Genomic DNA, 62,873 nt, shown 5'->3' on the forward strand with positions numbered 1-62,873 from the left:
GGTGCAGACGACATCTGCGATTCAGAATCAGGACTGGGCCAATATTCTGTTCACTGATGAATCCACATTTCATTTGGATAGCAGTGACGCCGTTTTAAATTGTATCGTCGCGTTGGGGAACGGTACCAGGACGCTTGTGTTGTGCAACGTCGACAATTCAGTGGAGGTAACGTTATGGTGTGGGTTGTGGGGTGGAATAATAGCCTTTTGAAGGACCCCTCTACAAATTGTCAATGGCAATTTCACCGGTACGCTAACGAGACGAAATTATTCAGCGCCATGTGATACCCTTCATACAGACACAGCAAAATCACATCACTCTGCAGCAAAACAACACAAGACCACATGTTGCACGTGTAGTCAGGAACTTTTTTGTTCAACAGAATGTCAATGTCTTGCCTTGGTCAGCTGTTTCCTCCGATTTATCGCTGATCTAGCACGTCTGGGATGAAATGGAACGACGTCTACGCCGTTTACCAAATCAGCAAGTGACATTGGCTGATTTAGGCCAGGCTTTAACCAACATCTGAAATATTATCCCCCAAACACTTTAGTGGCATCAATGAGGCACCGTTGTCAAACATGTGTGAATGCAAATGGTGGTCACACGCGTTATTGACTTTGTTAATCCAAGTTCGAATACCAGTATTTTTCGAGTGTGCTGAAATTGACGTTATTCGACGTTAACAATAATGGATTATGAAATGTTGTAACGAATACATTTGTTAACAGCATTGCAAAACGTAAAATTTGTTCATTGTTATAATTTATAATTTTTTTCATATAGTAAATAATGCACAGTTTATTTTTCCGCTAGTATATGTAATATATATATATATATATATATATATATATATATATATATATATATATATAAAGCCCAGACATAGCAATGAACTCTTAATTGAACATTTGAACAAAACTGCTTTAAATGAAAACATATTTAATATAAAGCACAGAAAATGTCACTTTATTTGGATACCCACTTCCGCCCCTATCCGGGGTTGAACTCTTGAGATGTGGAACCAAATCTAGCAAGATGTAACCAGCGCGCTGGACTGCTCGACCATCTAAGCAAGTCAGAAATTTACTTTCGATGACGATGGAATTCTCGCCACGTTACACGCTACACGGTCATTAAGATTGGAAGTGAGATCAGTTATTTAACGTACATTTAAGAGGATCATACATGATACACATTGCATTCGATATATCTTATATAGAGCACGGAAATAGCAACGAACTCTAAAATGAACATAAGGGCCCTAAATGAAGACATATTTGATATAAAGCACAGAAAATTTCACTTTATTTGGAGACACACTCCCGCCCCTACCCAGGGTTGAACTCACAAGCTGCGGAACCAAATTTCCTAGCAGTATGTAACCAGCGCGCTAGACCCCTCGACAATCTAGGCAAATCAGAAACCTGCTTTCGATGACGATGGAATTTTCACCAAGCTGTCTCATATATATATATATATATATATATATATATATATATATATATATATTCGTCATTTTCCTTAAATATCTTTTTAGGATTTCTGTGAGCTCTTCACTTCAACATTGCGGCTGTAGGTTGATCTTAGGACAATTATAGTTTTTCCTAAAGTTAGGATGAACTTAGGACGTGCCCTTTTAGTATAGTTTCGTGGACCTGACTTAAGACTTCGTCGTGTCCCAAGATATGCTTAGGACACGTGCTTAGGATATGCTAAGATAACTTCGTGAACATGCCTGCTGATCTTGTCTCTAATTTTTTCAGAAGGCAATGTTTGCTTTAATCACAATTTTGTATATAATAAGGATTTATGAGATTGGTCATTGTTCGTTATTTTCACGTTTTCATTGATGAAGAAATTGTCGGTGTCATGATGACGATGATAATACATATACATGTATTTCAATAGAAACCAGCATTTGCGAAAAAGAGTTGGAACATTGTCACAGAATGTATTCATTGGATATCACGAAGACATGGCCGCCATTGTTGTTCTTAGAGTCATGAATATGATGACTGCAGTGAATGAAACATTTGATATCACAAATGTATGTATTTGGTTCTCGTAACAATGTGTTCATCAGATTAAGAATATAGGATATATATTTGAGAGAAAACCGGTATAAGTTAGATGTTATTTTTACTGTTGGATTGAAATTGTACATGTACATTGACAGGTAATCGAGAAAAGTAAAGATATGTTTTTATGGTCCGCATCTCCAGATTCTTTGTACCGTCTAGATGACACAAGAATAGCATCACAGGGCATGCAATGGAGACAAAAGTATTTCATAAAGCAGACCCACAACGGCCTGCTTCAGCTTTTGAGAAATCAGAACAAAGACCATGTTTCGCTCATTCAGGTAAAAATGAGAAGTCTATGAAGCTCAAGAGTAATCCTTGGGTAATATAACAAAATATAAAACATTTGCAGGTGACGACCTTTTCAAGGTTACTGGTAGATGCAGACAGGGAGGACATTCAAGCTGACTTGAAGATTCCCGTCATTCTATCACATTTAGGCTCGTTTGAAACGGAGAGAGAATTTTGCAATCACTTCATGTAAGCTTTGATATGCCTTTTACTCATTTAATTTTTATGCCCCCGAGATCGAAGATCAGGGGGCATATTGTTTTTGTCCTGTCTGTAATTCTGTCATTCTGTAATTATGTCATTTTGTCTAAAAATTTAACCTCGCTAATAACTTTTGAACAGTAAGTGCTAGAGCTTTAACATTTCGCATGAGTATTTCTTTGGCAAGACCTTTCCGCGGGTATTAAACCTTTTGACCTTGACATTTGACCTACTTTTGAAAACATTTACATTGGTCATAACTTCTAAATGGTAAATATTAGAGCTTTCATATTGTACAAGAGCATTTCTTGTGACAAGATATTTCTACTGATACCAAGATATTTGTCCTTGTGACCTTGGTCATCTTCGGAATTTGCCATTATCGGGGCATTTCTGTTTCACAAACACATCTTGTTAAGATTATAATCTGTGATAGACAATTCCACAAAATCTTCTCTCGTATTCAATATATCTTTCACTTTCATAATTTACATCATCATCGCATGATTATATGTGAATCATTTTATGAAGTACGTGTATATCGTGGGACACTGATTTTGACTACGGATAATTCCGTTTACCTGATCAAGATATCGGGCTCACGGTGGTTCCGGTCGATATGGAATGCTTACTTCTCCTAGGCACCTGATCCCACCACTGGTGAGTTCAAGGATCCGTGTTTGCCCAACTCTATATTTTGTATTGATCACTGTTCGTTATCTTCTCCTTTCATTAAACAAAGTCATGGACACCGAGATAAGTAATATAGAGAGGGAAATAATCGCTCCGTTTTAGTTTTGAATTCGTCACTTTTGGTACCTTTTTCAATGGGTGAATTTAAGACTCTGTTAAATCATTTCCCTCTTATTCCTCTTTTAACAAAACTGTGTCTGCATGCGCAGCAGGGTTAAGGTGTCCCGAGTAAAGTTAAAACAAACATTATAAAATGTACCTCGTTGCACATCATACTATATGACGTCACAATATAAAAGTACGTCACGACGTACAGGCCTATAGTTGTATAGCGGGGGAAATGTCAATATTTGCTCGCTATTTATTGCCGTTATCTAGTGTTCAAGCTGTATGTGTTTAAATCTGTTTGCCAGATGATTTTCCCCAGTTTTCTTCGATAATATATAATCTCATATTTTTATATATAGTATGTGTACGAAAGACTGTAAAGTAATCGTTACATCACTTTGTGACCTTGATTTCGCCCCCGATGTATATAGTCATTTGGAGTAAAGAAAACCAACGCATGTATATATCGACTCCGTACAGGTGACGATATTTTATTTCGATCAAGGCATATTCAGAAAGGTAACTAGTTGCAGATTTAGGATTTTGATACGGAAGGTACAATATTTTGCCTCGTTTAGATACGATTTGGATGTGAATGTGGAAAATGCCCAACATTTGAGTTGAGATTATGGAAATTGCTATATTTGAGGGGATATTGTACCGATCCGTATCACTCTTTAAATTTACCATATCAATGTCGACATATCAAGCCCAAACTCCAAATGATTTGAGTACATCTTTCATCTGTACCGAGGTGATAAACAACTAAAAGTCTAGCGGATAAATATAGCTCTATGTCACTTGTATGACGACGTAATAGTTCAGCAAAGGATTTACCAACGTGATACGATGTTTGTTTATGTATTGACAAACGATTATTACTAAAAAAAATATGCGACGCTTGAAATAATTTTACTTTTATATAAATATGCTGTTATTACTTGTTATTTTACACGGGACACCTTAACCCCGCTGTGTGGAGAAATTTTGAACGGGGATAAAACGTTTGTTAGTGTAGAAGGGCGAATAAGTCTGTATACAGTTATAGATGGTGACCGTTTTATTTAATGATTTCGTTTCATATCAGTTTCTTGAATAAAGTGAATAAATTCTATTCTATTTGATACTGCATATATGGCAATTTGCGCTTCGTCTAATTTTCGTATCGTTTTTTAATAGATTTATGATACGCTGGTGTTTTGATCGATGTATTTAAGATGAGGGCGAAGTGGGCAACATAAAACGGCAGTAAAATATTTCTAATGTATAGTTAATTTAAAGAAATAACACATGCCACCAAATTGACTGAAACATTATAATATATAAATATTGCATGTATTTGAGGGTAATATTGAAAAGTTTCACCCCGAGAAAGCCATTGTCAACCGAGACGTAGTTTCTCGAGGGGTGAAAATTTCAATGTTACCCTCAAATACATGCAATATTTGTTTTATTATACTGAATGTTATGTAAACTGGAAAGCAGAAAAACTTACGTCTGTTGACATATGATCAATCACTGTCGTGCGATATTTCGTATTTCGATGCGGGTACTCGCGTTTATTACAAACGCTCAAACGACGTCGTCTAACAATCTACGGCGAACCGTACGCTCATAAATTTAACGCATGTGATATTTTTTTATAATATCACCCGTTGTCAATTAATGTTACCCGTTGCTAGATACTATCACCCTGGGTCGCGTGTTTTCTGTTCTCAGAGGGTAACATTATGTTTTTTCAAATGCTTCTCGACCAATCAGGTTCGAGTATTTTACATGAAAGTATAATAATAAATATTAGTACATGTTTTAATATCAAGTGTAATGCTCAATTTCAGCAAAACTAGGTCTTCAGAATCAAAAGGTGAAGATAACGAATAGTGACCAATCTAGTAACTCCTACGTAGAATACAAAATCAATGGTAGGGAAAACACGGACCCCTGGACATAATAGAGATGGGATCAGGTGTCTAGGAGGAGTAAACATACCCTGTCAACCGATAACTCCCGACGATAGCATTATTTGTAATCGCATAACTGGAGCAATCCGTAATTGATGTCAGTGTGCATAAAGAATGACATCAAAATAATGTTTTTTATATCCTTAAATTTCTGATCATTTTCATATTTTGCATAAAACTAGATGAACCATACACAAGCGTGGAAAATTACAATAAACAAATGAATAGTATTACAGATAGGAAAGGCGTTTTAATTACATTTTTGAATTCTAGTTTATATGAGTTGAATAACTGATATATTGAATTAAAATGATTTTAAGAACTATATTTACGTGTATTAATTGTGTCAAGACTCATTGTACTACTGATTTTTATACACAACAGCGAATTTTTCGAGACACGAATTTTTAATACACTGAAATTCAAATAAATCTTTTGACCTTTTCAGCATTGGAGAATACATAATTGAATAAATTTTATCATCACAATCTTTATAACACTGATTTAATGATGCAATGGCAATCCGTAATGCCGAATCAGTGGTTAATCTCATAACTCCTATAAAGAATACAAAATTAAGAGTTGGGTAGAGACTGACCTCTGGACATACCATGGGAGAGATTGAATGTCTAAGAGGCGTAAGGATCACCTATACACCGGAAACACCCGTCCTGAGGCCTCTATCTCGATCAGGTAAACAGAGTAATTCATAATTTAAAAAAGAAGCTACGGTGTCAAAAACTCTTGTCTATGATTTTTCATGAGAAATGGTCGTGTAAAGTGTTGAAAAAGCATATGTTTTGATGTTGATGTGAGAAAGGTATGATTTATTTAGAAGTTTCTAGAATGCACATTTGATTTACACCAATTCTGGTATATGTCGTGGAACAATGCGTGTACATTGGAAGTTTCGCCTTCACAGAGGCTTTGGTTTTTTTTTGGGTTTTTTTTATGTTTTCTGCCACACTCAACAATTTTTCAGTTATATGGTGGCACCCAGTTTTTATTGGTGGAAGAGAGAACCCAGATACAATGTACCTGGGAAGAGACCACCGACCTTCCGAAAGTAAACTATGAAACTTTCTCACTTTCCGGCGCGAGCGAGATTCGAACCCGCGCCGACAGAGGTGAGAGGCCGTGTGATTTTGAGTGCAATGCTCTAACCACTCGGCCACGGAGGCCCCTCAGAGGCTTTGTAGGATATTTATAGGATCCACCTTTGTAAGGATTTTTGTGAAGTTTAGGGAAGTCCACTATAGGTACGGTAACTCTTTAATTGTGTTTAAAACTAAAGCATGATTTTGAAGAATTCATCTTTTTAAAGGGCAGTTGGAGTATAAATACAATTACCAAATGTGACATATATCAAATTATAAATAGTCTAAAAGACATCCATGGATTATGATTCGTTTAAGAGATAGTCAATATATAGTCTATATATAAGGCTATATATATATATATATATATATATATATATGTGTGTGTGTGTGTGTGTGTGTGTGTGTGTGTGTGTGTGTGTGTGTAACCGTTCAACAGGGAGTGCTTACTGATCCCCCTGGTATGTCTTGGGATTTGTGCTTGCCCCACTCCTTTGATTTTTCTATATAGATATTATAACATTGATCACAGTCCGTTACCTTCAGTTTTTCATCGCAATGTTCCACTTCTAACAAATAATTATCAAAGCGGATAAACCATGCCTATTAATTTACACACAGTGGAATATGTAATAGATTTGTTTTCAAATGATATTGTTGTGTACCTCATTTATTTATCACCTTTCATAATGCTAGTAATGATAAGGTCACTATACATATTCTTTTCTCAAATTTAGTGCTTTTGCCTCCGCACATGATAAAGGTGTCCTGATTATCCAAAGCAATGCGGACCTATCTACAACCAAATCAATTGAATGCTGTAGATACCGACTGGAACAAGATTTGAATGACTTAAATAAGTCTATCACTGTGGTGTTCATTTTACAACTTCTTCATTCAGATGAAGGAAAGTTTTCGGAATACCAGGTATATCACTGTATACATTGACATCCTAATTGTTCTTCTAAATACTCTAATATTCCCTAGGCCTAAATATGTTTTAATAGTATTTATTGCGTGATGTCAAGGCAGGAAAATGGTTCTCTTTACACATGGATGATTTGAGAATGGATGAATACGTGGATGAGCAAAATGAGCAAATGTACCGGCTTTCCTTCGCAGCATATTTACAAGAACAGAATAGCCTGAGAACAACTACTGCGGGATTTGACTTGAAAGACCTCGTTATTGATTTTTTGCATTTAGCAATATCCAAAATGAATGACCCTGAAGACAACATGTTTCGAGTTCTCCTGCGAGTACAGGTTCTGCTTCATATGTCTGACAAAACAAAAGGTATTAGAGACAAATAGTTATCAGATATTTATTTAAACTATTCATATACAGTAATGTCTTAAGTGTGCATGTGGAGTTTTCAATATATAAATGAATAAATACAGAGAGATTCAGAGAGATACGGAAAAAATATTTAGAGGTTAAAACTTTGATCAAGAATACACATGTTTTATTAGGATCCAAGCATGAGTACATACTACAAGAGTAACACTGGTATAATTATCACAAACTTTCATGAGAAAGATTTTTCAAAAGCGTCAAAAATATTCTCGAATGTCACGGTTAATATCAAAACCTTTTGCTTATGAAATAACAATATTCTTTGTCATTTAGGAGACATCGAATTTATGACGAGCGTATGCAATCATATCATAAGTATTCAGTCGTCAAAGGAAGCCATCATGGGTCCAATAAAGATAACTAGGATGGCAGCTGAACTGGAAAGAGTACAAAGGGCTGGAACATTCAAGTAAGATAATGATGAACTGATAATTTTCATGTTCTCGTTTGGAAATTAATGAAAATATTTACAATCGGATATTTTGTAGGCGATCGGTGCACAAATGTATTGAAGAAAAGATTGCTCAGGTTCTAACAATGCTTCTCTGCTTTATGGATACAAACAACAATCTGGATTTGTTACAACCGTTAAACAAGGAAACCTGGCAGTATAGACTCTGGATGTACGTCTTTCAATGCGATAAATACATTGTGTCTCATGTAAAAGGTGTCAATGATTTTTCGAATTTCAATGTCCGACAATCAGGATGGAAATGCCAATTATTTCAACCACGATTCCCGTTTTCGTGGATTGTATTCCAGAGAATCGAGGAAGTAGTTAATGCCGGTGACGAGGTGCAGGATGGTAATATGCATTATACATCTTTATCAGCTCGATATTTTACGTAAAATACATATTAGATGTGGAAAACTTACGTCTGCAACTGAGATTGAAAATAAGCATCTGATCGTGCATTTTTCTTTTTCCAAAGGAAACATATTGGAACGAGCAGAGGGACTTTTGCAAAATGAACCGTTTGCCAATGTTATCGCATCGTGCAGTTCACCTTCCTCAATGAAAGACATAATAGAGTCTTACACACATGACTTTATTTTCCAAAAGCTTATCTGCAAAAACGAAGATGAGTGTTCCGTAAGCTTAAATGTATTAAATTTACATTTTCCGTCGTATGTGGTATAAATTGTGATGTAGATCATACATAATGAATGTCTTTGTGGGTTTTTTTCTCAGTTATTAGGTCACCTGAGTAAATTCAGGTGACCTATTGCAATCCGTTGTCGTCCGTCGCCATGCGTCGTCCGTCGTGCGTTAACAATTGAACATTTTTAACTTCATCTTGATAACTACAGATCCAATTTTTTTCACATTTGGTATGAAGCACCTTTGGGACAAGCGGGACATAAAGTGTAAATTTCAGGACTCGAGCATCCCTGGGGCCTTAGGGTCGGGGTAAAAACTGCCCAAAATTGACCAATTTTCAAAAATCCTCTTCTCAAAAACCGCACATGTGTAATAAAAACTAAATGCATGGTGATTGAGAACAAGAAGGGCTGTACCCAAATTATAAATTTCATGATCCATGGGTTAGGGGTTCTGACCCCAGGGCGGGGCCAAACTTGTTATATAGTTTTTATGTGTAAAACACTTAAATAACATCTTCTTTAGTGCTGTTGATACTAAATTGAAAGTAAATGGATAGAGCAGGTAGTCTTGTACCAAAATTGTAAATTTGATTATCCTGGAGTAAGGGTTCTGACCCCAGGGTGGTGTTACACTTTGTATATAGTATTTATGTGTAAGTTTGCTGATACTGTATAAAATCGAAATGCATACTTAGGAATAGCAGAAAAGGATGTACAAAAAATGGTGAATTTCAATCAAAACCTAGGGTTATGACTTAAGGATGAGTCCAAATTAGTCATATGTTTTGATGTTTTAATGTTAATACACTTATTATTTAAAGCCTTTCATGAGTATATGCACTTTTGAGGGTAGTGAAGTTTTAAAAGAACACATCTTGTTTTATACTGATGCTGAACATTAGAATTTAACTTAGATATTCAGAACAGGACATTTTTTCTAGATTTCATAGCTCATGGAAATAGTGATACTTTTTTCACTAGTATTCAGGTGACCGATTAGGCTTGTGGGCCTCTTGTCTTTTTATTACAACGTATAGATATAATTACTTTATTACCGTTACAGTTATTCATGACAGCCATCTCCAAGATGAACATTTGGGATACCAGCACGAATATCTTGCGTTGTCTGATTAACATTCACTACGTTTACAATGCGTTGCAACACAGAATGGCAATTATCAACAGACTGATTCAAGCTGAACCAAGTGTTGGGAGACAGGCCCTGCAAGTGATACGGCAAAGTGATTCAAATGAAATGGTAAATGAAAACCAATCTAGCAGATGAAATAACATATTTCTTTGCAGTGTAATCGTCGTTTCCGTTCGATAGTAGATGTCTGTGTTATTGAATATTTAATGGTGATATGTTATTTACTCATCCTAGACACACACATTGAATATGATGTTATAGTGTAAAACTAAGTAAATGCAGCTAAATGCAATTTTAATTTTAAACAATATTTTGATCACTAATACTGGAATGGGATTGGACAGCAGGCATAACCTATTTCAGCTCTTTCCCTAAATGCAATGCGGGGTGTTACATCTCAAACTGTCGCCCGTCCCAAATCGTCGCCGTCATCATATATTTAGACTCTTTAACTCTTTAAGAATTGTCTCAATATGAAAAGATTGGGGTGTTCCATCTTACTTAAGCATATTGGAACAAAACAGCTTCATTTTTCTCAACTGCGAACGATAGTATTTTTCGCCGCCTATCTTCTGGTCAATTTTTAAAAGTTATTCTTAAATGAATTTTATGTCAATATAGATATTTATATAAATTTTCATAAAAGGTGAATTATTTGACAAAAGAAAAAGAGATATCTCTATCATATGAGTTAAAATATCGTATTTTACTGTAGATATCAATGGAAAACGGGAGATATTTTTAAAACATCCCCCTCTGAAAAACAAATATCTTTTTGTGGGTAATATAAAAAAAATTCATTTAGCAAATTTATACAAAATATTTTGTTGCTTCACGGGGGGGGGGGGGCATATATTTACAGACCAAAATACAGCGAAAATGTTCACCCTGTGATAAATTGCATATGAGGTTAAAGTGTCAGAAATGAACATTGATCTTTTTTTTTTCATTAATGTAAAGTAATTTGATAAATCAAATGGTTATCTATTGATATCAATAAGCATTTTAAAATATATGACCTTTTAAAGCCGGGTTTCAAGGAAAATATATTTCTACCCTGTAATTAAAAGGAGTTGAAATTAAGAGCAGTTAATAAATCAACACTGACAAAGTTAATAAACATATTACATTAAAAAGTATCATCAGCAAAATTACAAAGCTTTTAAGAATATACGAGTTGAAAATATAGGCGGGAAGTCAGTGTGCGCAGTTCTTTTTGGGAAGCCAAAGAGTATTTGATCAGGGGATGTCAATTTATAAAAGGGTGTAACAAGAATATATCAGTTCTTTGCAATAACAAATCTATATTAACAAAATTAGCTAGGCTTCGTTGTGAAACACAAGTCCTGTTCTAAATTCCTCAACTTCAATTGAATGTTCTACACTAGTTTAGTAGTCCCAACGGCCTTCTCAAATTTGTATTTACTTTGCAAGCGGGGAATCTCAATCTTCTTGCTTTGTGAGGCTTAAGACGTTCAACAGATATAAGACGGAGCTTTCCTGGTATGACCTTAAACACGGGAGTTCCCCAATCACGATTAAACCCCCGTAAGCGCTATGCATTGGTAAGATTTATAGCACTTCACGTACAGTTCGTAGCGTCTCTACATAAGAGACAAAACTCGAATGGGACATAGAATAACATAGAGATAGAATGATGACAGAAACCTTCACTCATGTTTCATCTTACAAATTTAGATAATTGAGGATCTCTTGATTTTCCTCTGAGTCACATCGATCATGTGGGTAAAAAGTATGAAAGAATACTGATCAATTTTGTAAATACTTTAGAGACTACAATTTGGAAAGTAGAGCAAACACAAAACCCTGGGAATATCAAAGGTGGAATGGTGTGTCAAGGAGGAGTGTCCCGTGCTGACTGGTCACACCCGCCATGAGCCCTTTGTCTTGACACGTCAATCAGAGTACACCATAGCCAAAATAAATATGAAATGTCAATTTAAAAATTCATTTGAAACACGTCGATCATCATTCAACCTGACGATAAGTTGCATTTACAAATACGATCATCATATCGACCATAGAATATGATAAATGATTGCTATAATGGAAGTTATTGAAACCCATAAGACAGATTTAGTGACCTGGTTTTTTTTTGTTTGTTTGTTTTTGGTTTTTTTGTTGTTGTGTTTTTGGTGCATATATAAGTATTACATAACCATTTTTGAAATACATGATCAAACATACTGAAAATACCTTTGGTCGTCACATATTTTAATCACTTGATTCTCTTGCCCCATACATGTACTTCAGTGAGGTTTATATAAGGAGTATCCATTTCGTTATAACAAGGCAGGCTTCCGACAAATAAGTCGATGTTACAGGGAGTTTCAACCCCTTCACTTAAAATCAGCATTTCACCAATTTTATGGTCGTTATGGCCATCCTAACTGTAACTACATATGTAATTAGATTAAATGCTGTGTTCCATACCAATTGTTTTTTGCATACTATCCCTTTCATAATCACTTGATCAGGATAAAGATCTCACGGCGGGTGTGACTGGTCAACATGGGTGACTACGCCTTCTAAGCCTAATCCCGTCTCTGGTGTTCACATGGGTCCTACTTACACTACTCTCGATTTTGTAATCTTTAATTTGATCACTGTTCGGTATCTTTATGTTTCTCTTAATGAAAGTCTAATTTCTAAGTTACAGGACATGATCAAGGTGACAGGAAATATATGAATTACCCCTGAAAAGGGGGTGAGATGCATGTTATGTGTAGCCATGGAACTCTTCTTTTCCAGATATCAGACTCCGTAGTTCTCCTGGTACTCGTAACGTTTTTGGAAGATCGATTTAAAAATGAGAAGCATATGTCCTTTTGGATCACCTTAACAAGAAAATGCAGATATGCTGTATCAAAAAGCTTTCAAGATCTCCAAACGGTGACGTCATTAGGAGAAAGAGGTCTGCGGAATGTCAGAGAGGCCCGGTATGACTATCGATTTTGCAAGATTATAAAGTAGAATATTTGATATATTTCTACTTTTTTAATTTGAATAATAATTTATTATGTATAAAGCACAAATAAACGAAACAACAGACCATGTATACATATAAATTGTTTCTACTCTTTTGGCTTGTACATTAGCAAATCACATTGTATTATTTGATAATTGCAGGTGGAAATGGGAAAAAATCCTTCTTGTTTACGAATTCTATGAGACTGTTCTTCCGTCGGAAAGTACAGCAAAAGTACACATGCAGAAAGTGAGTTGTTTAGTGTGTAGGTGTGTGTTTAGTTTTTGTTTTGTCGTTTTAGGATGATAATAATGTGGTACCCGCATCAAATAGATGAACATTTGCTAAACCCTCGACCTATCCATGAATTAATGATTATCAATTTAAACTGTTGGCGTTTCTATTTTTCGTCGGACCTTTATATTCGAACTGTGTTAAGAAGTATATATTTTTTATCAGAAAGGGGAAAGAAAGGTAATATTTGTGCTGATTTTGTGTTGCTGAGTTCTAGAGAAGAACTCCGAAATAATATCAATGGATTGCGATACATGTAGCATAATGATAGCGAAAGACGGGTGCAATGTGAATATGAAACGAAAACCACATTAATTACGATAAAAAGCTGGAACATGGTAATATCATAATGCAATGTGAAATATAGGAAATTACTCTTAGGATGGTGTTGTGTACTGAAAGCATAAACTTTGCAGCTTCTAATCCTTCTAAGTATGAACTGGAGATCCATCAGTGTGCTAAAAAAATCGAGAATTCCCCCAAATGTCTTGCCTTGATTATGCAGCATTGTCTTTCCCTTCGTCGTGGAACAGTGCTGCTATCGCCTCATGTTTAGAGTATTTTTCGTGTAATTGTTGCAATATGTTATTGAATATCCTCTGAATATGTTTAAGTTGTTCATCATATTCGCTATTGTTAGTGACCCACTCTATCGCCTGAATTCGTTTTGTCCTGCAATACATAATAAAGAAAGAACAATAGGGAAGGGGAATTTGGCGTGCAAAAATCTACAGCTGCACTTACTGAATGTATCATCCTTCGCATTACAGATCTGGAATAATGTTGGGAATAGAGTGAATATGAAGAGTCAGGAGACGTTGAGAAATTTAAAAACCTGCATTCAAGAAGTTTGTAAAAATATTGGAGCATCTTTACAAAGGTGATATTCATGCAAATCTAACTTCTATATCCTTAAAATGTCAGATGAAATTCTTTATGTAACCCCTTTTTCAGTAGCTTAAACTAATCAGGCTGAAACATAGACCACTGAGAAAAGGTTTTCGGAATGTTCTAGTGAGTGCAAAAAACTTGGCTACACATCTGATCCACATCTTTCCTAATTCCAAGTTCAATCAAATCTCACGGTTATCATTTGACATTAGAGATTGATAATCTGTTGATTTAGACATAGGCGCCTGGCTCAAGGATATTGCACTATAACCTATATGTAAATAATGGAGGAAATTCGAACCAAAAATAAATATTTCTCTCTTTTTCTTACTCTGTGGGGAGGGAGGTGGAAAATTTTACTACTATTTCAGGACGTAAAAGCTTACCTTCTTCCCATTAACTACTAGAGTGAAAAATAGAGAGGTGGCACTCACCTAACATATATTTGATTGCATTACACAATAACAAGTAATAGTCATTATAAAAAGGGGGAGGCAACACACCACAATACAACACCCCTGGGCGTTTCTACATGCCTCTTTTTTTAATCATTTCACCAGATCGGGGAGGAAATTTATAAGGCAGGTAGTGAAACTAATCTAAACTGAAAGGTAAAATCCTAGTGGGGTACAAAGTGGCAGGAACCGGCCCCTTACCCCCTTCTTTTATTCTTGGCACCTGTTTTATTTTGTTCTCATTTTTTTTCGCACTGTTTTTGGAATTCATAAAACAAATAGTTTAGTTGTAGAAAAGATGCTGTTGCTAGACAAATCGCCAAGACGTTCAATATCCGCTGGAGTTTACATAGCCCTGTCAGCTTTCGGAACTCGAGATTACTTCGGATAGCCCTTATTACGTTTCGAGTTTTGTAATGTTTACGCACTTCCGTGGTTAGAGATTTGAATTAGACGAATCTTGACTGAAAAATATATTTAAAATATACAATGGACAGATAGCCGTTATTAGACGAGTTTAATCATTAAAGAAGAATTACCGGGAATGAAGGGGGCTCTGAAATCAGCTGGTAAATCACTTTTTATCAACAAATATCTCTCATTGGGGTACGGAAAGGGGTAGACTGAGTTGCAAGCCTTATTAAATATTATGAATCAGTGGAATAAGATATTTTTAAAACATCAATTAATTAGTGTTCTGTGGTAATGACACACGTAGTTAAGCTTCATGAAACATGCAAAATGTAAAAAGAGACATCATAGAAAAGAAATATCTATTCGTGGTTTGAATTTCCTCCATTATTTGCATATACATGTAGTTTATAATCCAATATCCTTGACCCAGGCGCCTATGGATTTAGAAAAAGTACAATGTTATTCCATTAACGAGAAGCGCGATGAAAAGGTGAAGATAAAACTGACCAATCTCATAAATCCAATAGAGTAGAAAACTGAGTTTCGCAAACACGGACTCCTAGACACATCAGAGGTGGGATTTGATGCTTGGGAGGAATATGCATACCCCGTTAACCGGTCACTTGTACATGGAAATGAATATTTTAAAGAATAAAACACCTCGATCTACCCAAATGTCGAGTTGAATGCCATATCAAGCCTTCTCATACCAACGTTTTTGAATAACCTTTTCCTCATAGGAATACAAAAATGGGTCAGGTAATGAAGGAGCACAATTTATACCAGTGGGAATTCCAACAAATGACTTCCAGATCTTCCTTACTATCAACTTCATAGTTGTGTGTAGAATCAAGGTGGTTTTATCAAAATATATGTGACCTCCATGGCTATGGTGACCTGATCTTAATAAGTGGTGGATACTAAGTACAGCAGAGTAGCTAATATCATCTTTTGACTGATAATAACATTGTTGATATTTTATCTATTTTTAACAGGGGTGAAAAGGAAGTTCTAAGGAAGCTTTGCAATAGCTATTTTTTGGAAACTGTTTCTTCTCTCAGTTTTGGGGACGGTACTCCGCCTTCTAATGACGCAGTGTCCACTTTGATGGAGTATGTAGTGGAGCAAGAAAATCCGTCCGTTACAGTACACTTCAAAACAAAATCCAGCATTTTACTGGACAGTACCGATGATTCCCCTGTTGCACGTTCATTCATTCTACAGCTTCTTTTAAGATCTAGGTACAGTATGTTATTTGTGACATCTAACATGAAGACATTAACCATTCATTGACTTTGTTGCAGTTTGGTAACGATGTAGAAGTCCAAGAAAATTGATTTTGAAAACAGTTTGTTTTATACAAGTAAATGTTCATGTACGACATAAACGGCCCCGTGTCCAACATCTGGTTCATAATTTAGTTTACTGAATTCCTCTTAATTACACCTTCATGTGGCAGTATACCATTCGGTTGATCATGTAGGATGTTATAATACACAGAGGAGTTTTGAAATAAAGTCATGACTCTTCAACAAATAGAGCTATCATCTTACATAGATCGTTATGACGATTAATCTTACCTGAACTTTCAAACCTCCCAAACATGGTTGGCAAAATATACATAACATCTAATGGAGAAGAGTCCAAATGCATGCCGTCTGATCCAGTTTAATTTTACAATAAGACACACGCAGCTTAAGTATGTCTTTTGGAAGGTCATAAATTTTACACACTTGGAATATTCACTCAAGGGATATTCTAGGTCTATGATACCAACATTTTATTTTTCGATAATGATATGTTGATGTACTTTCAGAGATGAGTCTGTTGGACAATACGTACAAAAATACCTAAATGACCACAGAAGATATTTTTCGTCAAGAGGAAAGCAGCAGCCTCTGATAGACTTGTGCGTCATGTTAGTGCACTGCATTGAGGTATTGGATAAAATTCAATAAAATTACATGTCTGCCAAATGTATGTCTATAGTTTGGATAAGAATTAACAAAATTGTGTTCAACAGTTTTAATACACACAACATCTAGAATTTCAGAATATTACTACAGGGAAACCAAATGAATAGTAAGAACGAATTCAGTTAGAAGCTATATTAATTTTAGAATTTTGACTGTAAAAAGTATTTCAAAGATGTTTGAAGTTCACTATTTGATCATTTTATACCCAATGATGCATATATATGCTAATGAATATCTGCTTCATCATACCGTTCGACATTTTACGTGTATATAAAGACAGGTTTCAAGCGTTTTTAAGTAAAAGTCAATGCTGACATGTTACACTTGTTAGTTTGATTTGAATGTTTTATCTGTAGGATACCTTAGAATACCACTCTCTGAAAGAGGATTATGGAACTGTCGCCAATCCAGAGGGAGCTTTGACTTATTTGCAAAATACGAATGCCCTTACGCACGAAAAAATTACATATGGAGTTTTGTATTGTGTTGCAAGAATACGGTTTGCATTATCAGTTGCTGCAAAAAGTCTATATGGCCATTTTGTACAGCAAACTCAGTGCGACTCAAAAACAAAAGCTATCCAGAGATTGCTAAACCAAATAAACAGCCTCTGTGATGAATCAATTCCTTTTGTCAACTTAAAGTAAGCATATAGAAATCTGATATATATATATATATATATATATATATATATATATATATATATATACAAAGCACTAAAATGACCAACGACACGAACAACGAGATTGTCAATTTTTCGGGACGACCCGTCCCTTCTTCAGGACAAACGAAAACAATTACATAATATGGTCAATATCAACAGAGCATAATAACAAAAACTACATATAAATACATCTAGCACTACAACTACACTAATCTACAAACGTATTTACAACGCAGACTACATGTTTTTGGTCTTTAGGCTTGCCAATCAATGTTAAAAGTGGAGCGAATTAGGACATGCCTTATTCGTCCAAAGAGCTGATCCAAAATGCCCGAAAAGAAAAACAATAAACTTAATTAATCTCAAGTGGAACGAGTTAACCCAATTACGTAGACAAATAGTAAAGCTAACTCGTACCCAGAGCGATTCTATTTTAACCATGCATAATTTATAAAAAGATAATAGTAAGTAACAAATACAAAAAAATAAATAAATAATAAATAAATAAATGAAAATAAGCTATGTAAACGGAGTAAGAGATGAACAAAGTTTAAGAGAAAGATAATGTAAACAACAAGTTTGAATAAGTTAACAAAATGGACCAACTCCAAACAAAAACAAAGAATAGGCAGCCCAGGGAATTGAATCAACATCAGACATTCCCGTACTGATCATGTCTAGGGTAGATGTGTAAGAAAAACATAGAATCACGGAAACTGATAAATGGGTTTTACATGTAAGCAATCGGTTATGAAGTTCAAAAAAAAAAATTAAAAAAGGTGGACTGATTGTAAACAGAATTGGAAAGAGAAAAAAAATGTGTTCAAAAATGGTCATAGTACCACTGTTAGGGACATGATCAGACGAGTAGGTCTAGATGAAGCTTAAAATCTAGTAAGGGTTTAGCCCGTATTCATCCTGGTGAAGTCAGTAGGTTTGTTGATACCATGCGGTTCAAATGACTTCAACCTGTTCATCCAGAATTTTTCCTTCTGCTTTCTTTTACATTTTTTTTTCTCTTTCCAATACTGTTTACAATCAGTCCACCTTTTTTTTTTTTTTTTTTGAACTTCATAACCGATTGCTTACATGTAAAACCCATTTATCAGTTTCCGTGATTCTATGTTTTTCTTACACATCTACCCTAGACATGATCAGTACGGGAATGTCTGATGTTGATTCAATTCCCTGGGCTGCCTATTCTTTGTTTTTGTTTGGAGTTGGTCCATTTTGTTAACTTATTCAAACTTGTTGTTTACATTATCTTTCTCTTAAACTTTGTTCTTCTCTTACTCCGTTTACATAGCTTATTTTCATTTATTTATTTATTATTTATTTATTTTTTTTTTTGTATTTGTTACTTACTATTATCTTTTATAAATTATGCATGGTTAAAATAGAATCGCTCTGGGTACGAGTTAGCTTTACTATTTGTCTACGTAATTGGGTTAACTCGTTCCACTTGAGATTAATTAAGTTTATTGTTTTTCTTTTCGGGCATTTTGGATCAGCTCTTTGGACGAATAAGGCATGTCCTAATTCGCTCCACTTTTAACATTGATTGGCAAGCCTAAAGACCAAAAACATGTAGTCTGCGTTGTAAATACGTTTGTAGATTAGTGTAGTTGTAGTGCTAGATGTATTTATATGTAGTTTTTGTTATTATGCTCTGTTGATATTGACCACATTATGTAATTGTTTTCGTTTGTCCTGAAGAAGGGACGGGTCGTCCCGAAAATTTGACAATCTCGTTGTTCGTGTCGTTGGTCATTTTAGTGCTTTGTATAATTTTTTTGTATTTGACCTTGTATCCATGTTGTGGATCCGACACTTTGAGGTATCGAGTGTTGTTGGAACTTTAGTGCTTTTATATATATATATATATATATATATATATATATATATATATATATACCCCTGGGGCGAGGCCTCTGTTGGTGGATTGTTAGTCCCCCGGGTTCTCTACATCCCAGTAGCTAACTACTTCGTTACTAGCTTGGAAATACGGATGTATATTTAATTGCTGTTACAAAATTTAGAAATTCAATTCCAAATTAAGGATTATCTCCCTCACGCATAGCTCTTATCCTTAGACGTATTTGACTCAACTTTTTTTGGCACAATGCTTTCCCTTAAATAGCTCTAAAACTTCATTGTTATTTCGGATTTCAAACATTTCGGTTGAACATTGCTGAAGAGACATTACTTGTCGAAATGCGCATCTGGTGCATCAAAATTGGTACCGTATAAGTTTTATATTTAAAGCACTAAAATGACCAACGACACGAACAGCCAGATTGTCAAATTTTCGGGACGACCCGTCCTTTCTTCAAGACAAACGAAAATAATTATATAATGTGGCATACATATTAACAGACAATAACAAAAACTACATATAAATACATCTAGCACTACAATTACACTGATCTACAAACGTATTCGCAACATAGACTACATATTTGTGGTCTTTAGGCTTGCCAATCAATGTCAAAAGTGGAGCGAATTAGGACATGCCTTATTCGTCCAAAGAGCTGATCCAAAATGATTTATTTTCGTCCCGAAAATTTGACAATCTGGTTGTTCGTGTCGTTGGTCATTTTAGTGCTTGTATATGTTTTTGTATTTGACCTTGTATCCATGTTGTGGATCTGACACTTTGAACTTTAGTTTATATATATATAATGTGTGTGTGTGTGTGTGTGTAAAATACTACTCCTGCGTTATTTCTCTTCTTTGCTTTTTGCATTTCAAAATGTAATGTATATTGGATCCCCCATGGCTTATAGATTGGTACCGTATAAGTTTTACATCGATATGATTTATATTCAACAAGTTGTGTATAAATCAACACAATCCATGAGAGATTTGTTTATCACATATTAAACCCTGGGTTATTCATTTACGTTACTGCATTGTTGGGAACTTTGCTTCCTGACATTTTGTAAACAAACTACGTAAAATTGACGTTTGTTTGTGACGTCACGAAAGGAAAAATGTGTAATAATTGAAATTTATGTAATAGATGATATCCACTGGATAAAAGAGTAGATATGTGATAAATATGTATCCCCAACAGGTCATATTTCATCAAGACAATATCGAAAACATATGGTGATACAGTATTCCATCAGATTTTGAACAAAGGAACGGGTCAGTTTGCTTCGATTGATATATCATGGCTTGGAATTGGGCTTGATCAGGTAACCTGTACTTAAATTCATTTTTCGTTGTGAAGTTCAGGTGGGTTTTAGTTTCGGAATTTTATTTAATTGTAAATTTTCAAATGCTTTATTCTTTGCAATGCCTTGTACACTTTTTAAGTTAATGAATGATCAGCACACAAATTATCATTATTGTATTTTGTCCCCACCTGAGTCAAGGGTTATTGTCAATGCTGCATATATACTAGCGGAAAAAAGAAAATGTGCATTATTTACTATATGAAAAAATAATTTGAAAATATAAGAATGAATAAATTTTATTTTTTGTAATACATGTACTGTTAAAAATGTATTTATTACAACATTTCATAATCCATTAATGTTAATTAACGTCGAATAACGTCAATTTCAACACACTCGAAAGACACTGGTATTCGAACTTGAATTGACAAAGTTAATAACGCGTGTGACCACCATTTGCAATCGCGCATGTTTGACAACAGTGCCTCATTGATGCCACTAAAGTGTTCAGAAATGCTTGAGGGATGTTGTTCCAGATGTTGATTAAAGCCTGGCCTAAATCACCCGATGTCACTGGCTGATTTAGTAAACGGCGTAGACGTCGTTCTATTTCATCCCAGACATGTTCGGTCGACGATAAATCGGGGGAAACAGCTGACCAAGGCAAGACATCGGCATTGTGTTGAACGAAAACGTTCCTGACTACACGTGCAACATGTGGCCTTGCGTTGCCTTGCTGCAGAGTTATGTGATTTTGCTCTCTGTATGAAGGGTACATGTATCACATGGCGTTAAATAATTTCGTCTCGATAGCGTACACCGGTGAAATTTCCATTGACAATTTCTAGAGGGGTCCTTCCATGTGCTGTTATTCAACTCCACATCATAACGCGACCTCCACCGAATTGTCGACGTTGAACAACACAAGCGTCCTGGTAGCGTTCCCCATCGCGACAATACACTCTACAGCAGCCGTCACTGCTATCCAAATGAAATTTAGATTCATCAGTGAACAGAATATTGGCCCAGTCTTGTATTCTGAATCGCAGATGTCGTCTACACCACGCTAGTCTAGCGATATGATGACGTTGAAGCAGTAATGGGTGCACCACTGGACGTCTTCGCCTGATGTTGTTCTCGCGCAGACGATTACGTACAGTTCTTGAACTGATTGGTCCAAGTCCAGGAATACTACGAGCAGCCGAACTTGCTGTCTGGAAACGATTTCTCAGGTGGACAAGTCCAATGCGGTTGTCCTGTCGACGCGACGTCACACGAGGAAGCCCAGAACGTGGTCGATCCTGAGTGTTACCAGATTGTTGAAAACGTCTCCATAATGACTTGGTGGTGTTCTGATGAACTCCAAAGTGTCTTGCTACGATATTATGTGTCATCCCAGCTTAAAGCATACCAACAGCACGATTACGTTGGTTTTCTCTGAGTCGTGTCATGACAGAATTTTGTCAAAACTAAAGTGCTTTCCTTAACGAGTAGTATCCAAACAAACCTTTTACACTTCTTACTTCAAACAGTATTGGCCAGTAAAACTCCTGCTTACGAACACTTCAATAAACAACGTGTTCACTAACCATGAAAAAGTCCATGCATCTGAGTCGGGTACTATCCGATATTGTTCCAAAACATTCCCTTTATCGATTGTTTAGATTTTATAAATATAAACAATGGATATAGAAAAATTATTCTAAATTTCATAATGTACAGTTTCATTTTTCCGCTGGTATATCTAAATGCTCTCTAGATTACTTGCATATTTACGGTTTCTTGTCTTGATCTGCTTTCATGCAGATTTAAATGTACATGAATTCTATGTCAATTCAATAGTAATATTATGGTAGATTATGACGACTGCAATGTTTATTCTATCCTATTGTTGAAATGGAAGTGTGGCGAGGTGCAAAATGCGGTGAATGTTTATATATAATGTAAAATCTTGCTCTCAAAAACCACCGAGATTTAATATGATAGCTTGATATTCGAGCATCCCTTTGCAATATACATTTACGTTTGGTTACACAATAACTTTGTCTTTGTGGTGCCACTAGAGAGCATAATATTTTACATAGACCTAATTAAAAAATCTGTATCAGACAATTCCTTTGAAATCTTCTTCTCAAAAAGGGCACAATTACTCTCAATGATATGTAAGGATCATAATGCGTTGTGAATTCAAAGATTTATACTATATACACTTGTTGTGACCTTCAACTTGACATTTAGATGTGTCGACATGGTAATTTATCTATAAATAATCATTTTTTATTCATATTTCGATTCGATTTAACCATGTGAACTCGAAATAAGACACCACAGTATTTCACGTCTGCTTCGTATTTATATATTTTATTGAACATACAACTCAGTTTTATTTCAAACGAGATTACTTCAGTTTCTCGATCGTCAACTTCCAATATTTATCTAGCAGTATTCTATTATCACCTGAATATGTGTTATGTCTCTCAAATGATTAGATATGCATAAGTTTGTTCTGTTTTTAAATCGAGGCAGGCTGCTGACAAACAGGTTGATACAGGGGTTTCAACAGTCTCGTTTAAAATCAGCATTTAACAAATTCTATGATCGTTATATCGAATCGACATATTGGCAAACTAAATAGAATAGTTTCCCAATACAACCTGTCATTTTCATGTCTGACGTGTTTCATAGCAATTATTAGACCGTTATTGACACATGGACTCTGACTACGGATTACTCCGTTTAACTGATAAAGATATAGGACTCACGGCGGGTGTTACCGATCGACAGTGGATGCTTACTCCTCCTAGGTACCTGATCCCCCTTCTGGTATATCCAAGGATCCGTGTTTACCAACTCTCTACTTTGTATTCCTCATAGGAGTTATGAAATAAATTACTGAAACGTATAATTATCTTGATTTTTTGTAATTCATTTGGTATGTAAATTAGTCCTAATTGCACGCTTTCTACCATAGAATACAGAGTGCCCAGACCGATATATTGCTGTAGGAGCAACATACCAAAATTTCAAACATAATCTCAAAGGGAAAATAATGTCTATCGCACAAGATGCGCCTCAATATTTCCAGGCAATTCAGGTAAGAAATTCACGAGGAACCATTGATGTTTATACATGTTTATTAGTTGGACGTGGATATGATAACTTTGTACTTTCAAGTCTGAAATGGGGTGCTTTTGGTGTTTCCAGGGGTCCCTGTTTGCTTAACAATCCAATTTGTTTTCTTTATAAATTCATGATATTGATCACTGTTCATCATGTTTACCTTTTTCGCAGAAGATAGCTTTTATCAAAGCTATACATAACCACCCCAGTGCATTAGAGTTTGCTCACATTGAGGTTAGTTAATCACTGTCACCGCCGCGGTGGCCGAGAGGTTAGAGCGTTCGCCCCGCATGCGGAAGGCCCGGGGTTCGAATCCCAGCCGCGGCCCACCTAAGTTCGTTAAAACAGGTAGGACAGTTCCATCGCCAAACGCTTGGCATCAGATGTGAATGTCACGGGTCCTCGGAGATTACCTTAAAAACGGATGACCCGTGTCACAGTAGGTGTGGCACACTAAAAAAAAAACACTGCTCAATGGCCGTAAGCGCCGAGCATAGGCCTAAGCCCTAAATTTGAAGCCCTTCACCGGTCTTGGTGACGTCTCCATTTGAATGAAAAATTCTCGAGTAAGACGTTAATCAAGATACAATCAATCATGCGATACTTAATTTGTGAGAAGAATTAAACTGTCATTTATTTATTTGTGTGTTACACACCAGACGTGAGGCGAGTTGCTCGAGATTTCTGAGTAAGTGCAATTGAAGCACTGTATACAGAGAACCACATTTCTACAACTAGACCCAGTATTTCCGGAAAAGTCTTTTATGCAAGAAGTCGCATGCTATCCATAACTAGTCTATAAGCATGTGCAAGTTTGCAGTACGTGGTCTAGTGCACATGTTTATTGAAATATGGAAAAACTCAGAATAATGTTGAATACTGTTCATAGAAGATACTAATATTACATAATTTCGTTATAGTTGCGGTTTGACGATAAGATTTAATGGATAAAAATGGCATAAAGCGTATTACAAATTCAGAATATTATATATGTCAAATGTATATCGATTAACATTTGTGTTGTTTTGTTATTGTTCATATGTTCAAATACCTGTACAATTAATGGATGTTCGTGGAAGTATATAAAATTACGTATTTTCTGTTATCAACTTGCCATGAGGATGCGAGATTTGTATGTTTCATGTTCATGATTCGTGCGGATATTTGTTTTATTGACTACAAACTAATGTTATTTAGATGCATTGTTAAAATGATAGTAAGAAAGAAATATCTTTCTTTAATAAACACTTGACAGAGTACCAAGACAGAAAACTTGTTGTACTGTGGATTGGCGCTGCATCGACTAGTGACGTTCACCTATATCAATAGAGAAAACAACCGATATCATGATGCGGTAGATATTCAATATAACTATGTTAAATCATGCTGTTGATCTTTCAATAAGTTCCCTCAATAGTATTACCTTTGAGAATTTTGAAACTACTTTGAATAATTACATGGGTAATCTTTTTCAGATCATTAACAAATTGAAGAACGAGATTAGAAGAAATTCCGTTTTTCCTTCACAGATTAAGGTATAATAACAGAATAATTATATGTCTAGTGAGTGAATATTAGTGATGAAATGTTTTTGTTGGTGATCAGGTCTTCTAACAGTCTCTTGGAATTCCCTTCAGCATGAATTATGCTTCTTTTTAGCTCATCTGTATTTGCATTTTTATTAGGCAGAATTTATTCAAAAGCGTTTAGATGAGAACAAAATAAATATCTTGCTGTGGCATTCAGCTCGACATTTAAATACATTGACATCTAATAAGCAATATTAACTTTCATTCGTTTTTATACCTCCATATTTGGATGTTATATTGAATATAAACCTTAATGGCAAACCAATAACAAAGCGAATGACTCCATCTTCTTCATAGTCAACTTTCCTTATTTATGAAACAATATTTCATTATCACCAGGATATGATTTTTAGTTCTCTCAACTGCTTCGATACGTGAGAGCACATTCTATGTATGATCAATTTTCAGACTGAAACAGTTTACTAACAAATACGTTTATGGTACAGGAAGTTCATAATTTTGCAAATTTTATGGGCGTTTATTTGTCTATTCATTTCTTTGTTTTATATAAATTCGAGAAGTTTTCACTTATATTGAGACGTCACAAGCTGAAGATGGAGTACCAAATTTAGACATAAGCTTAGCGCTCAGGGCCGTGGCAGTGAGGTGTAATATCCGGAAGTCCCATGACTCCCACATCTAAATGCCGAGCATTTGGTGAAGGAATCACTACTGATGTTTACGTGTTATGTTTGACGCACGAGCGGGACTCAAACTCACGACTTAGCAGTTACAAAGCGAACTCTCTACTGTGGAGCTAGCGCAACTGGTCTCCGTGGTCGTGATAATGATCTAATTTGCAGATACAATCTGTCATTAGCTCGATTTCTGTCTGACGTTTTTCATACATGTACCAATTACAATGCCATCGTTCTCTACATATTAATTTTAATTACATATTACTCTGTTCATTTGAAGTCGAAGATATAAGGCAGCGGGTGTGTTTACAACTCCTAAGCACCTAATCCCACCTCTGTATTTCCAGGGATCCGTGTTAGTCCTGTTCTTAATCTCGGCTGGTTGCTATATCCAGCCGAAGCTAAAACTGAAATTTCCAGACATGAATTATGAAGGACTGCTCCGAGATTTGATGGAGGCGTCAGTCCAAATATTCAGCCGAGCTGAATCTCAGCCGAGATTAGTCCTGCTTTCAATATTTTTTCGCATAGGATTTATGAGAATTATCATTGTTTGTTACATTCATTTTTTCCAGTTTAGATATCCAAAGACATTGAGAAAGTCTTGCAGATAATGCATTCCCACAGTTTCGTATCTTTCGTCAATATGCCACATTTTTAAGAAATGAGAATTTTTTTCGTTAACTTTGGCACAGATTAAAAATCGGCATAATGCTGACATATTCAGTTTCTGTTGTTGAAAATATCAAATTTCAGGATTTGTACATCGGATTGGTAAAAAACCAAACCTGGGATGTTCTTGACTTTTTTCCAAACGAAAGCATTGAAAGCCAGGAGCTGAAGTCTTTACTGATTCATTTATTCATTTTGTACCATGCTGCTCCTGAGATAACCGGTATTAGTGAACCATTCCTCAATATCTTCCGTTGCCGCCATCCATTACCGGTAGGTAGGATTAGAAACATTATTTAAAGAGGTTTAGAGTAATGTCATTTTGGGGGGTAGTGGTGTATTTTTTATTTCTACATTGTGGAAAATTAGGAAAACAAATAGAAAAACTGGGATTGCAATCTTGTTATTGAGCTACAGTGTTCTAAACATGACCTTTTTGCATATGAAATTCACTCAATTTAAACTTGATTCGCCTGTTTATGTCAACACAACATATGTAACAGAAATCAATCATTACAAAAGCTAGGTACATCATCATGTCTTCCAACACTACAGATAAAAAAGTTTACTACTTGTAATGGAAATAAATAATGACCTTCTTGTACTTGATATGCAAAAAAAATCATGATATCAAATTTGAGAGTATAAAGAGACATGTTAGGTTAGGGGTGATGTCAATTTCTAAAATTTCGCAGTTTTGAAGGTCTTGTCTTAAAATTTAAAATGGAACTTTAAAAAGTGAGGGTTAGAAAACAATTTTTTTAATTATTGGCGAAAATATTGAATTTTTATACAAAATTTCCAGTAAATTAATTTACACTTTTTAAAGAATCGGTGTTCTGTATAGTAAAATATATCAACCAAATTGATAAATTACAACATTTGAACTAATTCCAAGACTCAACTACTTGTATCATAAATTATAAAACTGAAATACACGTATATGATTATAAAAATCGAAGATATATTGGATGAAACAGAAACTGTAATACTACGCAGACTTAGAACGTTTTTGGTTAATCAATCCTTCCACCACAAAATATAGTCCCTGCAAAACCCATTCACATCTAATTTGACATTTTTTTTTCAACTGCACCAGTAATAGATATGTAAGATGTTTGCACCAATGAGATCAATATTGAACCAGTAAATACTTAGTTGAAGCATCCTACGCAGTTTTGCTCGAAATATCAGGAGCTAACTTCCTTAAACATATCTTGGAGCTCAGAGCATTGATATCTTTTTATTAACACTCTGAATATGGCAGTATGGAGCTTACATCAAGAAGCATGGACATTGTTCTTAAAAGCAAAATCAAAATACACGGTTTTCGGTATTTATATTCACGTTCATTTCTACCGATGACACATATCCTTTAGACTTACAGCAAACCGTTGGCTTTATCGTTATATCACAATATTTGCTTTAATTGGGAAAACGTAATTTACATTTGTGGTATTCATTCCGAAGACAGTAAATTAAAGATTTATGTGATTTGGCTCTACAGAATGGAAACTTATGAAGAAAATTACATATGAAACTTGTAATGAATTACCGTATAGATTACACAAAAATATCAAAATCTGAACAATCGAAATGACTCGGTGAAAGATGGTAGGAAAATGAAAAACAAATAATTAAATTTCGTTGTAGACTTTCAAGTTATCATCATATAGCTCACGTCCTTCACATTCCTGACACACACTATAGTCTGTTTTCATTTGTTTATAAGGAAGTGATGATAATAAACAATGATAAGTAAATGATTCGAATTCCAGGAATTTCTTCCAACGATGCCGGAAAATGTCACCCTATCTGAGTTACGACAGATTATATATCGTGGTTCGAGTGCACAGATCTTCAGTAAGTCAAGTAATTGTCTTCAACGATTACGTTTTACGTTAACATGCTCTTTAGTACTTTTCTCTCTTAATTAATCTGAACTGAAACCTCAAGTGAGCTTTTCTGGTAACTTTTTGTCTGGTCCCGTTCGTAAATTCCAGGAATTCAAGTTTGTTCAAATAAAAGACCATGATCCCTTCAAAGAAAAGATAATCATGAAAAGGCAAGGATAGGGTGGGCCAATTACAAGTCTTATCAAAAACCACTGGACTGGAAATTTTTCCTGACACAGTGTATATTCAGGTGTTTTTTTTCCCAAATCATATCTTAAACCAATACTTTAATCTTGCTCATAACTTTTTAAAACTGAGTGATAGGACTTTCATATTCTATTTGTGTATTCCTTGTTACAAGACTTGTTTTGTTGCAAAGTCTTTAACTTTATGACCTTGACGTTGGAAGTTGACCTACTTTAAAGAAAACAGCCTAGGTAATATATCTTTCATATTATGTATGTAGATTTCTTATGGAAAGACCATTCATTTCATACCATGATATTTGACTTTGTAACCTTAATCATCTAAAGAACCACTGCAGTTACATGAACGCTTTCTGGTATAAAATACATTCAACTTTAGTCCAGTCGTGGCCCACGTAGGATGGGGCCACAATTCGAGATCAAAATTTACATTGGAAACAAATAAGGAAAATTCTTCTTGAGAACATCGGGGCATAATTAGTTAAATTGATATGTAAGCATCCTCAGGTAGTGCAGATTCAAGTCTGTACACAGTTTACCTTGGGAGTAAGTGGATCACAATAGGGGATCAAAGTCTTGTATGGGAATGTATAGGGAACATCTATAAAAATCTTCATCTCAATAACAACAGCCATTGATTAGTCATTGATATGCAAGCTTCTTCAGTACCGGTGTTCAAATTCAAGTTTGTGCAATTCCAAGGGCATGGCGGTAGAGTGAGTCCTTAATAGTAGATGAAATGAATTGTTAATTAAAATAAAATCATTTCAGTAGTAACAGGGCAACTATAAATCATATTATAATGTAAACGGTCGCACGTTATCTCGATTGAAGTTTTTCTTTGTATTATTAACCCTGGGATAGGGTGGTTCAGGTTTTACATGATGCATGTATACAGAATTGAAGATAACGAACAGAACAAAAATTCCTTCAAAAATCTTCTCTGGAAGAACAATATCATGTTGGTATTCAGAGATCCTCATGTTGTGTGAATTATGTCTTTCAGGAGGAGGCATATTGTTTTTGTACTTTCCGTCTGTCTGTCACAAAATCTTGTGAACGCCTCTAGTCCTATATGGCTTATCGGATAGACTTTAAACGTTGCACAATGCTTCATTGCCATTTGTAGACGTACATATTGTCGGGACAGGAGGATCCAATTATTTTCCTAAAATTTATAGTTGATCTAAGAGGAATGGAGGATATGAAGTATATTGTGAACACTTCTCCTCCAGTATGGCTTTTCGGATAGATTTAAAACTTTTTACAATGCTTCATTGCCATTTGTAGATGTGCATATTCTAGGAACAGGATAATCTAACTACTTTCCTAAACGTTAAAGTGAATCTAAGAGTGATGGAGGATGTTAAAATAAGCCATGGACCTCTTGTTTTACTTTTGAAGATAAAGACCGCCATGCTACGAGAATAATCGCAATACAATTTAGTGTACAATATATCTATTTTAAAGTTACATCATACATGATCTTTCTCAATTTATTGTTGAAGAATCAGAAAAGTAGATAAATTTTATATTTCCTTTCAATTTGTATTACCTATTTCAGTGTGTCCGAACAACCACCCCTATGTAATTACAGAGGTAAATGATCTTTTAAATTAATCTTATTGATACGGGCAAAGCTATTCCCGTAACAATATGATCTTATTTTACGCTTTTAAATATTGATGGACTGTTCCGCTAATCATTTCTGTCAGTAAAGCATTAAAAATTTCAAACTTCACTATTAAATGCTAAATTTTATTTTATTCCAATATCAATATAAACTTTAAGTCTAAAGTATTTCTTAGGTTTGAATGTTTTGTTTTAGTGTGGGCGACCCTGGGTTAAATCAAACTGTCCCATTCCTGGATGTGGTGAAGTCATTGGAGGTACATCACATACCGCTGCTAAAGGAAACAGGAAACTGACAGAAAAGTAATAATCAGTTTATAATTTGAAGAGACTGGTGAATTGAAAGGAATAACGATATTTGAAAAATAAATCAATATAGTCAATATCAATATTCAAGATGATTCAGATCTATTTTTGTCTATTAACTCTCCAGGGAGATTCAGGATCTTGACAAAGGTCATTCTTTAGGAGAGGCAATTCAAATAGATGACCAAGCATCTGCTGTACGGAACCTTTCGAGCACATCATGCGCAATTCTGAGGTTCTACTTGCATGCCACCATGCTACTTGCTTGTAAAGAAAACAGAAACATACCAGTAAGAGGCTAAAACGCATTCCTTTGACATACAAGCAGATCCATTAAGCTATTCAAAAATGAATATTGTCATATGATTATTTGCATTTATGTATCTGCATGTATTTAAAGTCATTGTCTCGAAAGTCCAAGTGCGTTAAATATAAATAAGATAAAACGGCGTGTATTACAACTGGACAATTCAGGCATACAGCTATTTGCAAGCTTACTTACCTCAGGTACAAGACTTGGCGTGCTCTCCATCAATGTTGCAAACTCGACAATGCTTATTTACATATACGCTACCACAATCGTCATTAAGAATCTGTCAGATCGTCCACCACACCATATTTCCAGATTGATTAAAATTACCCTCAGTAAATTTCAGTAAGACCAGATCTAGCACTTCGGAAGGTATCGAAGAAACAAAGACAATAATCACTACGTTATTGGCCACTTTGTCAGATGTATTTACTTCCATACGTTTGTAGATACTGGGCGTTGGTGTATTCATATTTCTGCATAAATGGATATAATGTGTCTTAATGCGAATAGCACAATTCGCAGGAGTATATCACGAATTTAAAACTACATTGGCAATTTGATTATCTTATTGAAATAATGCAGGAATTATTGCAATTAGAACGAGTTGATTGGGGCTCCAACATTTTAGAGAATATCCTTTTTAACACAAACATCGCCATAAGATACAATAATGCTATATTTCAAAAGCTATTGTGGTGTTGAAACTTTAATTGCAGATTATAAAAGGTATGTGCAAAACAAACAGGGAGCCCTTTCCTGATTTCCTTTTGAAACACGTTCAAAATGATTTGAAAAGAATCCAAAGGGTATTGGATTTAAATTTCGACGATGTTATGATCCTACTTCATCGTTTGAACTTCAGTATGCTGGCTTCATTTATCCGTAAGTACACAGGAATGACAAAAATATCGATATATGCCTCATTGATAAACTCAGTTTGTCGTAATTTGTGTTGTATTTGCTTTATAGAAACCTATAGAGGAAACTCAGATCTGAGAAGCAAAGACGAACGACAGAAATGGGAGACTGATTTTCAAAAAGATGTATTAGATCCAATTATATTGGTATGATTGTTTGAAATGTCAAAATTACAATAGGGTACGTAATAAATGATTGAATATCAACAGTTTTATGGTTTACACCTTCGTAAATTTCGTTATTGACCATTCTAGTATCATTAGTAATTGATAGTACACTTTATATTTCCATTGGCATGCAATATTTTAATTAGAATATCATTATACCCCCACGACAAACTTGTGGGGGTATACAGCAATCTGGTTTTCCATCCGTGCGTTCCTACATCCGTCCGTCTGTAAACGCAATGGTTTCCGGGCTCTAAAACGTTATAAATCCTTTCCACCTACAGTCCGGATATCATACATATGGACTACCCATGGGACGAAGATGTTCCCTATCGAATTTGGGGTCAAAAGATCAAAGGTCAAGCGCGCTGGACATCGAAATAGCAATATGGTTTCCGGGCTCTAAAGCGTTATCATTTCTACCCACAGTCCCTATATCATACTTATGGACTACCCATGGGACGAAGATGTTCCCTATCGAATTTGGGATCAAAGGTCAAGAGCACTGAACATCGAAGTAGAAATATAGTTTCATCTCTTATCCATTTTGCCCCAGAGAAGAGTCTACCCAGGATTTTGTCATGCCCTTTCTTTTTTACACTTAAGAAAGAGGTAATTTATACCTATTAACACCACCCTTTGATTGGGGTAAGCGGGGGGGGGGGGGTATTCTTAGTGAGGATTGCTCACAGTACCTCTTGTTTTCTAATATACTGGTAGGTTTATAATCTAGGAAATTATTTGGAAATGATATTTCTTCAACAGTTCAAATGGAATAAAGATGTCTAATAAACTGTATCAAAATGTTATCCTAATGGAAAATATCTTTGTCAACACCGTTATGTCCTTTGATTATCAAGATCACTATCGGACGTAAACTGTCTAATAATATAGTAGTCCCAAGCGAGTTTACATAGACTAAAGTCCGGAAACTCGTACTGTAAAGAATTACATACATTGGCATTGTTACGAATTAGTAAACCTTTCTTTGCACACTGATTTTGACTACGGATTTCTTTGTTTACCTGAGATATAGGGCTGTCGGTGAGTATGACCGATCAACAGGGATACTCGCTCCTGCAAAACACCTGATCCCCCTCTGGTGTTTCTAGGGGTTCTTGTTGGTTCTGTTCTCAATTTAAATGCATTATAGGATTTATCAGGTAAACTGAGTATTCCGTAGTCAAAATTAGTATGTAAAGAACAATCTAACAGTTGGTGTGGAACACGTCCGACAGCATCCTAAGCACCATTGTATCCGATTAAGTCTAAGGTTACTTTTTCATAATATTGAAGATCCATTTGGGAAGTGGTAGATTTACATGTAAAATCAAATCATATTTGGTTTGTAGGTCCATGATCAAGTGTTAAGAGGTATAAAGACTGATATGAAGAAAGAACATACAGGTAATATTCACATATTTCAGTAAAGGTAGATACATTGAAAATGGTAAGAAATTGGATAATTCAACATCACATACATCAAATGCAATATGACCGAAATCGTGTTATTCTTATACATCATCGATTCATTTATAACAGTTTTTGAAGAGAGCACTGAAAAAGAGAGACATATTGAATTTGACAAACTTCACAGAACGGGCAGACTGTGGAAGTACAGGAAACAGATCTCCGTTCAAAGTTTCAAACTCAGTTTCCAAACAATGGCTGCAGAGAAAAACATCAGGCAAGGAAAGTGTTTATTGCTGAAAGAATATTTCAGTTGTGTAAGTATAATAATTCTAAAAAAGTGTAATAAATATCATTGTAATTCATGAAGTGTACATTTTTTTTAAAAATAGTAATCCGTTTCATAATTAAATTCGACTGACTTCAATAAACTGAGAACGAATTATATTGTTTCTAAAATGTTTTAGATGCATTCTTTGCACGGCATCCGGTTTCTTCCGCATATATTCAGTCTTCAGCGAGATCTTCTGCATCGATTTAATCGGAAAGCAACCAAAGATTATTTGGACACCACAAAGTTCTTTTCTTTAGTTCAAGCGATAGCATCAGGTAAATCGGTTACTTGGAAATTCGATTTATTCAATACCTGAAATATCAATGAGGATATTAATGTATGTTCCATAACTCATAATTAATTTTTTTTTAAATCAGCAAATCATTAATGATATATATATATATATATGATTTTTTTTTAAAACACAATTTGGATATATATATATATATATATATATATATATATTATAATATATATGCTTTGTATATATATATATATATATATATATATATATATATATATATATAATTAGCTATTGTAACTTTGTTATTGTTAAATATTTTCACTTGTTCATTTTTTTTTAACTAGAAACGGAAAGAGATCAGTTAACTTCGGACGTAAATAGATTCTTGGCAGCGTGGAGAGAGATGAGACATCAGTTAGCTGATTATCGTACGTACCAGTATTAATAAGTCAATATCAGGATAATGTATATGTTTTGAGATATATTTCACGGGGTAATAATTCATGTCATGTCTTTTGTTTACGCATGCGCGAAGTTTTTAATCTTTATTCAAACAAAAATATAAACCATGCGCAAACACACAAACTGGCAAAACATCCAAAGTCACGAAGGAGACCAGAAATTGGAAGAAGACATTTCCTTGTGGATCCTTTCATTTAATGCTCATGCATTTTTCATTTTCTAAATTTAGCACTCGTCATCAAAAAGAGTGAGAACAGTGCAGTAACAACCATCGTGTTTCCAAGGGACATGTGTAACACGGAGATAACTGACGAGTCACCTTTGTCAGTTTTCCTACCTAGTTATGTGGGGTTGGGACTATATTCGTTTGCACTTACCCACTTCTTGCTATCCCAACAAAATTCCTTTCTGGAGAAATACTGTAATATTCATGGTCATAGGTAAGGACTAGAATGTTCTATAAAATATGAATGCTTAAAATTAAGATAGATAGTACAAATAGTGTGATAAGTATTCTCTTTCACTAATGTCCTCCTAGACACCTGATCCCACTTCTCGTGTGTCCAGGGATTCGTGTTTCCCCAACTCTCTATTTTGTATTGCTTATAGGATTTATGAGATTGATCACTGTTCGTTATCTTCACCTTTCATGTAGTGACTTTCATATTTTGTTTTCACATAAGTTACAGCGATTGGCCGATCAAACTTCCGGGAAAAGCCACCCAAGCTGACATTATCGTGATCGATGAAACGAGAGATGTACTGCCTTTAATTATTGCTCACAGTCATTACACTGTTTCTGACAATGGCAAAACGGCTGAGTTTGATTTTGAAGGATTTGAGCGTCATTTGAAAAGACAATACATCGATGCTAAGCCGAAATTTGACACCAAACAAGTAATGATTTACCTATTCTTGGGTATTGTGGAATCATTAGAATTCGTGGTGGTTCAATTTTCGTGGAATTCGTGGGTACCCTTCAGTCACGAATTTACATCCTCAACGAATAAAGACAAAGCAAACATTCCAGAGTTGTTTCTCTTACAGATATATAAATCCACGAAATTACGTCCCCAAAACCCATAAAAATTCAGCAATCCACGAAAATTGTCCCCCACGAATTTAAATCATTCTACAGTATAATTATCATCAGACTTTGCAAACTGTCACATTATCAAAACTTCTGTTTCCACAACAATTTATAATTTTAAAGATGATTTCTGTCTGCTATTAATTAAATCAGTAGATGATTTGTACCAAATTAACCGACAAGGAATTGAACCGAGTAATCAATAACACAGGAGAGTATTCTGAATCCATGACAATGAATTGAATTATATAACAGAAATACCGGTATTCATTTGATTGAATCCTTCATAGCATTCTTGACAGCTTATTCTTAAGATTATATACAATATATGATAGAAAAAGAATTAAAAGTAGGACAGAAAGAGAGAGAGAGCGCTCTAATATAAAAACCAACAACACTCAACATCAAGAGTGTTCGATCTGACTGTAGATACGAGATTAAATTAGGATGTAAAAAGCATTCAAAATTACCAACGACATGAACAAAATTCAATTGTCGATATTTACATAGACAATGTTTACAATATTTACATCTAATTATAAATGTAATAAAAGATATTATAAAGAAAAGAAACAAACTAGAACTAAAACTAAAGGAAAACGTTCAGAAATAACAGAGCGTTTGCATATGAAATAGTCGCATTTTTCACAGAGTTATGAAAAGCATATATCCTTATCGAGAGTCAAGACTTACGACTCTCGTAAAAGATGTACCTTTTTAGATTCAAGTTTGTGTAATCACGCTCCTCGAGGGAGTAAGGCCACAATAAGTGATCAAAAAATCTAAAAACCAACAACACTGAGCATCCACAATTCTCGGATCTGAAAATAGATTGTATATTGTTTAACGTCCCTCTCTAAAATCTTGAGCAGGGAGGGATCTTTATCGTGCCACACCTGCTGTGACATGGGACCTCGGTTTTTGCGGGTTACGCGGTTTCATCCGAAGTACCGCCCCATTTAGTCGCATCTTACGACAAGCAAGGGTACTGAGGACCTATTATAACGCGGATCCCCACGGGAACTGATTATAGAATGCGATGTCTCAAAAATAAGGATACATAAAACACTAAAGGTATCAACGGCATTAACAATATGATATTGTCAATTTTTCGGAAACATCTATCCCTTTTTGAGGACTGGATTTTTACATAGAAATGAAAAATAATGCAAACTAGCACTAAATCTAACCTAGAACGACTGCGAAAGAAACATCGCGTCTACATATTGATATCATCGAGTGTAACAGAGCAACGAACAAACGTCTGTTTTGAACGAGAATCAGGACAGTACTGCAGTTCCTTAGTCCTTGGAGTGTTTCGTTCATGAAAATAAGACTTAGGTTAACAATAAACCCACCAGCTCAGTTTCGTGATATTAGGATTTGGTACTATATCTTTTAATAATAAGTGTACGTAAAACTAATTTTCAGATTCCAGTCATAAGATATACCTCCGAAAGAACAGAAATTTCCATGTTTTCTCTCCTAAGGGAGAGAGTTCCGCAGGTAACTATTTTCTGCACCGTTACTATGTAAAACTATGGTGAACCCTTTGATTACGTAGAGTAATTAGAGAGTCATTTCGACATTCATTGCAAAAATTACTCATATTACCATAGTTACTATGTTTGTAAGGTTTTGTGAAATCTTACTTTGTCATTTCTTTAGGTTCCTTTGAGTGCATCACAGGCTTCCATTCTGGCCGAAGAATACAGAACTATTCCTGAAATATGTGCCTGTCTTGATCATCTCGATATAAGTATCAAATTTCTGCACGCTGCTAGCCCTGATCCTGCAGAAAATCTATACAAGTTCATGACAGACACACTCAGATTTGAAATTGATTCATTTGGAGAGCAGGTATGAGAATACACATTTTCACATTTTAAGAAATTCACAAACTTTTGTAGATCAATTCTTTTATATAATCGGAGTCATGTGCTCAGATGAGCATTCATAATCAAGCCTTGTCTGTTGTCTGTCGCTCTGCTGTGTGAATCACGCGCAATTATAACGCTCGGGTTCAAATTTACTATCAAAGATTAAAGGTATAAAACTCTAAATATATGGTACCCAAATTTGCTGACGTAAAAACAGTAAACCAAATAGTGAAAATTCTAGTCTGTATTTCTGTATTCTAATGTGTTCATACATAATCAATCTACATTACTACCAAAGTTCATCCCGAAATTCCGTATACATGTACTTCCCAAAACTTTCTGTAATGGGAGGAGTCAGTTTTAAGAGGTCTTTCAAATGCTCAACACACCGTCATAAATACCTTATGTGGTGTAGAAATACAAATTCTGTAATATTATGTCTGTCAGATCTGCGTGCGACAACAATATTGAGGATGTAAGCTTGTAAAGCTTTACAAAGGATTATGTTTTTCAAATCAACTTTAAAAACTTCTTCTCAAGATCAGTATTTCTCTTTTGAATCATAGTCCATAGTAGTCATGATAAGGTTTACAGTGGAATAATTGGAAACAATTCGTGAGAGTCTTCTTTTGTTGACTTCAACAAAACAATAAAAAATCTCTTTGTGTTGTTTAAATTTATGATGTCCATCGTTTTACAGAAACAAAACCCAAGAGTTACGATTCGTCTAAATGATTGGGAGTGCAATAAAAATTTACATGGAAATATGTAGGGTGAATTTTTTAAATACAAAATAATCTCATCAACAATGCTCTTATTATGATATACAAAATAATATCCAAAGATATTCATATTTAGACAACAAAAATTCAAAAGATGTCTCTATTCTTACATGGGTGGATACTTTAGGTTCAGTTGATCTTCAGATTTCAGAAAACAACAAATTAAGTAATTTGTCAAAATATGCACAGAATAACCAAGCACTATTGGACATCTTAACTGTAAAGCACGTTTATCTAACAATGGGTTTTGGAATAGAGCGGGACACACGACGAGTCAGGGTGTCAAAACTTATTTCCAATCCTACACAAGACACATAGCCATAGATTTGTCTCGATGGTGAGCGTTCTTGTCCATGTGCCTATTCATTTCAGACAAGACAGATTTGTTCAATAAAACACACGCAATGTTTCTGGATATTGCTGATGATGTGGAAAGCGAAGAAACAAGCCTCAATTAACCAGGTACTTAATGAAAATCTAATACAATTCCATTGTTGTGTATATTTACCATACATTTTACTCCCCAATACATTTGTTTCGATACACGTGTCCCGTGAGGATCCGGGTTACAATAGGTCTTTCTTTTCTTAAAAGATCATTTGGTAAGCTAATTAACCAAATTAACTAGTTACTTAATTAACATAAGAATATCATATTAGGGAAACGAAAAGAAAAACGCGTCGAGGGTTGTCCTTTGGCCGACATAATGGACGGTTGGGGTTTATACGATTCACTGTATCTTGTTAAATTGACACGCTTCAAATTTCAACAAAACAAACATGAACGATCACTGCAGTAAGAATGATACTTTGTTTACGCTAGTTAACTATAGGTAGTGAAGGTATATCAAATACTATAAACTACTGTTGAAGTTCACTATTTTGCTAGGAATCTGACGAAAGGACATGTTATATCACACAAGTCTCTTTTTACTTTGTCAATAATGATCCATTCATGACATTAATATGCATTAAGTCTCTTTGTACTCTGTCAATAATGATCCATTCATGACAGGAATATGCATTATATTAATTCCAGGATCCATTTGAAATCTTGAATGATACATATAAGATAGGGATAACCAAAGCACACAGCAAGATGTTAAAAAACCATGTCAACTCCTTGCCGAAGGACAAGAAAGCCTCATTGGAGCATATTCTGTTTGAATCCATAATGTTCATCATTGGAGATGAGGATGAGGATCAGGATTTTCATGAGCTAAAGTAGTATTTTTGAGTAGTATTTTTTTTTTTTTTTTTTTTTTTTAGCATTTTGAAGGGATTCTTAAAGATATTTTGTAGCATTTTCCGCGTATTTTAAGCATATATTTTTCGAGTATTTTTAGAGTATTTTTCCTGCATTTTTTGAGAATTCCCCCCCCCCCCCATTTTTCGAGTATTGTTTTAGCATGTTTTCTTTTCTTTTTTTAAAGTGCATATTGTTAAAAGTATAAGATAGAAAGATAAATTGAGAAAGAAAGAAACATGGAGAGACAAGGATCCTTTTATTTCAAATGCTGTAATCCTGAATCTAAAAAACAAATCAATCAGTTACTTGACTGATAATTAGTATTAACCCTTAGGTGTTCATGAGGACAATTACTTACAGATTACGAGATGTGCTGTGCGGTTATATCGATGCCCCAAGATACTCTTCGAATCTGTTGGAGGAAGAGGAATCGGATATTGGAACTCCAGCCTACGGTTTGGAAGATTGCTGGCAATTCCCAGAGGAGATAATGGGAAACCAATGTGTAAATGCTTGGAAAACAATCATTCTAACAAAAAACTAATTATATATACTGTCAGACCAGGTCCTAGTATTCGCCTTGTCATCTGACAACTATCGCTTATTCTTCTGTAACATTTTTGTACTGTATATTATTATATATCGTATTGACTTGATGGGTATTTGTAGCAGAATTGTAAATACAGCTAAATATATCAATTTGCATGTAACACATGAAGAGATTGTATAATTCTTGTCAATTGTTCTTATACATGTACTATAATATTATGAAAAAGCAGCTCTCTCTATTTCACATTATTGATTTATGAGCTAGATACAATATAATACTAGTGGGTTTTTTTTTATTTTGTACTGGTCAGTTTATATATCAGTTTCTCGAAATGATGTAGGTACATGTAACGGATTTTTCCTCTAAATGATATACCACACATGTACCAGTTTGTGTAATTGATACATGTATCAGATGATCTAAATAATACATGTATCAGATGATCTAAATGATACATGTATCAGATGATCTAAATGATACATGTGTCAGATGATCTAAATGATACATGTATCAGATGATCTAAATGATACATGTATCAGATGATCTAAATGATATATGTATCAGATGATCTAAATGATACATGTATCTAGAGGAAGCATATACCAGATTATCTTACTGATGTATGTACCGCTGTATCTAAGTGGTACATAAAGCAGTTTATTTTTTTTTTCAAGTTTATAACTTGTTTTCAGAAGAACAATGATTCTTGAGATGACAACATTACAATATGGTTGTAAGAAATTCATATCAATGATGATCACAGTGTGTGTCAATAGGTACCAGGAATGTCCATCACAAAGTCAGAATGTAATATACGCTTGCACAACTTATCTTCTGAGAATGCTAGCTATAATCTTGTAATCACTGTTTTATGTCGTTGAATATATCGTAAATGAAGACTGTGGTTTACGCTTCGTAATGATGACTAATTGTATACTAACTGTTTACAATTGAAATATCTAAATGTAATTTTTTAGACGCAAAACCTATGTTTGCAGTTTATAAAAATTGATTTCATACTTTTGTAGTTAATCTGTCAATAATAAACGTGTGTTGTTTCAAGTATTTTTTTTTTATTATAAAAGTGAGTACAAAGTCTTCCACATAGCCCTCATATTTCAATCCTTTACTGAACAACGACGTTATTGGTAATCTAAAAACTCATCTTTATCACGAACGGCTTCTCAATCGTCAACTCCCATATTCACCTTTCATGTAACAATATTCTCATATCAAATAGGCCTGCACATGTACACGGTGTGTGGAAAAAGTGAGGATAACGAACAGTGATCAGTGTTTCATACTGGTTGTTAGGCCGTTCTTGGCACACTGATTTTGACTACGGATTACTCTGTTTACCTGATAAAGATAAAGAGCTTACGGCGGATTTGACCGGTCAACAAGGGATTCTTACTGCTCCTAAGCACTTGATCCCACCTCTGGTATATCCAGGGGTTCGTGTTTGCCTAACTCTCTATTTTGTATTCCTCAAAGGAGTCATGAATTTGATTACTGTTCGTTACTTTCACTTTTGCTATGTACAATGTAGCAGTGGTTAGATAAAGGCCTTTTGATTAATAGTTAATTTTGCCCGTCTGAAGATCTAGCACAGTTCATTAAACTTTGATATTTCCTGTTGATTGCAATTAAGACTTCTCCATCATTCATACTCCAGTCTTTTCGATACGTCTTTTAAGTCCACAGTAGTATTTGATTGTCATTGGCAATTACGTCAATCCAAGTTTAGGTGCCCGACATAATGTCAGTTTGGTACTTTCTAATAATCTATTTACTTCTCATTGCTTTGACTTCATTAATTGGAAATTAACAGTTGGTATTTTCAACGGTGAACTATCAATTATCTTTTTCGTTTCCTCGTATCTGGAATTGATGCATGGACAGCTCCAAGAGTTCAATGTGTTGATGTGATCCCTGTAGGTCTGATATTACACTAAACCTTGTAAGGTGTGCACGCACAAAATCAAAACAAACTGTAATTTGGATTGTCACAAAATGTGCAGTTCCATGGCGGCAAATACTATATCTTCCTTGCAATACGTACCGGGGCACACATATTGATTATAAGTATCGCATAGTGAACATAAACTGAGTGTTTGTATCAACAGATTGTAAACATAAAGTGTTTGTATCAACAGAATGTAAACATAAAGTGTCTGTATAAACAGATTGTAAACATAAAGTGACTGTATCAACAGATTGTAAACATAAAGTGACTGTATCAACAGATTGTAAACATAAAGTGTTTGTATCAACAGATTATAAACATAGAGTGACTGTATCAACAGATTGTAAACATAAAGTGAGTGTTTGTATCAACAGATTGTAAACATAAAGTGAGTGTATCAACAGATTGTAAATATAAAGTGATTGTATCAACAGACAAATAATGTCCAGTAGCTAAGTACTTCGTTACTAGCTTGAAAATACGGATGTATATTTAATTGCTGTTATAAAATTTAGAAATTCATTTCAAAATTAAGGATTATCTCCCTCATGCATAGCTCTTATCCTTGGACGAATTTGGCTCCACTTTTTTGGCATGCTGTTTTTGGCTATATTTAGCTCTAAAACTTCATAGTTATTTCGGATTTCAAACATTTCGGTTGAGCATCAATGAAGAGACATTAGTTGTCGAAATGCGCATCTAGTGTATCAAAATTGGTACCGTATAAGTTTTACATTGTAAACATAAAGGGATTGTATCAACAGATTGTAAACATAAAGTGACTGTATCAACAGATTGTACACATAAAGTGTCTGTATAAACAGATTGTAAACATAAAGTGACTGTATCAACAGATTGTAAACATAAAGTGACTGTATCAACAGATTGTAAACATAAAGTAACTGTATCAATAGATTGTAAACATAGAGTGACTGTATCAACAGATTGTAAACTTAAAATGACTGTCTGTATCAACAGATTGTTAACATAAAGTGAGTGTATCAACAGATTGTAAACATAGAGTGACTGTATCAACAGATTGTAAACTTAAAATGACTGTCTGTATCAACAGATTGTTAACATAAAGTGAGTGTTTGTTTCAACAGATAATAAACACATAGTGACAGCTTTTATCGGTAGATTGTGAACTTAATGTGGCTTTTTCTTTCTGTAGATTGTTAACATATATAGTGACTACTTTGTGCCGTAGATTTCCCGCTACAATTGTTGGGACTGACTTCCATATTTGTTTATCTATCACGAAAACACAATTTGCTAATGTTCACAGTTAACCAAATGCCTTGTATCGATGCAAGTGATATTTTGAATGATGCCTCGGTAGCAAGCGCAGAGCCATGCAGCGCTGCTTTAAGCTATAATGACTCTAAAGCGCGCGAACAAATCCGAGCTGGAGCTGCACATTCGTCTAGAAAAAGAATTGTCACAATTCCAGTAGTGACGGAGATTTCGCAAAGTGTACAATTGAATCAGTGGCGGATCTAAATTACGAATTGAAAGGTGAGGGGTTTGTTTAGCATATACATACCGAGGAAAATTAACCTTGTCACTTTTTATTGTGTCTGTAACAGAAAAATTCATTAATGTACATATACATATGTTTGACATCAAATGCTCGTGGACAATTTGCAGATTTGTCGGGTTTTCTTTCAAATCAAAGTATCGTAATTCCATATCGGTAATGGCTATACCAGTCACGCCTACATATATGTATAAGGGGGATGGGGTCCGAACCCACCACCCATGGGGTAGGTAGAAAATATGTACATTTGCCTATTTGTGTGCACTTCTAGTTGTAAAATACAAATGTTAGTCCATGGTTTCAACTGGACCCCTAAAAAATACACGGGGTGGAACCCACTTCTATGGAGAAAATTTCTAGATCCGCTATATATATACATATATATACATCTACTCACTCTGTGATGGTAGTTTCGTCAACATATAATATCATATCAGGTTCAGGGCCTCGTAGGCCTGTATAGGCCTATCTCCTGATCGAGGCACTGTTAACTTAAGCCAGTTTCTTTGACTATACTTATCAAAATGACGTTGTAATAAGGTTGGCGGAGTAATGTGGGTGGTTACATCACTACTCTGGACAGATTCGTAATCTAGCAAAGAACCAAGTTCGTTTGGTGTCATATTTGGCCCCCTGAATTAATCAGAAATGAAGTACATGTTGAATGAAGCACCCCCATTGCAAATTAGTGACGGAGATACACTTGTCTAAAAAAAAAAAATAAACAGAAACTTTTAAAATGTTTCACATTTCAAGTACATTGACTTACCGGTAGTCAAAATGCGTAGGGAACACATACTTCCGGAAATATCCATAATTCAACCACTTTTGAAAATAGTTCAATAGGTCCGCATACATGTAATATCATCACTTTAATTTTTCTTACTCATAAAACATCTCTTTGTAAGGAGTTCACCTACAAAAATTACGATGGTGATTGTTCGGACCATAATCATTTCTGATTTCAATGTTCGTATTTTTAGCATTTTTACAGCACACAAGTACACGTCATGCTTATGGATGTTGTTATAATTATATGTGTTGTTACATAAGTTAACTAGAGTAGTATCTAGAGCGGGGTTTATTATCAAGTTAACTGTTTCTAAAGTACTTGACTAATTTGACTTATTCCTCTTGGCCCCTGAGGGGGCATAGGGCCTCAACAATAGTTTTCCATCTGTCTCGGTCATGTGCAGCTTGTTTGGTTTCTCCCCATGACATCTGGATCGACCTGAACTCTGTGTTTAAAGTCCTTCACCATGTTGTTACTGGGCGCCCCTTTTTCTCTTTCCTTGTGGATTCCATTCTAATGCATGTCTTGTGATATTATTCTGGGGTCGTCTGAGGATATGACCAATCCAACGCCATTTTTTTAAAAGTACATGAAGCTGAAATCAATTTAAAAAAAAAAAGTATTTCTAAAATTTAAACTTTTTATCAATGCTGCAACTTTTCCCCCCAACTTCATTGTTCGCGCATGTGCATCCCACCTTCGCGTTTATTATCAGATTCCTGGAGAATATAAGTAAATTCAAAGTTATCTTAATTACTTTATTTTCAGTGTATGTATACAATAAAAACACACATTTACTTCCTATTTATATTCATATGAAGCAGAATTTATTCAAAAACTTCTATACGTGAGAAGAAAATGCTTACTGTGGCCTTCAATCCGACATTGAGATATATCGACGACGTTTATCTATTAACAATAACTTTCATTCATATGTCGATTCGATATATCCATGTGAACTCGAAATAAAAGACACCACATAGTCGTTCACGTCTGCTTCATACTTTCTAGATATTTATTGAAAGTAGACATTAACGGCAAACTAACAACTCAACTTTATGACAAACGGGATGAATTCAGCTTCTCCATCGTCAACTTCCCATATTGATGTAGCAAATATTCCATTATCACCTGCATATGGTGTTTATATATCTTAACTGATTCGATATACAAGAGCTTGTTCTGCGTATGATCAGTTTTTAAATCGAGGCAAGCTACTGGTCAACAAGTTGATGGTACTGGGGTTTCAACAGTCTTGTTAAAAGTCAGCATTTCGCAGATTCTATGGTCGTCATATCGAACTGGTTTGCCAATAAAACCTATCGTTAGGTCAAATGCTGTATGACGTGTTTCATACAGATTGTTAGACAGTTCTTGGCACACTGATTTTGACTACGGATAACTCCGTTTACCTGATCAAGATGTATGACTCACGGCGGGTGTGACCGGTCGACAGGGGATTCTTGCTCCTCCTTGGCACCTGATCCCACCTCTGGTGTGTCCAGGGATCCGTGTTTGCCCAACTATCTATTTTGTTTTGCTTATAGCAGTTATGAGATTGATCACTGTTCGTTATCTTCACCTTTCCTATATATAGACTTACATGTATACATATAGATTGTCAAATTCACCAACTTAGTTGGATTAATCATATAGATCTATACGAAATGAACAAGTGACAAATGTGATGAACAGTCTGATCAAAATCAGATCTTTGATCAATCTGTTTGATCCGCTCCGTTATTGTTATACCACGTGTTGCCGACATAACAATAACGCAGCGGATCAAAGGTCTGATTTTGATCAGTTTGTCGTATAAATCTAAAACGGCACTAAGTTGATGAATTTGATTGATTGATTGTATCTTGCTTAACGTCTCACTCGAGAATTTTTCACTCATATGGAGACGTCACCAAGACCGGTGAAGGGCTTCAAATTTAGGCCTATACTCGGCGCTTACCGTCATTGAGCAGTGAGGGTTCTTTAGCGTGCCACACCTACTGTGACACAGGTCATCCGCTTTTAAGGTAATATCCGAGGACCCGTGACATTCACATCTGATGCCGAGCGCTTGGCGATGGAACTGTCTCTACCTGTTTTAACGACTTAGGTGTGTCGCGGCCGGGATTCGCACCCCGGGCCTTCCGCATTCGGGGCTAATGCTCTAACTTCTCGGGCACCGCGGCGGTATGATGAATTTGACAATATTTACGTACGTGTAGGTCTATATATGTGCCCTAATTTGATATTATTATAGGAAGTAAATGTGTGTTCTTATTGTATATGTACACTGAGAATTATAATTCTCAACTTTCTTATTTTCTCCAGGAGTCTGATAATAAACGCTAAGTTGGGATGCGCATGCGCTAACAATGAAGTGAAAGAGAGAGAGAGAGAGAGAGAGAGAGAAGTTGCAGCATTGATGAATATAATATTTTTTACATTTTTAACGTTCATTTAGGGAATGTTAACCTATGCTCAAGTTACGATTTTTTTGGAAATTCGAATATTTTAAAACACCCGAATTCTGTATTCCTCGCCCACTTGGTAATTTTTAGAGCTGCTAGTTTTTAACAATACGATACAGTCATGTGATGTGAGTATTAATAACATGTAACTACCACGTACATTCCGAGTCGTTTTAATCAAAACATCAGTAAAGGTCATGTCCGGCCAGAAAAGTGTTTTAGATAAAAGAAAATTACATTACAACACCCATGATCCATACTGTACGTACAAGAACACAAACGTACGACTGCACCTAGGCCTAGAGATAGGGCCTAAATATGTGACAAATCTGTCAGCGTATGATCTAAATTGAACACCCTGAAATCATTAGACACAACAGAGATATGCACATACTTTGTACATGTACATGTATATGCACATTTATTATGGATTCGGAGGGCCACGAAAGCGATTTTTGTCGTGTTAATAAATATAAAAATTTACGGGGGAGGGGGGGGTGTTACAATGTCAGTATAGTGTAGCAGGTCTGGCGTTCGTATAGTCTGTACTTCGCGTTGTGTTTGTTTTATTTTATGTTGATAGTGGCGACTTCGAAACGACCCAACTACACTATGATTTTAAACTTGAAAATAAATTCAAATAGAAATGAAAATAAGATAAATAACACTTTACGAATTTATTAACAGTCTGAATGTGACAAATACACACTCCTAAAGCCTAGAACTTAGCCTAGAATCTACCAAGAAATTCTCCCAAAAGGTAATAATAATAATTTAGTAAGTAAAAAGGGCAAAGTAGACGAACAAAACGTAATACCAAAATAGGAATAATGGAAGGAGAAGAGTAGCTAGCAAGGCCAGCTGTCTCGCTTCGACGAATAATAAGCTGCATGGCTTTATACATCTTCACAAGTCAAGGGTTATTGATTCGTTACCTCGCACTAACCCTTGACATCAGTCGCTATTTAAAAGTTGGGCTCGAGAAAAAGGATGACGCAAAACGTTAAAATTAATCAGCCAATGGGATTTCTTGTTTCAGATGAAAGTTTGGTAAGGGAATAAACAGAAAGTAAAAAATGGTTGATGAAAAGATGTGAAAAACATCAAATCGATCATTTGACTGAAAACCAAAAGCTTTCGATATCATGTATCAGAGAAGGAAAAGATGTTTTTATTGGGACTAAAACCGGCAGTGGTAAATCGCTACCTTACGAAGTTGTTCCCATTATTTTGGGGGGAAATGCAGTGACGCTGATAGTCGCCCCACTTTTCAACATCATTGCGTGTTAAATTATTTCGTAACGTAATCAATAATTAACATTTTTCGTCCTTTAATTGTTGTAGTTTATTATATAGTTCATAGTCAATTTTAGACAACTTGTTTAATTTGTTAAAACATAGTCGACAAACGTACTTCGACAATCCATCATTTTCATTCGGCTCATACCCCAAAACCTCGTCTAATTGTTTCTTCAAGCAAAACGAACTCCCAAAAATCAATCGATGGTATCTGTCTTGTACTAATTGGCCACAAATTCTACACCATAATGCCGTCGCCATGCGTGTTTACTGTTTAGTTTTGTTTTCGACCGATTATAAAAGTCGTTGTCTGATTGGTTTGCAGCTCCAGGCTGCAAACCAATCATATGTTTCTTCTCGAGCCCAACTTTTAAATAGCGACTGATGTCAAGGGTTAGTGCGAGGTAACGAATCAATAACCCTTGACTTGTGAAGATGGGCTTTATATAGCAAATTAAACAATAGAAACTGTCATTAAAGTGATTGGCTAAAAGATAAAGTGGACGTGGTCAAATACAACGGGTGAATAATTTACATCGGGATCGAAATCCAGAAATAAAAGTAAAAGTAAAACCCAAACTACCACATCCCTCCCCCTTAAAGACAAATGCTATACATTTGACTAAAAGCTAGGATCTAGAAATGAAAAATAAACCCCTCTTCACCCCATGGAAAACAATGGTATACATTGTACAAAATATATACGAAAGTTCACTTTAAAGAAAAGTCCATGTATCATGAAAAGTTCATCCAGATGCGGGTAATTTAACAGTTCTCCTCGGTTAGTATCGACGCATTGACTTCACCAAAATGTCAGGAACGCGAAAACAGGAATAGTTCACAACACTGTCAAATCACGTTCACTTGATTTAGTTTCTTAGGTCCAGATACTCCGAAGATCATGAATTACGGACATCCCACAGAGTTGAAAACCATGTGTTCCTTGCATCAATCTCTGGATTCCGTTTGTAGCTGTCATCCATATCCCACCAGAAACTGAAAAAATAATCTTAAAGCATATTTAGCAAGAGTGCTAGATATATGAAAAAAATAAATATAAGTAATATCATAATTACTGGTAAATGAATAAGAAAATTTAAAGATAAATGTATAATAGTAAATTTACGCGGTTTATAATAATTTCACATCCCAAAATTGCCATACAGATGTCAGGGGATAGAAATTCTACTGGCCTATAATCTAAACCAAGTTTACGCGTTTTTTAATAAAGTTAGTAAATTTTAGATAAAAAGAACACAAACTGTGTGTACACACACGTGTTGCATGCGCATAAAGTACGATCAAGAAGTACATCGTACACCTGGGTAACATAACCCGTATGACTACTTCAATAAGTCTAAAATCTACCCTATTCCTTTTGGAAATTTCGGTCTACAGTAAGAATACAATACCAGCGACTCTACTGCACAACGGACCGAATGAGTGCTTGTGCACTGGCTCCTCACCAAGGCACAAACTTGACCAGGGGGAACAGTCCTCCCATCAAGTTTCAACGCAAAAACAGAACGCAAGTCCAACTTTTCAACTGAAGGCTCTAAAGAAAATTCCGATCTAGGAATGAATTCCTTTGCTTCAGGATTCAAAGAAGTCGCAACGCAAACCGATTTCAACTCTGACTTGCAACTATCGATAGGTTTATGACTATCATTCGAGTTACAAATAGGAACTTCGCCATCCGAATGAAATGACTCTCCATCGATATGGTTTTCAACGAGTTCGTTCTGTGCATTACTTGTCAAAATGTCGGGTGGCCTACTGTGTTCGGTAATGTTTGAACGTTCTAGATCTGATGCCACAGCCCCAGCATCAGAACTTGTGAGTTTGTTCCCGATATTTTGGGTTGACTTTGACGCACAGTCAGGATCATTCTTAATCTGATATATGGCATTAGTTTCCAGTACTTTGTTCTTTTCATCGACCGTATACAAATTAAGAGCGGCTTGGATTTCTCTACGAATAAGGGCTCTTACAGAATATGTATTATCTGGTGTGTCGGAAACACATGCAATGTTCTGTTTAACATACGCATTTTGCTCAATGAAATCTTCAAACTCGACAGCAGATGCAATGGCTTCATCTAAAGATGCAGGACGACTAAAGTAAACATGTTTCATTAAGTCGGCATCTCTTAAGCCAAATACAAACTGGTCAATAACGTGGGTTTCTATCGAGCTAAAAGAACAAGAATACGCCTTTAATGCAAGTCCCCGCAAGGAATGACCGAAGTCTGAAATAGTTTCTCCTTCTTCTCTAACCCTGTTCTTGAATTGAATTCTGTAAAAATCCCGAAATGCTGATGGACAAAAACGATTCCGTAAAATATCTTTCAATGTTTGAAAATCTAAGGATACGGCTAAAGGATTTTCAGATAGAATGTGTCTTGCTGAGCCACGTAAAGACATAACAAGCTGACTTGCACACACTCTCTCACTCCAGCCATTCCACTTAGCAGCATGTTCAAACTGAATGTAAAATTCTCCAATATCCTAACTCCCATCAAACAATGGTGGATTAATTTCTTTCCTAAAATCGACTGATTCATGCAAGAACCCTCTCTCTCGAAAACGACTCCCATTCTGTTCTAACTTAACTTTGATTTGACTTTCTAACAAAGCAAATTTCGCCGTTAAGAGATCTATCCTATGGTCTAAATCTGATAAAGGTTTGAAACCCCTTTGCATAACTGCATGGTGAGCAAAAATACTTCACCGTTGAATATATATCAAAAAATATAAAGGTAAATGTAAAGAAGAAGAAAAAACCTTTTGACTAAAAAAATTTACAAAAGAATTCAGCCAAGTCCGAATCGCTAAATAGAACTCACTGCGTGAAGCACGTGTCTTTGTACCATAGTTTGGCGTGCTTTCTTTCGTTAAAAGTGTGGGTTATCTGTACATAACCCACACTTTTCTTCAAACCCCGCCCACATTCTCGAAAGAAAAAAACAACAACATCACTGTCCACTGTATGAAGTTCCTCCAGATCAAAACTGCACATATCAAACATGGATAACTCACTCGGACTAAGTTCTCCAAATACATTATAGATATTCGCACTGAATCTCACTTAGACCTTGATACAAGATAATATCGTCAATGGTTTTGTCCCAACGACTTTCTATTTCCACACTCTCCTCAAGTCGAGAAACACGTGTACGTAGAAATACGGGTAGCATTTATAAAGAGTTTTATAAAAGACCCAGTCACGTGATAAGAATGCGTTTGAGAGATAAACTTGTTTAGCGGACAGAGTGAATCAGACTTGTGTTTCTTTTATGGTTTCGCATCTTACAATTCTTAATGTTTTCTCTCTTATGTTTCACCTTTTTTTTAAAAATCTATTTTATATACATGTAAATGTTTTTCCAGCCAATTTAGTCAAAATATGTATTAAAATGAAGGATATCAAATAGGATTTTCAAAAGAGTAACCACCATCATCAGTTGAATATATTGCTAAATTTTTAAACAGAAAAATGCATGAATATGGATTCTAAGAATTTTATTTGAATTTTTAAATTTCAATTCTTAAAGCCAATGCCGGTACTAAAATTCGACGAATGCGTAAATGTTAAATAAAAATATCAAAACCAACAGTCCAAACATTTATATGCACTTTAAAAACGGGTTTTTAAAAACAATTAATGAACATATATTTTTCGGTGATAGAAAGTCATTATGATAGAAATATATGGTGTACAAAGTGTAATTTAAATACATAACAATTGGCATCATATTGTAAACAGGCGACCGCGCTTCCGAAAGCTATAATAAAATATAACGAATAATAGTAAACTATGGTACAAGTCACTTACCCCATATAATATTGTTGATTATGTGCAGATACCCGATGGGCGTGGTCATAATGACACTCGGGAGCGTAGCTCCCTCTTGTCATTATGACCACACCCATCGGGTATCTGCACATAACCAATAATATCATATCGGGTAACTACAGTACTACATAACAGTCACTGCCCAACAACAATAAAAATTCTATCCAGAGTTGTCGCGGTCGAACAAATAATGTAGCAGTTCGTATCGCTGAATAGGACTCACTGCGTGAAGCACGTGTCTATGACAAGTCACTTCCCCACAACAATGAAAATCCTATCCTGGTCACCGTCCACCAAATAATGTAGCAGGTCTGGCGTTCGTATAGTCTGTACTTCGCGTTGTGTTTGTTTTATTTTATGTTGATAGTGGCGACTTCGAAACGACCCAACTACACTATGATTTTAAACTTGAAAATAAATTCAAATAGAAATGAAAATAAGATAAATAACACTTTACGAATTTATTAACAGTATGAGTGTGACAAATACACACTCCTAAAGCCTAGAACTTAGCCTAGAATCTATCAAGAAATTCTCCCAAAAGGTAATAATAATAATTGTTGAATAGGAGATTCGATATTTCTACCCATCATTAATGATCAGAAATCACACAAAAGAAATGGCCTACAGTAGATACATTGCAAGCGCCTGAGGAACATCTGGAAGTCAACAGCCATCAGCATCAAGGCCAAGATCAGGATATTCAAGAGTAACATCATTGGAGTCCTCCTATATAGTGCCGAGTCGTGGAAGGTGACCAAAGGTATTGTCCACAGACTGGATGTCTTCCAGACCAAATGCCTACGACGGATTCTGAAGGTCTTCTGGCCCAACACCATCAGCAACAAAGATCTATATCAGAGAACGTCAACATCACCAATATCTGAGATGATCAAGATGAGACGATGGAAATGGATCGGACATGTCCACAGGATGGGAGCAACATCAATCCCAAAGATCGCCATGAGATGGACACCAGCAGGAAAGAGAAATAGAAGGAGACCAAAGGAAACATGGCGGCGATCAGTAGAGAAAGAGATGAAGGAGTGTGGATGGACTTGGGGCCGGATTCAGAACATGGCAGCAGACAGACAGACAGAGATGGCGATCCTCAGTGAAGGCCTTATGTGCTTCCTAGCACGAAGAGGATTAGGTAGGTAGGTAGGTAGGTAGGTAGATACATTGAAAGTTGGCAACACGGTTTAACATCATAATCTGTAATATTTGCAGAAATCTCACGGGGATTACTGAACGAATGTGTGTCATAACGCAATGTGTATGGAGAGTTTACGACTTCGCGATGTACATATAAGCATTTTCTCTCCCGGGCGTTGTCTTGTATAGAACCAGCTTGTTTGTATGATTGCGATTCGTATGTTGTTGTTTTTTTTTTAATTCTAAAGATTTGTTGTTTGCTTTCAAACAATCAGTCCTAATACGGTCTACAAAACTCACCAAAATGCCATCGGGTTCGTTGAATGTGTGATAACGTTCGTGACTGGTGAATAACGTTTCTAACGTTATTTTACGTGGTCTGGGGAATTACCTTAAATCTTAAAAATATTTATTTATTTTTATTATTATTATTATTGATTTCAGCTTCGTGTACTTTGACACCCCCCCCCCCCCCTTATAGATACTAGTATACATGTAGTCTGGTGACATACAATATATGTATATAACTTATGTAATTATGTAAACATTATGTACATGTACGTATTGATGTTCAATGGGCCTTTGCCAATTATTGTAATTGTGTTTGTGACAATAAATATTTGTATTTGTAACACCACGGAGCGGATCAAAGATCTGATTTTAATTAGATTGATATGTTGTTCAAAATGACCAGTTAAAACATGCGATTACCTCCCTGTACGAAACTCTTCAAACTTGGAAGGTAAATTATTCACGTGATTAGAGGATTTTCTGGCGGACACAGGTGATGTATAGGCCATAGTACAAATAATCATGCTTATAATGATAATTTTACGCAGTTTTTTACTGTGATTTATTGCATCTCACTTGAACTTGCATTCCTTTAACACATGGTTTTCGAAGAATTTAAAAACTGCATTGAGAAAGTAGGCTAGGCCCTTTACTAGTCAGAGGATTGTTCAAAGTTCATGTTAGAGACGGATCAGCTGATGGCTGAGTGGGGACCATGCGGTGTCTGCTTAGAAGAAAATGGGAAATATAATTTTGTAAATGGATTTTCAATGACCCGAAATCGTTTAGAACTACTAAAATTGCAGGAATATGATCAATTCTTTTTTCAAAATTTCTAATGTTAGGGGACCTAAGAAAACGTGCTACAGTAGAGTAGCTCCGGTTCTGTAGCTCCCCGGGTTTCAGCATGCTCAATAGAGTGTATGGTTTACAATATTTTACTGAAAGGTCTTAGGAGAAGCACATTATACATAATGCTAAACTTTTGTTTATGAGTCTGTTGTCTAGACTGTTGAGGTAGACTCCCTGATTATAAACTGCCTAAAACCAGTGCTAGGAATTACCACCCCAAAAAACCGCTATACCCCCCCCCCCCCCAAAAAAAAGACATAAACTATACCCAACATTGCGACACAATACCCACAGATTCCTATTCGATGGGTTAATGATACAGAATTAACAGTAACTTCACAGTGTGCTTCTACCTTAGGCTGGTTCCTTTCTGATGGAAATTAGATCCTTTGATCTGCTCACATATATCACTGAGAGGATTAAAAGATCTAATTTTAATTAGATTGGTTTGATTTATGCATGTTTTGAGTTCAGAGGCCACTTGTGAGTGCCTTTTTATAAACAAAAGTTGCATGTATTAGCCCAAAATGAGTGATTTGCAAATGTAGGTTCATACAGAGTTTGTTTCTCAAATCTTTACCTGTAACTTTGCCCTAATCACTCGATGTAATGTTCAGATTCATAAACAATATCAAGACGAGAGCATCATAGATTTTTGAACTTGTGTAAATTAAGGTTTGGAGATGGCAAAGTAAAGTCTACCCACTAAAAGTCAATAGTTAAAAATAAAGTTTCTTTACCACCACAACAAGAGCCAGTAAATTGATCCTAGACTTTTTTAAGTCATAAATGACCCCCTAGCGCAGGGTTTGACATTTACTTTTTTGAGCACTGCCACTAGACCAGTCGGGCTACTTCAAATGATTTTTGCTAGACCTGACCTTACATCCACTAGCTCCGACCAACTTTCCAGAAAGTGATAGTTTTTCCATATTTAAATGTACTTAATTCAAATGACAAACATTAAGTTTGCATGAACTAAAACGTACTTAATTGTCTCAAAAAAGAGCTTCAGTCTCGTCATTCAATTTAATGCTTTCATTTTCGAACACATTTTCTGTTTCTTTAAATTCTACCAGGCATGGAAATTCTCTAGTCCATATAAAATAAAATGACCTCAACGGATTTTTTAATCTCTATTTCATCAGCCCTGCTTTGTTTCTTCCCTACCTTTTACTTTTTTTCTCTTGGGACATCTTTCCTTGAGGACGAGAAGTTGTATTTGAATATAGACATTCCCGCACATATGTCAACACCGAAAAATGGCTGTTTACGACGTAATTTATTAATTTGATACATACTTTCTTATATTTGATTCAAATAAACTAGGTTTTTTAAACAAAATGAAAATAAATTCATCTAAAACATAACTTTACACACATTAACATCGAGTAGATGTCGTAAAACATCACTTCCAACCACGACTTATTTATTGGAACTAAAAATAGAGTTTGTGTCATCATGCGGTTCAAAATTGCTCGCAAAGTCTACAGTTATTCTTTTTTAGTTAAGAATAAAATATCTTATGGTTTAAAGTAAAGTTTCTTGTTTATTTTTTCAACACGACCAGTCGGACTAGTAAATCGACATTTTATCCGACCGGGCCTATATCATTTAGTAAACTCAGTCGGTCGGATGTGCCTTAGTGTCTAACCCTGCCCTAGCACAAACATCCGTGCATCAAAAGACCCCATTGGAAATGAGCTTTCGTGGGTTATCCTTGGTATTTATACATGTATGTTTGTATGTATGTAAATACCGAATAAACATTTTAATTTGTGTATGTATACAGGTAAACCATGGAAGAAGACGCTAAGAGGAGTGAATTTGTTCCACTTTGTGGAATAATGACTCATGTTTTGAAGTATGGAACCACCGACCAATCAAAGTATCTATTTCTGATCATACCAGGTCAGTAACTAGTTAAAGGGAAAGGCAACCCTAACCACATTGTAAAGTATTACTTACTGATACCAGGGTTGGCAAAAAAGTGGTCAATGAGTATTGACCGGGCCGGTGGTCAATACTAATTAAAACCAGTCAATACTGGTCGATTGAAAATTACTTGGTCATTATAGTCTGTCTTATTTATTTTAAATGTTTAAGTGACCATTATGGTAAATTCTGTAATTCATAACATGCACTATCAGTTTATAATATACTTATAAGTCATAATATTACATAAATAATATACAAATGACTGTTGAATTGGGGAAGATGTAAAAGTTTCTGTTCAAATTCCTTAGTTTAACAAGAACTACCTATAAGGTTTGTTTCATCAATCTTCATTTAACTGTTGAATAAACATTTGAGGGGGTGGATTGGTGATGTTTTCATAACAATAACAGGCCCACTGGTCATCTCTGGTCCCAGCCTATGCTTATTAACACCTGTCAATTCTGCTTCCTGTGCTCAGGAAATGTCCAGCTACCTTTTATTTTTAATATGTCGAGGTACATGTGTTATGAGGTCTGTCTCCAGTCTTCAAGCTATGCTATAGAACTGTGACCCTCTGGTAGATACTGAAGATATTTCGGTCAGTTTCAGCAAACCAAATATATTAAACTTATGAAATTGCATTTGATTATTTAATGAAAAATATTAATCAACAATTGATCCATATGATGAAAAGACTTAATTTATCTTATCTTTGCAAGAAATGTTCAAAAATAGGAAAATGGACAGTTTAAATCACAATTAACCATTATTGACCACTTTGGGATATTGACCGGGACAGTTAAAACCACTGGTTAAAACCGGGGGCGGTTTTAACCGCCCAAACCTGACTGATACCGTAAATAACAGTCTTTTATTACAAAAATCTTTGAGTAATAATTAAATCAATATTAATCTATCATGTATTTTAAATAACCTGCCACTAAGAGAGCGACCATTGATGTTTAATTTATGACGTCACACTGTCTGTTCCGGTTTATTTCATCAGTGGCACTGTAAACATGACAAGTCACGAACAGTTAAGTTTGTAGCCATATAGATTTGATTCCATTCTTTCAAAAGAAAAAAATGAGAAAAGAAGACGTTCAGACAGGTCGCAGACCAGGCAGACGGTAAACGTTTCTTAATACAAATGTCTCGGACCTCAACTTGTCATTACTCAATTTTCGCAAATGATGGATCCACAGTTTACGTAGTTTTTTTTTTTCAAATGACTTGGTTGGGTCGAGAATTTCGAAAAAAATCTTTTTTCACATCTCCCCTTCGCATTTAGTGTTGCTTGACAGGAAGGCATCAACCTATTTATTCGTAAGATCTACCACATGCACATCTTTGATGATCTTAGAATTTCATCAAAATCGGAACAGACGGTGTTTGACGACAAAATTATTGATTTTTGTTGTTTTGAATACAGAAGAGTTCCACATTATGGCAGTCTCTATAGATAGCAGGAATTTCTATTTTTAACGTTTTATGTTGATTGGGGGGGGGGGGTGCTAATGTTTTTTTCTAAGATTTCTTTTCATGATTAATAGACAAACACATCACATCCCCCTCTTTTTTTTATCATCCACATACATCAGTACCCATGCACTCACACTTTGCATCTTCTGTTTGGGCTAAACAATTTTAACTCGTGAAATTAAAACAGATATAAAAATTAGACAGAATAATATAGAAAATAAACTTACCATACTTGTATTGAAACTGTGAGTTATACATGTGTGTTTTGGCATCGGCTCATATATACACATGTATTTAGATAATCTTCACATTTACATATGTACATATATGAAATATGATATATAAATTTTGTGGACTTCACCGGCAATAGTGACGTCTCCATTTGAGTGAAACATTCTAAAGAGAGAGAGAGAGATAAAACAAAATTTAGACCTATGCTTGGCACTTACGGCCTTTGAGCAGGGAGGAATCTTTATCGTGTCACACTTGGACAGCCCCATTTAGTTGCCTCTTATGACAAGCATGGGGTGTTGAGGACCTATTGTAACCCGAATCTGCACTGTACCTTAGTAAATGGGCAACAAATATTATACTTTTACAGTGAAATAATTTGCTCTACAAATCATTTGGACATCATTAAACAATTGATGTTAAGTCGTTCTTAATGTGTGATAATCAAATTACAAGGAATAAATTTAATAGCAGCAGAATATCATTTCAGAATCTATAAACTGTTTAGTGGTCTCCACCATGTTATGTTGAAGACCAATAATATACTTTGCTGACGGCTTCATTCCTTGAATAACAGTCTTAATCTGAATTTACATGAAATATGTGTTATGAATAGTTAAATATGTTATGTAATACCATTTACATAAAATAATATCCTATACTTCACAGGTAACCCAGGAATAATTGATTACTATGATCAGTTCATGAAAGTCCTGTTCAGAAATTGTGATCAAAAGATACCTGTATGGGGGATCTCACATGCAGGCCATGTTACAGTACCCAATAAAACATTAGATGTTGGTAAGTTACAGTACTCAGTAAAACATTAGATGTTGTTAAGTTACAGTACTCAATAAAACATTAGATGTTGTTAAGTTACAGTACTCAATAAAACATTAGATGTTGTTAAGTTACAGTACTCAATAAAACATCAAATGTTGGTAAGTTACAGTACTCAATAAAACATTAGATGTTGTTAAGTTACAGTACTCAATAAAACATTAGATGTTGTTTAGTTACAGTACTCAATAAAACATTAGATGTTGTTAAGTTACAGTACCCAATGAAATATTAGATGTTGTTAAGTTACAGTACTCAATAAAACATTAGATGTTGTTAAGTTACAGTACTCAATAAAACATTAGATGTTGTTAAGTTACAGTACTCAATAAAACATTAGATGTTGTTTAGTTACAGTACTCAATAAAACATTAGATGTTGTTAAGTTACAGTACCCAATGAAATATTAGATGTTGTTAAGTTACAGTACTCAGTAAAACATTAGATGCTGTTAAGTTACAGTACTCAGTATAACATTAGATGTTGGTAAGTTACAGTACCCAATGAAATATTAGATGTTGTTCAGTTAGAAATGCTACAATACACTGCAGGTACGTTACAAGTATATTATAGTACCTAGCTAAACATTAGATACAGCAAATACTTTGATAGAAACACTGTGCATGTAATATATTTCTTTGAATTTTGTACTTGTATATTGCCCAATGCTTTGGAGCATTGTATATATTTCTTTGAATTTATTACCTGTATAATACCCAATGCTTTGTTATTTTCAGAAAAAGCTTCTTATTCTGTATGTTCTCTAGAAGGACAAATCAAGCACAAGGTTACATACATCAGGGACCACATTCCTCCCAATGTGAAGTTGATTTTGGTTGGCCATTCTATTGGATGCTACATGATCATGAGAATGTTAGACGAGATAGAGCACCAGAATGTTCTGCGATGTTTTCAGTTGTTCCCGACGATAGAGAGAATGGCACTGTCCCCGAAAGGACAGGTGGCGACACCAATGTTGAAATACCTCCGCTGGCTCGGAACGGCCATCATTCACGGCGTGTCATACTTATCTCCCTATGTGCAATACAGACTGCTGCTGTGGTACTTCAGCGGCCGGACGATTCCCGAGTGTGTATACAATGCCTCGATGAACCTCTTTGACCCCTTCTGTGTCAGTAACGTGATGTACATGGCAAACCTAGAAATGCAGCAGGTGGCGAACCTGGATGAAGACTTAGTGGACAGACATCTCCCAAGGATGAGTTTTTACTATGGTCAAGATGACCACTGGTGTCCCAAATCTTACTATTTTGACATGAAGAAAAAATTCCCTCATGGGGACATCAAACTCTGTGAGAAAGGTTATGATCATGCCTTTGTTTTAGAGGCAAGTGATGAAATGGGAGACATTGTTTGGCAATGGTTGCAGAGTGATCTAGCAAAGCTTGAATCTTAAGGAACTAAGACAATAATGTTATGATAAATCACGATTATCCGTATACTAGTTATTAAATTTTTGTATTGGCAATGAAATTCCTTAAAGGGAACGTAGGGTATAAAAAAATATTTTCACATTTCAAATACTAATTATTTAGTAATTAAGTCCACTGGTTATTTCCATTTGATAGTAATCTGTTGTGTAGAAATCGGCTATTAAATATAGCTACACATCATCTGCTGGAGGCTGCCATTTTGCAAGATAAAGTTATCGCTCTTTAAGATATTTCCCACAATCCCATCTGTTTATGACGTATACCGGGCAATTGCCTCTCAGTGAAAGCAGCTGATCATGTCTGACTGCAAAGGATATCAATTTGAGCCTGATTATAATGAAGAGGAATTATTAGCAGCTTCAAATGAAAACACTAGTGAATTGGGATGGATTGATGAAAACGACACTCTTAATTCTTAAACTTTTAATTTTGTATTCTTTATACAGTTCATTATCTTCACTTCCCTTAGTACATATGATGGACAATGACTGGGCAATTCTATCTGTATATGTTGTACAAAGTTGATTTGTTCTTCAATATGGATTGAGAGTGGGATATTTTTGTCACTATTCATGTCTTCATTGAGTTGAAAATATAAAAATGAAATCAAACCATTACTTTATAACTTAAGTAATGAATTTTCATGAAAGTGCATGTACATGTATTTCACACAACAAAGAGTTTATTTTTCATAGTAGCTAGTTTTCTCTCTTTCTGATTTATTAGTACATCTGTGTACAAGAGAATCTTGCAATGTGAAACTATACAGCACAAATCAGTTGATTATCACTACACCCCTGCAGTAATTACCTTGTAAATGTCTGGACTTGAAAGATTAACTGCACAGGGGGAATTGAAATGACCTTGGTTGTAAAACTTTGTTAATCTTTTAATAGAGAAATGCATCAAATTACCTGTTTCCTTAGATGCTGATAGTCCAGGTTGGTCAATAGGTTCTGCATATGAGTTTTCATTGGTTTCCAAAAGAAAATGGATTAGCTGAAAAATGAAAAATACTCATGACTAATTAATTATATATACTATACTTCATATATACTAAACTTCATTTGTTTACTTGACATGTACATTTTCAATTTCTTTAAAAACAATAGTATAATACAAAATGTGCTAGTGCTATTATGATTTTTGAAAGTATTACATGTATCCTGCTTTTCCTTTTCATCTTTTTGAGCTATTTTCTCTTATTTTCTTAGGCTTGCTGCTATCAAATATTTTAGTTACTGCATCTTCTTTTTAATAGGTTTTGGTGTGTATCCCAATATCTTAACTTAAATAGATATTAATTTAACTTTGAATATTTAAAAAGCAGTGTTTACCCATCCCTTCATATTTAGCCTGTACAAAATGTTCACTGGATAAGGATATTAAAATAATCTGAATTAGATTAAATTAGAAAATTATTATATAAGTAAAAGTTTGTTGTAAATAAACTCTGGTTATTTACACTTTAAGAATTATTAGTATTTACCAAGTAGAAAGGAAATATAATTTATACTTACCTTGATATCCTCTTTAAAAGAATCTTTCTCAAAATGCCATTTAAAAACAAAGGATTCATTTCCAAGGTTATGTATACAATTATTGCACAATGTTCATAGTTTTGGGGGGAGATCAGGGATGCTAAAAGGTAGATACATGTATTCCTTTTCCTTTGACTGCAGTGCAAAATTTCGCTTGAACTCCCGACATTTCTGTAACCCATTTAGTGTTATAGGCACAGCAGTTGTAATGAATTGCCGCATACACGTCATCAGCCGCCATGATAAGAGATTCTCCCATTCAACTCAATTTTCAGTGTAAATGACAGATTAAATCTTGTTATCAGCAGCAATTATTTTTTCTATGCTAGATTTTGTTGTCTGCATGGTACCAGTTTTCACACATATCAAAATTTGATTTTTGACCCTACGTTCCCTTTAATGCAAGCACAGGCACTTATATCACTTGGGGACCTAATTACTACTCTTATATAGTATATTTAAGTACTACTCTTATGTAATATATAATTTCTAATCTTATATAGTATATACATGCAAGTACTAATCTTATATAGTATATAAGTACTACTCTAATAGATTGATTAGGTCCCCAAGCAATATAATTGCCTTTTAGTGTTTTAAGAAAAATTATGATTGTCATCCTCCTGACCTATTTTTGTCCAGTACATATGTCCATCATTTTGGGGGAATTTTTACACCAGAACTTGGTTGTCATGGTTTTGATGTATGAGGATGTTTGCAGTTTTTGCTACAATTTAAATAGCATGGATAAAAATGAAACTTCTCACAGATCATTGTGCAAGACATCTTGGAGTTTTTGGA

General features: G+C 35.1%; 2 protein-coding genes across 4 annotated transcripts in view; both read left to right on the top strand.

Annotated features, from left to right (window-relative positions):
* The first annotated feature begins 25,511 nt into the window (after nucleotides 1–25,511).
* On the top strand, nucleotides 25,512–41,429 carry LOC125683361 (E3 ubiquitin-protein ligase RNF213-like). Its single transcript, XM_056139361.1, has 19 exons — nucleotides 25,512–25,566; nucleotides 27,015–27,203; nucleotides 28,709–28,793; nucleotides 30,596–30,630; nucleotides 30,860–30,966; nucleotides 31,097–31,259; nucleotides 31,999–32,164; nucleotides 32,252–32,346; nucleotides 33,720–33,774; nucleotides 33,910–34,094; nucleotides 34,245–34,386; nucleotides 34,700–34,783; nucleotides 35,047–35,257; nucleotides 35,501–35,714; nucleotides 37,339–37,413; nucleotides 37,576–37,767; nucleotides 38,942–39,031; nucleotides 39,608–39,792; nucleotides 40,178–41,429. Exons 3-19 carry the CDS (start codon nucleotides 28,724–28,726, stop codon nucleotides 40,359–40,361), a joined length of 2,253 nt encoding a protein of 750 aa, XP_055995336.1. The 5' UTR covers nucleotides 25,512–25,566; nucleotides 27,015–27,203; nucleotides 28,709–28,723; the 3' UTR covers nucleotides 40,362–41,429.
* A 12,738-nt stretch (nucleotides 41,430–54,167) lies between these two features.
* Nucleotides 54,168–62,873, top strand: part of LOC125647570 (lipid droplet-associated hydrolase-like) — a 9,347-nt gene continuing 641 nt past the window's right edge. The window contains exons 1-4 of one of the 3 annotated variants that reach the window (XM_048874294.2): nucleotides 54,168–54,227; nucleotides 56,379–56,497; nucleotides 58,907–59,038; nucleotides 59,815–62,873. The exon at nucleotides 59,815–62,873 is cut by the window's right edge and continues 641 nt beyond it. In XM_048874294.2, coding sequence (XP_048730251.1) covers nucleotides 56,386–56,497; nucleotides 58,907–59,038; nucleotides 59,815–60,494 — 924 coding nt within the window. In that variant the 5' untranslated portion in view covers nucleotides 54,168–54,227; nucleotides 56,379–56,385 and the 3' untranslated portion in view covers nucleotides 60,495–62,873. Of the gene's footprint in view, nucleotides 54,228–54,537; nucleotides 56,498–58,906; nucleotides 59,039–59,814 lie in introns of those variants that run through there. The other 2 variants (XM_048874296.2, XM_048874297.2) reach the window with 2 other exon arrangements.

The sequence above is a fragment of the Ostrea edulis genome, chromosome 6 (assembly GCF_947568905.1).
Source record: "Ostrea edulis chromosome 6, xbOstEdul1.1, whole genome shotgun sequence".
In the NCBI taxonomy this organism is placed as follows: Eukaryota; Metazoa; Mollusca; class Bivalvia; order Ostreida; family Ostreidae; genus Ostrea; species Ostrea edulis.

What these genes read in the sequence shown, in the direction of transcription:
- LOC125683361 (XM_056139361.1), top strand. Translation starts at nt 28,724, where the DNA reads ATGCCGGAAAATGTCACCCTATCTGAGTTACGACAGATTATATATCGT. An exon ending in AACAGGAAACTGACAGAAAA is followed by an intron (nt 30,967 to 31,096) that starts GTAATAATCAGT and finishes TTAACTCTCCAG; the next exon opens with GGAGATTCAGGATCTTGACA. An exon ending in TGAAAGAATATTTCAGTTGT is followed by an intron (nt 34,095 to 34,244) that starts GTAAGTATAATA and finishes AAAATGTTTTAG; the next exon opens with ATGCATTCTTTGCACGGCAT.